A 72,089-nucleotide genomic window follows, 5' to 3' on the forward strand; every position below is an offset into this window, starting at 1 on the left:
GGCCAGGTTATGTGCTGGGTCAGGCTGGTTCCAAGGGATCTATATCAGGGCTAGCCTTTCCAAGGGTTCTTGGAGGGTTTGGAGGCTCTGGTTTGGGCTCCAACAAGGGGGATAGACAATCGATATATAGACTCAGATCCACAGATACATCAGCTCTAGGCCTTAGAGGGTACTCATCATCGTTACGAGATACCTCCAGGGGGAAAGACAAAATGAGGTGTCTACAGAATGCCCCTCTTTGACTGAGACTGTGTAACAGTTGTAAGTCAAAGAAGTGATTTAGCAAACACTTTGTCTCGTCGGATTAAGAGAAAACTCGTCAGTGCTCGGGGACACTAAAGTGTGGGGGATAGAGGCATACCTACGTAGGTGTCTCCATCGGTTGAACTTGTAGTAATGCTCAGGGGGCCAATAGTACGGGCTGCGCTGGCTGGCATGATAAGACTGGTCGATAGTGCAGGCGCTTTCATCGAGGTTGTAAACAGTATCTGCCATGGTACAGACGTGCTGGGAAATATTGTCGTTGATAGGGTAAGGGTGTATTTGTAAAGGATTGGCGATAGTATGGGCGCTTTTGGGGAGTAATTTGCCATTGATAGGGTGTGGTGCATTTGTAAAGGATTTCCAATAGTATGGGAACTCCTGTGGAGAACTTAGCCATCGATAGGGCGTGACGCAGGGGTAGTTTCATAATTGCCACAGGTGGTTGTATAGCTCTGGCCATGGTGAGGATAGTCTGGGAATTTCACTGGTGTAAGGGCGTGCAAGATACGTTGATTAAGATCCCAAGTGGGTAATTTTTGATTGTGCAGGCATGATTGGAGATTGGGAATCTTGCTTGATTATAGGAGCGGGTCATGTGTAAGGTGCGTATTGGCATGCTAGGGGTGCCAAGTCACCATGGGGGTGGATTCACTTGCTTAAATTTTGAATTTGGCAGCAAAGTGTGTTGTTCGACAGTGAAAATGTCTTATTCGACAGTGAGAGCCCGTATCGACATCGAAGTGCTCGGCTCGACAGTGTGTCGATGCCGAGGGATACCCTGTTCGATGTCGATTCTACTCAAAAACTGTCATTATGAATACGAAGAGTCTCATTTTAAATTTATTTCCATCTTTGTTTGCTTCAAGTTGTTAGGGTTCCAAAGTGGATTTTTCCCCTTTTGAGGCCGTGTGAAATCTATTGTGGGCCAAATAACATGATCTTGGGCTTAAAACGATTGCGCTCTCTTCATCTTCCTTCCTATCCGAGTAGAATTTTGAAAGAGGTCCTTTTTTGTGAGCTCTCCTATTTTTCTTGTTTCTTCTTTGTTCTTCTTGTGTTCTTTCATGTCCAAGTAGATAGGGGCAAGAGGCCCATGTCGTCTGGGGATACGCTGGTTCCTAAACGGCGGAGGAGCCAGGGCATAGTGTTGAGGGAGGGAGATGATACCGCCCACCGTCCAAAGATCGATTCAGATGAGGATGTGTTGAGTGACTGCGAGGAGACCTCGAGAGCGCCATGGTATGAGGGTCGCCTTCTCAGGGACACACCCTCTCATATTTGCAGCAACGCATGGAGGCCACCCAAGGTAAGAACTCGAACTCCTTTTAGTATTTTTGCGTGCATTGCTTGGATTGGATGTTTGATCACATGTCAATGATTCTGTAATGCCTGTTGTGGTATAATCAATTCTAGTTTAGGTTCGTGTATGGAGTAATCCATATTGGAATGACCTTGATATGTTGGCTTGGATTTTCTTCTTGGTCCTGTTTGATTGCTCTATATCCTTGTGATTACCAATATGAATCTCTATTGTTTGTTATGCCTACTCCATTAAAGTTTTTTTATAGAGTACCAGAGTTCATTGGGGTTGCCCAATTTTTCGTTCATGGAGAGCTTCTATGTGCTTTGTGACCAATCATAGATCGGATTCCACTGGGGATTTGTAGCATGGTTCATTTTATGGGTTTCTGTGTATAGGGTAACCCATCTTGATGTCGAACCAATGAATTCGGCTGCCTAGTTTGCTCATCATACTCATGTGTGTTTATAATGCTTTGTGAGGATCAACCTGACCCTGCTCGGGTTCACATATGGGTTATTTCCATTTTGGAACCATTACTTGGTGCGATGTCTTTTCTTGCTCGAACCTGGCTTGATGAACCCTATCGTGATGCTTATATATAGTATTTGATGCTGATGAATTTCCCAATTGTGTGCATTTTTATGGGTGATCTTGGTGTTTTCACAAAATTTCCCTCTAACAGGATTATTTTTTACCCTCTAGGGATGTGAATTTAAAATCTACTTTCTTTTGATGTAGGATCCAGTGACCTATCATAAGTATGGGTCGCGTACGACCATCTTGAACTGGTATAGCCAACTTTGCAGTGCTGTCCGACAACGGATTGTAACGGCTGGCTTTGAGGATCTAGCTTTGTTCTAGACTAGGTCATCTGACACATCCCCGACTCAAGCCTTAGCGAAGAGGTGGTGGCCTACTACCCATAGATTCCATTTGCCTGTGGGTGAGATGGCCATTACTCCTCTCTACTACTTCTTACATACGGGCCTCTCATTTGGTGGTGAGGCGGTGACTGGGTGCCCTGGCACATGGGAGTACGATAAGGATGAGCTGGTGAGGCAACTCGGGGCTCTTCCCCCTAATTCCAATGTGGCGGTGCAATGGTTCCGTCGTGAGTGAGAAGGGAAGATGGTGACTGACTCTTCTAGTCACTACAAGCTTGATCAACAGGCGAGGTGTTTCATCCTCTATTTTGGGAAACTCCTTGTTTAGCACTAGCAGTATGAGGATCCACATCTCCATGGTGCGGTACCTCAGAGATCTGTCAAAGGTGAAGACCTTCGACTAGGCTAGGACTGGCTATGCCCACATGCTAAAGAAACTGTATTCCTTGGCCTTGCGGCACATCCAGTGCATTGGTGGCACTTGGTTCGTACCAGAGGTAATCCGTTGTTCCTTTTTTGTGTTTGCTTTGTCTTATTATGTATTTGTTTTAATCTGTTACTTGTACTGATGTTCTTTGTCTTGATTGTAGTGCTGGTTCTATGACCATTTGGGGGTACGTGCTCCTACGTTGAGGTCTCGAGATGACACGTACTTTTCTAGGGCTAAGATGTGGTTGGCTGACAACACCCGTCCTAAGGAGAGGACTGTCCCAATGTCGGTGGTCAGGGAGATGCTAGACCGGCTCTCCTCACTAGAGGTAAGAATTTATCTTTCTGTGCCTGCTGTATTTTGATTATCTTGTATTTAACTTGATATTGACTTTAACTTGGATATACTTGTGTTGACAGGTTGTGTGGCAACCATTCAAGTTTGTCCAATTGGGTGTGTCGACTCGACTAGAGGTGGCTAGGAGACTTGTGCCTTGGTGAATGGTCTTTACCGGGCCTTCTGGGTATGCCTGGTATCTAGGGGACCGGGCCTATAGGCAGTGGCCAAGTGTCGAGAGGCCTTATATTCCTATGAGGCCTCCTCGCTTCATGCTTGAGCCAAAGAGACTCTCCAAGAAGGAGATGAACCGGTTTATTAAGGGCGTTGATGCATGGTCCTTCATCAAGCTAAACTCGTGGGGATGTTACCACGGGTATAGGGTGAAGGAGTTGATGTGTGTTCGACTCACTCCTTCGGGTCCACAAGTAAATCTTTAATTCTTTTGCTTCTTGTTCTTCCACTTCCCAATTTGCTTCTTGGTTGCTAACTTGCCCTTTGTGTGCTTAGGCTCTGACTGGGGTCAAGCCTTATGAGGTTGGGGAGGCCACTGATGTTGCTGCTGCCGGTGACTCAACTTGTGTGGCCACCTCGTTCAAGTCCACTCCTAGGTTGGGGCTAGATCGTCTTTGGTGCCTTTGTGTTTGCATAAGGGGCCAGATGCTTTCTTTTCGGTGCCAGGGTGGTCGTTCATCTGTTAGGGCAGGGAGGTGCCCATTCCTCGACCCTCTTCTTCTATTGTCGGCTTTCCATACGGCTTTGACTTTGTCAGTATTCCTAATTTTGCTTTTGGTTCTAATTTCCTTCCTTTTATAATAGCTGACCATCGGTCCTAGTGTAGGTTCCCAGCTATAGGTATGATGACCTAGTGGGGATGGTCGCCGACCTGAAGGAACTCGCTGCCTCATAGAGTGAGCGGATTCTCCAATTGGTAAGTTGCTTGTTTCTTTGTGTTATTGCCTATAAGGTTAGTACATAACAGAAGTATAATGATGCTTATGCTTTTCATGTAATGCAGGAGGGCGACATTTTGGGGTACAAGGCGACTACCAATCGGCTTCAGAAGGAAAGAGATGAGGCCTTGGCTGCTACCCGACCTGCCCCAGCTGTAGAGGTTCCGGTGCCACAGTCCCCCACAATCCAGATTAATGATCCCGTCAATGTCCCTGATGCGGGGTCAACGAAGAGCGGGAGGAGAGTGAAGAGGAGAGCGACGAGAACGAGGATGGTGAGGGTGATGAAGAGGATGGCGATGGAGAGGGGTCCAGAGAGGACGAGGATGGTGAGGGATAGTAGTCGTCCCCATTCATCATCATTTTTTTGTTTTTCAAAGTGTAATGGATGAAAAATAGTTTCGGGCCTTTGAGCCCTGTAAATGTTTTGGATGATTTTGGTTAATTGACTTTTAATCCATTTTATGAGATTTTTTATCAACTATGTGGGTTGAAAGGTCAAAATGAGATGTATGAATGTGTAGGCGACATGGAGGGGTCAATCATGACCCTAGGGTATAGGATATCATGTTGGGACAGTAGGGACCCATTGATGCAGTGCGCACTGCCCAAAAATGTGTAAACTCAACTTAGGCTGTAAAGTAACAACATCGACATCGAGCTACTGTCCATCGATAGTAAATTGACTTATCTCGACATCGAGGTTGGTAATGTGAATGTCAAATTATGATTTCTGACTGTCGAACAAACTTAGACAGTAGAAATGCACTGCCTGACAGTGAGCCATCTGGGATCAACATCAAAGTAGAATCCTCGACAGTGTATCGATGTCGATGGTGCCATGGTTCGCTATCGACTCCGTGTTTCAAATTCAGATTTGATTCCTTTTTGAAATGCCTTGTTGTAAGATTTTTTGATCTTCCTTCCCTTCTTGAGGCCTTGTTCGTCCTTGGGGCTTTATTAAGGGCCTTGGGAGGTGTTGGAACTCCTTATTCCTTTCTTCCTTTGCTATTGGGGATTCCCTCTTCTTCTCCCCTTTTGTTCACTATTTTTTCTTTGCTTCCTTAAACAATGGACAAGGCTTTGAGTTCATGGATGGACTCCATGCTGAGGGAAGACCATGAAGCTTTGGGAAGAGTGCATCTGAAACCCTTGGTGGGTATGAAAAATATGGTGCTTGCTTGGGACTTGCTTCAAGGTGTTTATCACTATTGGATCCTGGAGGTACACGTGTTCTGCTTTGGTACAACTGAGGTATGTCCAATTTATGAGGAATTTCGTGTATGTTTTCTTTCACCCCGTCATGGTGTCATGATTCGTCCCCTCTTGAAGGATGACTATTCTAAGGACATCATGTCCTTTTTCGGATTGGAAGAGGGACGTCTTCCCCACTTTATGCATGGTCACCGTTTTGATGTCTTGACGATTATTTGCCTTTTTGCGGATCAACGTAGAGGCGACCATGGTTTCATGGAGTGTAGAAAGAGAGCTCTTTTGTTTTGTTGCACTGCCCGATTCCTTCTTCATTCTAGTACTCATGGGGCTTCCCCTATGTTGATGGAGGTCGTCAAACAAATCCAACAAGGTGGTTACATCGTTCCTACCATCTTGGCGGAAACGATGAGAGGGCTGGATATCTTGAGTGGGAGTCATACTCCTCGTACTGAAGACTTTTCTGGCAGCCCATTCTTGCTACAGTTATCCTCCTTTCTTCTCCTTGTGATGTTCTTTTCTTTCTTTCTACCATTAGAACTAACCTTGCTCTATTTGTATGGCAGACTTGGCTTTGTGAAAGGCTGCAATTTGTGAAGCCAATGAGAGGAGATTTCAAGATTAAGCACTATCGGCTCTTATCGGTAGGGATGGATTACCATCATTGGGACACTTGGGGATGCGCTCTTTCTTGTATTTCTTCTGATGATACCTATTGATGCCCTAGTGTTGAACTCTTCAGGGTGTAACTATGTGCGCTTTATGGGGTTAGGTCACACCTCTTTCTACATACCCAATCGATTGCATCGACAGTATGGACTGACTCAGGATGTGCCTAGGGATTTGGTAAATTTTTATCCACCAGAACAACTTGACTAGGAGTTGATGGCAAGGATTTCTAGTCTGTGGCGACCCAAGATGATACTAAAAAATGTGGGGGTTGTTAATGATGGTGGGGTGACTGTTGAGTATGAAGATTGGGTGAAAACCCAAGGAAAGAAGAAAGAGAAGACTGTAAGGAGGAGGTTAACATGGGAGCGGAAGGAGAGTTCAAGCTCTTCAAGTTTCAAACGTTCTAGGGAAGTGGAGGAAGATGATGGTGAAGACACGGATGACCCGGTTATTTTGAAGGCGAGGATTGCAAAGTTATAAAAAAAGGTGGAAGATTTGAGTTACTAGGATGTTTTAATTGCCAAGAGTAGTTCATTTTTTTTGCTTCTTTTTTGAACAAATGCATGTTATTTTTCTTTATAAGATAAACTTTGAATTTGTGATTGAACTTTGAACTTGATTGATCGATTTATTTTTTTTTTTATGTGACCGGTCCTGATGTTATTTCACCAAGATGCCTAAGTACCCTAAGGTCTCTAAGGGATCAGGTCGAGCGTAGTTCCTTTGTTTAGTAAACTTTAGACATAGTACTTCTTGAGCTCATCCATGTTTGTCAAATAAGGGAGCTCGATCCAATCTAGATCCACAACTCGAACTACCTGGCCAGGCAGTATTTCCTCGATCATGTAAGGGCCACTCTAATTGGGCCTAAATTTGCCTCGTGGATCTTGTATGGGTGCTCGTTGTTCTTTGAGTACCAAATCACTAATGGATAGTTGGCGTGGTACAACCTTCTTGTTGAATGTTTGTATCATCCTTTGTTGGTACTTCTTTATATTGTCGATGGTGTGCATCCTTTTCTCATCAATGAGGCTTAGCTCTTGGAATCTAGTCTTGATCCAATCTGCTTTCAGAATGTCACTATCCATCATGACGCAAAGGGAGGGTATCTCTAATTTGATTAGAATGACTGCTTCCATTCCATAGACTAGTGAGTAGAGTGTTGCCCCAGTCGAAGTTCGGATGGATGTTCTGTATGCCCAAAGTGCGTAGGGTAGCTTGTCGGCCATCTTTTGTATTATCCTCTTAATGTTCTTGTTGGCAGCTTCCACTGCACCATTAGTTTGAGGTCCATAAGATGATGTATGCCTTTGAATGTCCATCTTGTTGCACAGCTTCTTCACTTGTCCTCTAAAATGGATCCTTGATTTCATATGAGCTCACATGGGACTCCATACCGGCACATGATGTTAGTACTTATGAACTTAGCCACCTTGGTTGCTATTAGCTTGGCATAAGATGGTGCTTCTACCCATTTAGTGAAGTAGTCTATGGCTACTAGATTGTACTCATGACCATTAGAGGATTTAGGGACTACTTGGCCGATGACATCAATGCCCCAAGTGGCAAATGGCCAGGGAGAACTCAGAGTATGCAACTCCGAAGGTGATGTATATATGAGATTGCCAAATATTTGACATTTGTGGCACTTCTTGACGTATTGCGCGTAGTCGACTTCCATGGTGTTCTAATAATACCCTAGTCTAAGGATCTTTTTGGCCATCATCCTTGCATTCATATGAGGCCCACATATTTCTTGGTGGATTCAATCCATGACTAGTTTTGATTGTTCTTCATCAACACATAATAGTTGTACTTCATCATACGATCTCTTGTACAGAATGTCTTCTAATAGGATGAATTGTGTAGCATATCTCCTCAAAAAATGGTTTTCCTTAATCGTAGCATCCTTAAGGTGTCGTCCTTCCCTAATGAAATCCATTATGTTTGCATACCATGGTCTTCCTTCAACTATCAAGGTATGGATGTGATTGATTTAAGCCGGTTGATGTCTTAGCTTAATCGAGAATGGGTGTACCTTTATTTCGGATTACATCTCAACCATGGATGCCTAGTGCATCAGAAGAATCCCCATAGACTTCTAGTCTCTTGAGTCCTATTGATAAGGCAGCCTTAAGTCCTATGGCGTAAGCTTCGTATCCAACCATGTTATTGGTGCATTCAAAGTTTAGCTTAAACGTCCAGGGCATATGGGTTCCAGCGGGAGTAATCAGTAATATGCCAGCTCCGCAACCCTTGTGATTGGCTGCTCCATCGAATAGTAATTGCCAGACCACATTGGCATCTTCTGGTTCCAATTGTACAATGTCTTTGTCGGGAAATACGTCTTCCAACGGTCTGGTTTCAAGGGTCGGATGTGCTAATAAGTGATCAATGATTGCTCGTCCTTTAATAGACTTTTGTGTCACATGTTTGACATCAAACTCTGATAATAAGAGCAACCATCGAGCTAATCTCCCTGTTAAGGTTGGTTTCTTGAATAGGTACTTAATTGGATCCATCCTTGAGATCCAGAATACTGGGTGGGCTATCATGTATTGCCTCAACTGCCTAGTGGCCCAAATCAGAGTCGTGCAGACTTTCTCTAGTGGTGTATATCGAGTCTCATAGTCCACAAATTTCTTGCTTAAATAGTATATGGCCTATTCTGTCTTATCATCTTTCTGATGTTGTGCTAACATTGCTCCCATGGCAGTGTCTGTCACGGGTAGGTAGCAATAAAGGTTTGCTAGGTATCAAGGGTGCCAATACTGGCGGGTTGGCCAAATATTCCTTGATTGTATCGAACACGACCTGGCATTGTTCATTCCATTCCTTTGGTTCATTTTTCTTAAGTAGCTTGAATATTGGTTCGCACACCATGGTTAACCCAGAAATGAACCGACTGATGTATTGGATTCTTCCAAGAAATCCCCTAATTTCTTTTTCAGTTTTGGGTGGTGGCATGTTCATAATTACCTTGATCTTGGACGGGTCGACTTTAGTGCCCCTGTGGCTGACTATGAACCCTAAGAGATTTCCAGTTATGGTTCCAAATACACACTTCTGTGGGTTTAGCCTTAGTTTGTATGTCCTAATTCTTTCAAAAAAATTCTTAAGGCTTCCACGTGTCCCTCACGTTCTTTTGACTGGAGGATCATATCATCGACATAGACCTCGACCTCTTTGTGCATTAAGTCATGTAAAATGGTGGTTACCACCCTTTGATAGGTTGCCCCGGCATTCTTATGCCCAAACAACATTACCTTCTAACAATAAGTTCCCAATTGAATTATAAAGGATGTCTTTTGCATGTCTTCGGACGTCAATTTTATCTGGTTGTACCCTGAGAACCCGTCCATAAAAGTTAGAAGGGCGTGCTTGGCCATATTGTCTACAAGTATATCGATGTGAGGTAGGGGAAAGTCATCTTTTGGGCTTTCTTTGTTTAGGTCCCTAAAGTCTACACACATTCGTACTCGTCCATCTTTCTTGGGTACCGGCACAATGTTGGAAACCATTCAGGGTATTTCGTCACTTCCAGAAATCCTACTTCAAGTTGTTTAGTGACTTCTTCTTTGATCTTCAAGATCCATTCCTGTTTCATTCGTTTGAGTTTTTGCTTTACTAGTTTCATTCCAGGGTATAAAGGTAGATGGTGTGTGACAATGTTGGTGTCAATTCCGGGCATGTCATCGTATGACCATGCAAACACTTCTACAAATTCTTTCAAAATTTCAATCAGAGGTTAGACCTCTTGTTCATTCAAAGTTGAGCCAATTTTTATTTCTCTTGGCAATTCTGATGATCCTAAAATGATGACATTAAAGCTCTAAGGGATTGGTTGAGCTCTCTTTTCTTCATTCTATTGTATTATTTTTAGGAGATTAGGTGGAGGATCATTGAACATTTCGTCCTCATTTATGTGAGAAAGGAGAGGCACAATGTAACCAGAAGAAAGCAATTCATTGAAATTAACTCATCGTCTACATCAGACTCAGACATGGACTCAGAAGAACTAGAAGAAAAACTAGACTCGGACTCGGACTCAGAATTGGAACTAGAAGAGCTAAAATTTAAACTAGGACTAGGACTAGAACTGTCGACGCTTTCGTAGAAGAGGTACTCTGAAAAATGGGTCCAATTGGGTATGGCTCCTTCAGCTGGATAGATCATTGCTTAAGGTTTTGAGTTCCAATATTCAAGGCCATCTAGTGCAACAATTACTCCTTTAAACAGGTCTTCAAGGTGGAAAGAAGCTGCTTCATCTTGCCAGTCTTTGTTTGAGCCCACACGATCTTCTTGAAGGATCTCCAACCAGTTCATTTGATCTGTAAAGAATATTTCAAGACCTGGCATTAGTATTTGAGAGATTTCATCGTACCATGGTTCGTTAAATCCACAATAAGGGAGGGTATCTCCTTCTTTGATGAAATATCCATTAAGAGTTTTGGGGTAAGGTGTAACAACATTTACCTCAATTTTTGGGCTCTTTGACTTCTTTACCCTCTTGTACTTCTCAGGGTCCTCTTTCTATAACTTCTTCATGTAAGCTTCATTTCTCTTTTGTTTTTCTTTCTGGACTAGTTTGAAGAGATCTTCGTTGCTTGGATTATAGCCCAGACCATAATATTCTTTGTTGTGAGAGGGTAGTATGAGTTCCGATATTCCTTGGTGGAACTTTCCAAGGCCCATACCCAAAAAATACCCTATGTTCTTGAACATGTTTGGGACTGTTGCATTGTGACTATTCAGGTGAGTAAGGGGAAGCTTCTCCCTCAGGGGTCGTGTCTGGTATGTAGCGTGCACTGTATCAAACTGAAAACCAGCTAGTTGAGAATTTGATTCTTTGTTGGTCTCTAGATTGGCTAGCATGCTTATCACCTCTGGATCGGCCAGGATATGAACTTGAGCTTTTGATGGAGGAAGGATGGCACAGCTCTGGCCGCATGAAGCCATGGCCTTCCAAGGAGCATATTGAAAGATGAAGGGATGTCGATGACTTGGAATTCAACCTGGAACTTGGTTGGGCCCATGGTGATTTCAGTATTCAAAATTCCAATGATGTTCCTTCTAGTATTGCCATAGGCTCTCGCTCCTTGTGTGGAGGGTTGTAGCTTGGCTGGGTCGATCCCTATATGCTGGATGGTTTGTAGTGGGCACACATTTAAGGCTGAACCATTGCCCACCAAGACTTGAGGGATTCAACTTCCATTGCAGTCGATTGTGACATAGAGTGCCTTTGTATGGTTTCGTCCTTCATGTGGAAGATCCTTGTCTGAGAATATGACTACCTTGACCGCATAGAGGGCCCCTACTATGTTGGCTAACTGGGCTGGTTCTGTTTCGATTGGCATATCCACATTAGCCAACACTTTTAGGACTGCCTCTCTATGGGTTCGAGAACCAGTTAAAAAGCCCTATATTGAGATGTTGGCTTGAGTTTTCTTGAGTTGCTTCAGAACCTCATTTTCTGGCTCAATTGTGGCATGGTCCTAGTTTTGGTTCTGGTTTCTTGCTAATTCAGCTAGGTTGTCAACATTGAGCTAGGATGGTTTGAAAATTTTCCCACTTCTGGTGTTTGTATTGTTACACTCTTCGTCGGACGGGAAGTAGAGTTTGGAATCGAACTAGGCTAGAAGGTGGTCAACATCTTGATTTGACTCATCCGATTCCCCATCACTTATGATGATCACATTGATTTAGGGTGCATCGGTGGTCATAGTGAGTTCTTGAAGCTTGTCGCACATTGTCCACACTAGAGCCTCAATGGTTCGGGTCTCCTCATCCAATTCTTTGAGGTGGTCAAAGATCTCGTCCTCATGGCAAGGGAAAGGCAAGCTAGTTTGTCGCCTTGAGCTCAAGTTGAGTCCTCCAGGCACATTTCTGTAAATGTATACATTGGACCCTTGGATTAGTTCATTAATGGCATTGACTTGATCTCGGACACTATACCAAAGGTCTGTGTGCCTAGCCCATATTCGCCAATATCGCTCATTTTCCCTTTGAAGCTTGTTTCACAGGGTCTCAACTTGCTCTTTCTGGGCTGCTATTATGTTCTGGCTCATGAGGTTCAAATCTCTGTTTTAGTTTTGACGCTCTCTAATTACTGCTTGCATTTGTTGTTGTTGGTTGGTCATGTCCCTAGTATGCCCTTTAATGAACTGGGCCAGGTTTTTTAGTTCTTGTGCTATCCCTGGTAAGGACTTTATGTCTTTGACACGTTCATATTGCCAGTAAGCTCTTCGATTATGGGGTCCAAATGGGTTGGGCCCTCTTACAACATAAGTTCGGAGAGAAGTATCAGCTTCCTTTATGATATGGTATGTTTCTTCTAGGGTGTTGTATAGGCTTTCATCCTGTTCTTGATGATCATGCCCAAGTGCTGTGATGGCATATCTCAATTGCTAGACAGTTTTGGCATGTTCGTCCCTTTCTTGGGTATGATCAAGTGGTTGGCCATCTTCAAACATGTTGTCAACTAGGCTGTCAGGCCGAGCACTGCTTTGTTCATCAACGGTCACGTCAATAAAATGACTGTCATGGTCTTCTTCCTCTTATTGTCCTTCGGATACTGACTCGGTGGGACTCTCTTCTTCTTGATTGGGATGCCCTTCACCACAGTCTTGGGAATCTTCATCACTATCAACCCCTACGTTTATCATGAGGACATCATCAGGTAAGGCTTTCGCTAGAACAAGGGCAGTTACGGCTTGGACCAACTTCTCAGTCCATTTTGTAACAGGGGGATCTTGTTGACCCTCGACCGGTGTGATCAAGGCTTGTAGATTAACAGGCCGATCCTCCTCTTCTAGGTTGTTAATGGACTTAGAGTTCTCATCGTGTGGCAGGAGGGGGTTAGCTTGAACATTGGGCTGACTTGACTGGACCGCAAACTTCCCCTCATCAAGTAAATCTTGGACTACATGCTTCAGTTGGTAGCACTCATCGGTCGAATGCCCATTTTGTTGATGGTACTCACAAAAGAGGTTGGGCTTGTACCATTTTGATAATGGATTTGGTAAGTTAGCTAGATGGATCTTGGTCAGGAGTCCTTTTTGGGTCGACTTCTTAAGGACTAGCTCAGAGGCATACCTACATCTATGAATTGCCTTCTCTGTCGATTCGCCCCTGCCCTCGGGGCATTGTTCTCAATCAAAAGTGGGGCCTCTATGGTTGGTGCCACAACATTTACCTCAGTGTTCTTGTTTGGACAAGTCTTTTTACCAGCCCCAGTTTGTTGACTGTTCAATGTTATACCTTGCTTGGAATTCTCTTGGATTAAGTCAGGAGGGTTCAAGGCATCTTCAACTTGTTGGCCCGCTTCAAATAGGGCCTCGAAAGTGGTCAAGGGTTGAGCGAACAAGTGGGTCTTGTAAGACATTTGGAGATTTTTAATGATCATCTTAACCAGTTCTTTGTCCGTGGGTTGATCCCACATCAATGCAACTTTAGACCTAAACCTCATCAGGTATTGAGTGAACCCCTCGTTAGCCTCTTGCTTAGTAGTTTCTAGATCTCGATGGGTCAACTCTATCTCAATATTGTATGAGTATTGGTTCTTAAAGACCTTCACTATGTCATCCCAAGTGCAGGTTTGAGAAGAGTCTAGGGACATGAGCTATCTCAAGGCGGGCCCAGTCAAGGACATTTGGAATGCCTGGCCCATTTTCTATTCAGAAAAGTTCATGACTCTCATCTGGCCTACATATACCCTAAGGTGGGCTCGTGGGTCACCGGTTCCATCAAATTTTTTGGATTTCCACTTGAAACACTCAGGTAAACGTGCTTCAGGGAAGAAACAAAGTCCCTCAGAGTCAATCATCTGGTCTTCCACTCCTTTCACATTTTTCATAGCAGCTCTAACTTCTCCACCTTTTGTTTTAGGATTCGGGTTTTAATAGAATCAACTGTAGGTTGGAACCCAGATGTGATGACTTCTTCTTCTAGGGTCAAATCATGGTTTTGTGAAGAACCTCCATGGAGTCATGTACGACTCTGATCCAAACTGGCTTGTGGCAGGGCCAGAGTAGGGACACCTGTCGCCATCTTTGGTCACTAGGCTTACTAAAAGTTGCATCTGAGTCTTTAGTTCCTCAATATCGGACAAACGGCTTCATCACCCATTTCTAGTTCAGGGGGGGCTTAAAACACAAACTAGTCTTCTTCCGATCCTAGTCCAACTATTTGTAGAACCGGTACCCAGCCGTCCCGACATAATGGTTCCTAGTGAGATAGGGTCACGATTAGACCAAAAAGGGAAATTGGGAAGATCCTAGGCCTATGGTAAACCTCGTACCCCTAGTATATCACCCTAGGAAAAGGTATGGTATGCAACATGATGCGCAAACAAGTTCACAACAAGCACGCCAATCCTAAACAAGGGATAGTAAGTGTAAGCGTTAAGTTGATAAAGTTCTAATTTAGCCCATACATCAAGGACCACAAATTGTCGAAGCAGGCCCAAAACGAGATCAAGATTGATCATGACGATTAAGAACAAGGTCAACAAAGTGTCGGTTCGGTTCTCAAATAATATTACAGTTAGTGTGTCACACACCTATCCCAACCAGGGATAAAATAATACAATATCTAGGGTATGACTAGGACGACACGTGTCATCCTATAAAACCACCGCCATGATCTCGATGTAGTGGCTCGAATCACAGTCGTGTTAATACAAAATCATATGTACATCAGAGTGCGAAAAGAAATATATTTCTATTAAAAGAAAATGTAGAAATCACAAGTGTGGAAGCGTTTACAATAATAGAAAGGTGCTCATTAGTCTAAAAGATAGTTAATTTAACCTATTACACTTTATCTCAAAAGATCAACTAAGCTAAAACAACAATAATATTATAGAATTTATACCATGCAATGAGGAAACTTAAAAAAAACAAAAGAAATAAGTGTCCCGATCCAATTGCGCTATTGGCACAATCATCAACATCTACTCAGCATCATAGTCCGAAGTCACTGACTGCAAGTCAGCAACACCGAGCAAAACATATCCAACAAAAAAAGCCATAGAGATTTCCACCAAAAACATCACCTACAACACATCTAAAAAGGTTGCGCAAAGAGGGGTAAGCTCCACTAAGGCCAGTAAGGGGATGGGGAACACACAAACAATAACACATAGTCCATTATGCACAAATTAATTAACAATATTAGCCACCTAGCAAACAACTCGAGAAACATCATAGTTCACTTATCTTATCACCGTGATGAAACCTCAATTGTTACCTTGGAGCCCGCGCTGGTCGAAGCCACTCGCTACCCAGAGGCAAACCCCGATAACCAATGATCATCCCTGACCTGGCCTCGTATCCTCCTCAGGCACACAAGGAGCCTTGGTTACCCAGCACCTAAACTCCTGTTGGTAAGGATCGTAGCAAGGGGAACATAACCCTAATCGCAATACTATATGAACTATCGTGTTGAGTGGTATTCCAGGTGCATCAACGTCCCATACCATCTATTACCTGGGTACCAACACAACATGGCGCATGACTGGCCACACGATAGTACTAACCACATGATGCTATATGATACTATTGTATCGAGAGGTATTCTAGGTGCATCAACGTCCCATACCATTTATCACCCGGATACCAGCACGACACGGCGCATGACAGACCAATTATAAACATGATGAAGGCATTAACAAGTCACATTCACAATTTCCAGAAACATGGTTATAATAATGCAAGAATGAATATGCATGAGAAATGGCATACAAGCATAATATAACGCAAAATACTCTCAAAATAAATCAAATCCACACCCACTCACTTATTAGTTCGTGATTTGATTATGAGGTTCGTCGCTGAATGCCGTTTAATACATCCCATCATAGTTGATTATAAGCCTAGGTATGCGAGGACAAAGTGTCAAAATCAAGAAGGGAAGGTCCCCCACATGTTGCCCCCTAAGGTTAGGCCTTGAGGGCAGGGGTGGATTCTCCTGGGAGAGAATCCGGGTGAAAATCCACCCAAAGGAGAGGTTTAAGTGTAATACTACCCATATCAGATTCTCGGGTGGATTCTCCGGGGAAAGAATCTGGGTGAGAATTTGACCTAGGCAATAACTTCTTAAGGCTGGTGGATTCTTGGGTTGATTTACCAGAGAGTAAATCCGGGTGAGTATCCATCCACCTGCAGATCCAAGATTTTGAGGTCTTCACCTCCAAAATTTCACTTTTCTTGGATTCTGAGGCTCCAAGGATTGGAGGGGAAGGACCCTAGAGTCCTTTAAGGTCCCAAAAACTTATTTAGCCCAAGTATTCAAGGGATTTGATGGGGGCTCACCAATGGATCCAGATCTAGGGTTCTTAGGAAATAAAACCCTAACTTCCTAAATGGGTTTAAATGAAGGGCATTAGGACTTCATGGATGAACCCTAACACCACTGTGAGGTGACCTAGCATTCCCTCATCCTAAACCTTGGGTTCTATGGAGATCTCAAGCCAAACCTAACCTAGGTCAAACCCAAAACCCAAAAATAAAAGAGGGGAAAAGAGAGGGTAGTGGTTCCAAGACTTACCTGAGTTGAGTGTGAGGAGCAGCTCCATCTGCTAAGCCTTCCAAGCTCAAGCTCTACCAGCTCCCTTCTTCCTCTTCCCCTTCTCTCTTCTTCTTTCCTTTTCTTCTCTTCTTTCTCCTTCTTTCTTTCTTTTCTTTCACGATTTGGCTAGGGGAGAAAAGAAAAAGAGCTGAAGAGCTCAGCCCTTTTATAAACATAAAGTGGCCTTAGGGCTTGTTTGGCTTATCTCTTAAAACCCAAAACCAATTATTCTTTAAGTCAAGACCCAAAAACCCATTTTAACTTAAGTTAGGCCTTGTGGTCCCACCTACATGACTCAACATAGGAGGGTAGGCTGTAGATGGGGTCCACCGTGCATGGGACATCACACACTTGCATGGATCACGAGGCAAGTGGGTCCCACCACCCAAAACTCTATTAAAAGCAAAATAACATGGGTGGATTCTTGGCCGGATTCTCACAGGTAAGGATCCATATGTGAATTTGCCTTTGCTGAAAGGCCCTTTTTAACCTCAACAAACCCCGGGTTTTGGCCCGTACTTCAAGGGCTTCAAAGGGAGGGTGAGTACACCTAATATCTAGGCTTAAAAGCTTACCCTTGGGTGGTCTCATTGCTCATCAAAGCGTGATTCCCTTCATTTTGCTAAAACCTTCCCCTTGACTGCCACGGCCCAAGGTTATAGGTGTCGATAGTTGGTAGCATCGCAACACCTACCAAAGAGAATTCAAATTATTTCAAAAAATTAAGGTGTATTTTGGGCGCGTGTATAATAAGCGTTGGGCTCTAGATCCCTACATGATGCATGGTTAGAGGATAATAGGACCGAAAAAGGGTTCCTTTAGCAAGATGCTCCTATATACCTCTCACCACTCCTACGAGTAAGATGATCAAGCGGTATGGCTGTGCATGCCTCTTTAATATACCAGACGGTACGGTGCTAAGAGTTATAGTTTCACAAAGGGTAAGCCGCGTGTCTACACATCGGGCCCAGGGTTACGCTACGAGGTGTAGATAACGGGGTTAAGCCATACGTTGTTGGATGACCAACAGTGTGTGATAGTGTATGCAAAGCATAGAATAAAAGAAAAACCAAGTTAGAACAGTACAATATATATGCCAAGCACATCAAAAGTCTGACCTATTTTACACAAGTAAAATTAGTCCCCAGTGAAGTTGCTAGTGTGAGGATAATGGTCATGGTGAGGGATCGCCACATGTCTTCCACCTCATCCCTCTTTGGGGGAAAAAGAAATAGGTAAATTGAATGTAGGGAGTCTCCACCTAGAGGAGGGTTTAGGACCCAAAAATTGTACTGTAATAACTCTCATGCTACTCCCTTCTAGGGACAAATGGTCTGTTGGTCTGGGTAGGGTGAAGTTACGGTCCGGGGAAGGTATTAGGCACCCCATTCCACCCGGACTTGTCGATCTTTCTATTGCTAGGCACAAGTGGGTAAGGTCATAACATGCTTTAGGGATGATGTAAAGTACAAGAAAACGTGAGAAAGTAAAATACAAGGAAAAATAAAGAAACACATACCCGGAGTTTCAGCTTCAAGGCAAGGGTCAGTATACATGAAAGTAAAGAGAGGACTCAAAGACCTATGGGACCTAAGCATGATTGACTCTAATCTAAACAAGGATAAGAGACGAATATGTGAGAACAAGGGTAATGGTACAAAGCATGAAAGCGTGTGTGCATGGCATGCGAAAAGATTAATACAAATGTATGCATGAGGGAGTCTTAGACTACAGGGGATGGGGATCCAGAGAAGATGCATGTATGGAGATAAAATACAACATAAGAGCAATAAGAACAACAAGGAGTAAATGTGATCACCATCTAGAGAGATGGGGTCACTTTCCTCCGAGGATACAAGGCTAGATAAAATAAAAGATACGTAAATTGAACAAGTTAAATATGAGAAAAACCTACCTAGTAGAAGTATATAGAAACAAAATGTGGAGGTTTCCATTTTGTAACACAGGAGATTTGTACGTTGAGCAAGTATCGTTGTTTGTAAGGCTTCTCTTGTCTCTTTTTATACAAACGCTTTGTCGGCCAAGCGTCAAAGTCTTCGGATTGATGTCTCCAAGCCTTAATCTTGAAGTTTCAAGTGGGATTGTAGCACTCAAGAGGTAGGAGAGGCAAGAGCTAAGACCCAGTGAGGGGCCAAAGGCTAAAGACTCAAAGCTCTTGAATAGGGGCTAAGTATGCATGTATGGTCTATCTCAATGCAATATGGGCCAAGGAATCACCAAGTAACCCTCCTCAACATGAGAGGGGGTGTATTTATAGATGTAGAGGGGGTCTTTGCATCGACGGTGGATGTAAAGTCAAGGTAAGGACCAATGGATGGGTGGCAAGTGTTTCTTGGGGCCTAAGGGAGCCAAGATTGAAATCCAAGGTGCCAAAAATAGGCTTAGTCGCGAAAGAATCCAAAATCGGAGTAAAAAATGGCAAGTTTGGGCTTCTCGGATTTACAGAAATTTGACATTGAAATTGCCCGAGTCGACATCAAAGTGGGGTGAAGTCGATATCGAGTGGCTGTCGATAAAAAGTACTCAACATCGAGGGTTGGTGTTTGACTATCGAAATAAGAATTCTGAATGTCGAGGTAGGTTAGACAGTAAGGATGTTCTATCCGATAGTGAAAGGACATGGCTCGATGTCGATGGCAGGTGGGCTCGATGTTGACTTGGGGCCTTTAGAGTGTCGGTCTAGGTTCCAATGTCGACAGGCATGGAATGGGCTGTTTGGACCAGGTTTTGTGCTGGGCCAGGCTGGTTCCAAGGGATCTGGGTTAGGGCTAGCCTTTCTAGGGGTTCTTGGAGGGCTTGGAGGCTCTGGTTTGGGCTCTGGCAAAGGGGATCAACAATCGATATACGGACTCAGGTAGTGCACATTGATGCTACATCCACAGATACACCGGCTCTAGGCCTTGGAGGGTACTCATCATCGTTACGAAAAACCTCCGGGGGGAAAAGACAAAATGAGGTGTCTACATATGTAAACATACAACAGCAGCTATCACATTCATGAGGGGAAAACTTGAAAGATATTATGATTCATTCTGCAGTGTGAAGACATTGATGTATGCGTATGGGGGGATGATCCATCTACTTCTTAATCTGGCTGAATTGAAATCAATTAATTCTACCAAGCTGGTACAACTTCCAATTCTTAAAAGGAGACCAGGAAGACCCCACAAAAGCAAGAACAAGGAAGGTGATGAGGAGTACAAGGGGAGATCAACACATGTGAGATGTACTAAATACAAGCAAGCAGGCCACAACAAGAGGAAATGCAAGTTGGCTCCAGTGAAGGGCACTAGAGCTTCTACTACTAGTAAGGGAGCTGGTGTGAAGGTATATAACCATAGATATTTAATTAAGTTATATTTAATTTCTTGAATGTTTCATTGAAATGCATAATTAACTCTATTTTTGTATGTCATGCATTTGTAGAGAAAAAAGGTGAATGAGAGCGAAGATGATACCGCAACTCTCAAAGAATTACTAGATCACGAGGCATATGCATCTATGACGCAAGAGAGTATACGGGATAAAACCATATCCAAATTGGTTGTCAAGCAAGCACGTAGGAATGCAAAAAGGCAGCAGCTCGAAAGATGGATGCATAGAAAGAGATGGTTGTAGACATGGCAAGGGTTTAGTTGGTTAGGAGTTGAGAGGTTGTTTGGAATTTATTTGATGGGCGTGAAATAATGAATTTATTTGATGGACTTGGCATGTAACAGTTTTATTAATCCATTTCTTAATGGATTTTAATGATAGTAATTGTTGTGGGTCTTGAATATGAATACGTAATATCTGTGTGGAGGTTGATAACTTTTATTTAGATTGTAGTATGATGATGATAATTATTGCATGGATGATAATATATTACCATGTATTGTTGTTTATAAGTTTGTAATATTGTCCTATATATGTGTAATTATTGTCCACTTGCACATTGAGGTTAGCATCATTTTTTTTGGAATGATGCTTATGGAATTAGGTTCTCCTATCCTTTAAGATTAATTTTGTCTAAAATATAGGTTTGTACTACTGTCATCTATATGTTGAAATGTTATCCGTTTGAAAATAAAGGTTCATATACGCAAAGCTAATGAAATTTAAACCATTTCAATAGTACAAGAGTTTGGTCCATTCAAATTCAAAAGAGAAATCTTACAACTTACTTTTGTCAGTTTTAAACAAATAACATTACACAAACACCACAAACTTGCTTTCCTCATTTATTGACAAACAGTACAAAGACCAACACAACCAAAGCTATTACTACAATCTTCAGTATTCCAAAAGAGTTCTCCAAATCCTTCAATTTTTTCTTTACACCATGCATCTCTTCCCAATTATGTCGATGTTCTTGACTTCTTTCACCTACAATCTCATGGGGACGGTCTCCGGTTGTGGGCAATATTGTTGGTGCAGTTATTGGGTCACACCATTTGAAGAATCCACATCCAATAGGTGTATCTTGGCAGCAGTAATACAACTTATTCTTGTTTTGTGTAGATTCTGATATTCTCACTAATAATTCTCTTCTATGACATCTACATTGTATGTTCAAATACAAGCATTAACCTTAGTTGCTCTCATTCACACTCGATGTTGACATATTTTTCCTGCAAAAACAAACATGGAAAATATCATATGTAGAACTAGAAAATAATGCAAAAGAGATTAAAAAAAATGTTGAGTTCCAAGGGTGTGTGAGTCCATACAATGGCAGTGGTTCCAGGACTGTGTGAGTTTGAGATTAGAATACCTCACTAGGGTGTACAAGGAACTTGACATTTCAAAGCAAATCAGTCCCCTATTTTCTAGTTATTTTTGCTAGTTTTTTGTTAATAGATGAAAAGCGCTACCCAATGAATTTGGCCTTAAATTATGAAATGTGAATGCTCCAATTTATTCAAGTTGTGGTACTTGGGAAGAAACCTATAGATGTCCAATTAAGTCCTCATATTTCTAGAGAGTAATGATTATAGAGTTGAGCAATAAGGATTATATCAATAGCTGTAGAGGACTATGTCAACCAAAGCAATTGCAGCAGATGCCTTTTTGTAACTTCTACATAATTATACTTCTCTCAGGTTTCTATAAAATATACCTTAAAACCATTTGAGTGATACCTATGGTATGGGTTGCTAAAATCTACTCTCAAATTTAGTTAGTGATCTTCATTCCCAAGAGCTTGTGCAAAATAAATGCACATCTGCTACAAACAGGGGATACTTGTGATTTTGTCTTCTAGAAATATTTTGCAAGTTCTGAAAGAAACTTTTTTGTAATTTTGATAAAAAAAATAACTCATAAAAGGACAGAAAATGCACCTAAATCAACATGCAAACAACCAAATAATGGATTTCAATTGCATTTAAGTCCAATTAGAATGCCCAAAAATTCATTTCCTTAACTAGGATGATTGATCCCAGGTTACATAAGCCAAATGACTAAGTGATCTGGTATTGATGAGTCCTTTTTATGCCTTTCAAAGCTGTGTGAAGATCCAAGCATGTTTAAACCTTCATATCAAATGAGGAGAAAGGGAAAGTTCAACTCTTAGACTAGGAAAAGAAGAAGACATAGGAAAATTAAGTTCATGCCTCATAGTAAGTGTGTAAGCTGAGTTGTCTTGCAAATTATTAATATAATACAAGTAGCAAGCAAGCACATTAGATTAATAAATGCTCAATCCAGATCTGGTTCCATCAATGAACTTGAATCAACAATAGGAAGAGAGAGAGAGAGAGAGAGAGGGACTGATAAAAGCATTTACAGAAAATGCAAATAATGAGTTAAACTGACCTTCGCTGGAGGGTAGTTGGACCAAGGGAACTCCGCCGGAGAAGATTTGGTCTTCTTTCACCTTCGTCGAAACTGGTGTAGCAAAACCCTAAATTGATTTAGGGTTTTCACATTTGGAGGAGAAGAAAATGAATAAAGGTAAAATGGTACTTAAAAAAAGTCACTAAAGTAAAAGGGTAAAACTGTTGTACACACTGAATTTTGTCATCCCCCCCCCCCCCCCCGGCGATGATGACAATAGGACACGGACAGACATCAGTATCTCTCTCAAGAAGGACTCTTGCCCCTGTACCCAAGTCATATCTCCCTCACATCCCTAACAATGATTTATAATACCCTTTTACCAAATGCTGAAGGAGGTACGGCTCACCTTCCCCAACCACGGTGGTTGCGCTAGCTAATTAGTGGGCCGTGGGGGTTGTAGGGGGCAGAGCCCCTCGACAGAAAATTTGATGAAGAGTTAGAAGGGAGGGAAAAACCCAAAAAAAGAGCCCAAAACCCAAGGGCTGGTGGAATGCTAGATCCGTGGCGCTGCAGAAGTACAACCGCGATGCATCACAATACTCAGCGACGCCACAGAAAGCACGATGTTGCAGGCCTTCGTTAGCCAAGTGACATCAACTGCGACGCTGCAATGTTTTTGGCCTTCGTCAGCCAAATTAAACGTGGAAAGACATCTATCGGTCGATCCCAGAAAATGGAACCTTGGAGCGATAGCCTTTGGTTGATCCAAGAAAATGGTATATGGAAAGACACCCTTGGTCGATCCAAGAAAATGAAATATTGAAAGACAACCTTGGTCAATCCAAGTAAATGGTATGGTTTTGCCCAATTTGGCAGACTGTGGCTACCTTGGCCTTTTCAAACTTTGGAAGAATACAAAGGAAGATGAAATCCTATGCACAAAAACATTCATGATGTAAATGGAAAAGAAATCCAACATGTATACCATTGAAAATCAAGTTGTATGCTAGTACTATGGTGATACAGATCAGACAACGTACGAGTACTACCATAATCAAAGTATTGAAAAGTACAAAGGAGATGCAACCCAATGCACATAAATCCATGATCAAAAGTAAAAGCAATCCAACATGTATTGGAACGTAGTACACGAGTAATATGGTGATCAATATCAGACAACATATGAGTGCTATCATAATCAGGGTATGGGAAAGTACAAAGGAAGATGAAATCCTATGTACATATATCCATAATGGGAAACGAAAAAATGATCCGTAACATGTATTGGAGTCACGTGGTACACGAGTACTTTGGTGATAGATATTAGACAGCATAGGCCTGCTATGCTCCACTCCCCAGTCGGCTAGGTCTGCCTCACGCTGGTCGGACCTGGCACTGACAGAAAAGGTACTAGCGTCCACCACCACCATGTCTGCATCCACATCGCTTGGCTGGTTGGCCGTTTGCTCGACCAGACGGGCAACAAAAGAAGTTGCAAGAGGAGCAACAATCTTCCTCTTCTTCTTGGGGCGCTTATTTTCGGGCCTGCGCTTGGAGTCCGACCCAAAATCCTCAGCATGCTCCCTTACGGATCTATGCTGCACTTGGCGAGCAACGAAGGCAGCTTGGAGCATGCTCCTGTCGAGCGGCACTAAAAAGAAACACCGAGGAAATTAGTTAGAATTGATCATAATCAAAGGTAAGTTAAAGAAAAATGCTCACTAGGGCTAAGCCCGTGCCAAGAGAAAAATCCCTCGTCACCCAGGTCGATGGTATCCAGGGGAAGGGCTTCCATCTACCTCTCCAATGTCACTCTGTCTTGGCCATTCAACCCGGGCCTAGCATTGAACTATCTGGTATCCAGTTCATACCAGGCGCTGCTCATAGGGAGCCCCTCTACACCCTTGGCGAAGAAAACCCTGTTCTTCTAGCCTTTAATGGAGGAGGGGTGCCCGGTGATGAACTTGATCAACAAGCACTAGTTCAAACAGTATAAACCTCGGAGACTATAAAGGGAACTAAGATGAAGTAGTGGAGGAACAGGTCAAAGGAGACCCGTCAACCAAGCCCAGTCACCAAGGCGATAAACCCTAGCATGTTACAACAAGAGTTGGGAACGAGCTGCGCGGGTGAGATGTGAAAGTAATCGAGGACTTCGGTAATTAGGCGCTGAATGGGGAACCTAAGACCTGCCGTAAAAAATTCCTCATATAGGTAGACCTCCTCCCCGAGTGGATCGCACAAGGATTCGTTCAGCCCTAAAGCCCAGAGGATCATAGAATCGAGGATATGGTACTTAGCTCAAATCAGTTCTAATTCCTCTTCCTCCACCGTTGTAGCACTTAAGGGCTTCAAAGCCTAACTCTACACGTCAATCGGCAAAGGCAAGTCCAATGCCCCCAACGGCCCCAAGTACGGTCAGATCTAGTGTGCCAACCGGTTCTAGGGGTTCCAGCGGTGAGACTAGGAAAAACTCTACCTGCACAGAGGGACCCTCAGATCCAGGAGCCCGGGGAGGTATTAACTAATTAATCCCCTGAAAGAGAATACTAGACTGTTGACACCGGCGATAGCCTCCGTTTCTGCCATCGTACGTTGGCCAAAAAATGCCATGGACGATAATAGACAAGAAGAAATAAAAGGAGAAAAGAGAAAGAAATAAGAGAACGACAGAGTGGGAGGAGCCTTACTGGTTATAGAGGGCTCACAAAAGGAAGCGATGAAACGGCGGAGCACCGGAGTGCTTGAAGAAAGAACACGAGAGCCTTGGGAGCACTAAACCTCATGCTTGCAGAAGAAGGCGCTTGAAGAGAACACACTTGTAGAAGTTCAAGGCCCAAAGGTTGAAGATGAAGGTGAAGTAGAAGGAGGCGAAGAAAAAAAGGGGATATTAAAAGAAACCCCCAACTCATCATGACTGGAGGTAATAAATGCACCCCAAATGGTGCGCCTGCAACTGAAGAGGCACCAATTTGAAAGGGTAGGACATCTTTTCTTCTCCCCTAAGAACCGAACGACACTCGCAATGACGTGGCATAGAACTATTCATGCATCTATCCGAGTGACAATTTGTCAGGCGATGTTGAAGTGACAAGACCCATTCATGCTTAGCCACCTGGATTGACCAAACTGCAATGCCTTGACGATACGAATCTTTCCTACCAAAAGGAAAAAAATGTTAAATATGGTCCCACAGTCAATGCTCGAAAAGGATCTCAAATGTAATTATCGCTCGGTCGATGTAGGGGCTACCAAGTGAAAGACCATAATACATCTGCTGCTCGGTTGAGAGCATGAAGTCCAACACCGCTCGGTTGAGAGCTTGAAGCTCACTATCGCTCGGTCAAGAGCATGGAGTCCACCATTGCTCGCTCCATTGCTCGATCGAGAGCGCGAAGCCCGCTATCACTCGAGTGAAGATATTTTACCGCTCATTTTGATTTACTCCACCAAACCTTCACGGCTCCGCAAGATTGGGGGGCTTATGATATACCTAAATGCGGCTCGCCAATACTAAACCAACATGTGGCACTACCACAATCGCACAGAGCGACCTTCGAGCCTTCGGGTTATACCCGCATGGGCACCCGGCCGACCTAGATTGAGAAACCTAGCTAGTCATGTGAGGATGCAATCTCCACATAAGAGCCAACACACGTCTTCAAATCTCAATATAACGCATATAAAATTACCAGCTAGTGAGTACCATCCAACAAAGAAACAAAATCCTATCAATAAGGAAATTCTCATATTTGGTGGATTCTCCAACCACCACTCTCCTAACAGGACTCTTACCCTAATAAGTTCAGTGTGGAGTGCAAGACTCACCGTCTCCTAGTGAGGCACTACCTCTGCCTGGCCTAGCATATAAATAGGGGGCCTACAGGTCAGGTAAATTAATTAACTCATCACTCCCGAATTCTCTTGAATTATCTACTGCTAAAGAGACTTGACTTAGGCATCGGAGGGTCCCCGCTGGAGAAGACCAACTACCCCTTGCTCATCTGTTCCTCTTTGCAGGTCCTATCCCAGAAGGATCAGCCAAAGGTTTCTGGACCTCTATTGGAAAAAAGCATTTATCCGTTTTAAATGTGTTTTCGCTTTTTACTGTTTTAAACACATTTTGTCGTATGTTTCCCAAACATACGTGAAAAAACAACAAACGGCAAGCATTCCCATTTTAAACGTGTTTAAAACACATTTAAAACACGTTCCCGTTTTTTTGCCATTTTTCAAGACCTTGGAATTGTTGAATAATGCCTTACTTAACTGATCATATCTCTCTCTCTCTCTCTCTCCCGAACTCTGATCGGCCTGATTCTTTCACCGACGTAAAGATGACTCCAAGGGCTACATGTTTCATGATATCACCTTCAACTCAAGGTCAATGCACGAACACTGAAATTAAAAACATGTATTACAAATATAAATTCCTCAATTTTTATGAGATTAGTGTCATCTTTTTGGTTTTTTTTTAAATATAAATGTTTAAAACCCGTACCGTCTGTTTTCCGCTTTTTGCCGTTCTTTTTTTTTTGACCATTTTATTTGATTGTCCGTTTGCAATTTTTTTACCGTTTTAAAACTCATACCGTAAGACTTTTTTTGTCATTCCTGTTTTGGCTAACTATGTTTTGGACACAACATTAATTATTATAGGCTTTTGATTTTAATAATTTTCATGCTCACAAAACCCGTTATTGTTTGGATTTTTTTGCAAATTTTTGAGATTTTTTCATAATAATTTCGTTTGTTGCTGTTTTATGTAAAAGTGTTTCCTCTGCTGTATAGAAACTCTCTATTGATACGCATGCAACTCATTAACGTATTGGCATCGACAAAAGCTTCGATTCCTCCTTGCTGCTCACAGAATTAGGGTACTGTTTTTCGCGAGCGAAAAATACGTATTTGTCTGGTATTTTTTGTTTCTGAACTTAATTCACTTGGGTTCAAAGTTCCCAATTTCATTGAACATTTAGTCCCTCTGCCTGCTTATTTAGTTACTTTAATGGGTTCCCCTGCACAGGGAACTATCCTCCTCTAACTCATGTTATGTTGTTTAACGATAAAAAAAGGAAAGCAAAAGTATTTAATGCCTTTGTTGTTGTTCTATATTTTTGTCCTTTCTATCTAATCTATATTTTTCAGAAGTATTAGTTTAGATGGATGTTTACATTTTCATATAGTCTAAGTTGCTTCTTCTGATTCCTGAGAATGTTCTCTGTGCGTTTTGATGTATTCATAATTATTCCATTTTTAGTTTAGAATCATTATCTGATAATGAAGTGTTAAGAAAACAACACCCAGAATTGGCAATTTGCAGAAGAGATACGAAAAATAGAGAAGAACAAGCACACACAAACACACGGGATTTTACATTGTTCACCCCCAAGCTGGAAGCTACATCCACGATTGAGCAACAGAACAAATTTCACTATTCTCTAGAAATGTTACAAACCCTCTCTTACAGCCCTCTCAGAGATAATAACATTATATAGAGAAGCCCTAACCCGAGAAAATACAGAAATGTCCATGGATCCAGAAATTGCCAAACCGGATAGGGTCGGACCAAACATAACATATATCCCAAAATATACCGTTTTGAAGGCCTCGACGAGCCCAACACAACTCGCGGCCTTCGGCAGTGAAGTATGCCATTTTTCGACAATCCGAGATTGTTTCCAGGCTGAAATGGTCCTTCGAAGATCTCAACCGCACATTCTGGACCGAAATCAGGCTTCACCAATAACATGAAGTCTGTTGCACTATTAGTATTTCTCATATTTACCCCTTCTTTTTTCCTAATTTATTATCATTTTGTAAGATTCATTTGTTTTTCAAATTCTTTAAGATCTTAAGTTGTTGGTGCCCAATGGATTTTGAATTTCTGCCAAGTATTTATTCAATATGTTGTAATAGTGACTTTACTGAACATACTACTGTCTAAGAATTGGTAATTTTGTTAGTTTCCAGGAGTGTAGAAGTTGGGTTCTTGTGCTTTCACAATGTCTTCGTCTCCTGGTTGTCCTTGTACACTGCACAAGGGTGCAGTTGGTTTTAGGGTAGTTGCTATTTCTGAAACAAAATGCCACCAACAGTTTTGGCGCTCTTTTTCTAGTCTCCCATGTAAACCATCACCTATTTCTATATACAGAATGCACTCACGGTTCTTCCCTGAGAAGCAATTGCTGTGGGGACATACGGGAAGAAGCTTACCAATTAATGTAATCCGGGGTGAGACAGTAAGCTTTGAAAAACCATATATGTTCATTTCAAGTAGGGGTAAAGTATCAACTCGATGATGTGATTGAAGCACAACAGTTTGACAGAGGTATCTTGAGTGCCATATTTGAAGTGGCGCGTGAGATGGAGAACATTGAGAAGAACTCTCCTAGAAGGCAATACTCTACTTTGAAGGGCTATCTAATGGCTACTCTCTTTTATGAACCTTCAACAAGAACTAGGCTTTCCTTTGAGTGAGTCTGCCAATGAAGCGCATTTGGGTGGAGAAGTCTGGACAACAGAAAATTTAAGTGAGTTTTCATCAGCAGCAAAAGGAGAAAACCTCCTGGAAGGTACTTTTCTAGGTGGTTTTTAACTTCGTTCATATTTATTGCACCTGGCTGGTTCTTATCTTCAAAGCCTGATAAGCAGATACTAACTATAAGAACAATTGAAGGGTACTCTGGATATTATTAGTAATGAGGCATTTTTGAAAGTGGTGCTGTGCTGCCAGAAGGGCAGCAGCAGCAGCTACAGCAAGCATTCCTGTTATTAATGCTGGGGATGGTCCAGGGCAGCAGCATCCAACACAGGTTTTTCTGCAATAAACCGTTTTCAACTAATTTAGTGGGTTGACAATTGTTGTTATATACACAGGTATTTATTTGCTCCTTTGGATAAGTCTTTCGACTCGTATAATAATTTTCGCATAGAAGCTGAAAAATAACTCTTTCTGGTTGGCAGGGAAGTCACATTGTTAACTGAGGTCTAAGACACGCCCCTTCAGTATCTCTCCCTTCTAGTCTCACCTATTTGCCCATATCACCACCAACTCCCTACACTTTCCTCGTCGGTACAGCAGTGATTAAGAGGGATTAACACACCTGTACCCCTCTTCTTGGCACTGACCTAACCTCAGCCATCAGACCTGTAACAACAAAAGGTGTTGGGTCTATCACTTCCATCCCATCTTTATGTCTATAGTAGCTCCAACCCTTCCCTACTATTTGCTCTCTCCCAATTCAGTTCCCGAATTTCTCTAGTATTCACCATAGAAATCTTGCATCTTCTAAAGATAAGTTCAATCCTGGTGTCAAGAAGAATTCTCCCAGAAGCTCCAATTCTTCCACCACTGACCACCCTTGCCTAGCATTTGTCCACTACTCTGATTCCCTTGCTGCTGCTCAAGACATCTCACAGACTAACCGCCGCCTCTGTTAAGGAGTTGTGCTATTCTGAATCATCATCATCCAAACTTTATAATCTTTGGTTGATGATTCATCCTACATAAAAGGACATTGGAGACAAGATAAAGGAGAAAACTCCTAGCAGCTTGGTCCAATATGTCATGCCCCTATCCCGAGGCTATGCCACAAACACAGTCAAGAGGGTGATTAGGATGACATACGTCACCCCAATACCTACCAGGATCAACAACACAGTGTCCCAGCGCATAGTCACCACCCAAGGCCCACCTAAATAAATACATTTGAGCAAAAGGAATAAATATTCCAATCATTATCAGAGTGTATAAAGAGCGGAAGTAGTATTTACATAAGCAATTACAGTATGTTCAGCTATCCAAGTGATAATATAATAATAGTACTAACGTCAGCTGATCATGACATAACAACTCAAAACTATAATAAGTTATTACAAAAAGTGTTCATAACGGGCACAATGCCCCAAAAGAATTAAAAGGAGGGGTCAACACCCCAACAACATCAGTGCCCATAAGCATAATCATCACAGGGGCAGTCGTCGCCATGTTCCTCTGACACGTACTCTGGTTCCTCTATGCCAACACAATCATATTCCACCGACTGTACATCTAGGCCGGCCAAATATCCATAACCTGCATCAGAATCTAAAAGTTGTGTACACAGGGGGTTAGCTCCACTGAGCCAGTGAGGGGAATGGGGAGTGCACATACACACAATCACACATAGTCCATGATGCATGAAATGTTAAATACATATTTTCCACCTAAAAATCAGTCTAAGTCATGGTATATGCTACTGTGATAACTCGGGAGACACTGAGGGTCACTTATCCTATCACCCTAGTGAAACCTCAATTATCACAAGGGACCTGCGTCGACAGAAGCCATCATGACCACCCAGTGGTAGACCCCGATAGTCGTTACTACCCCTGACCTGGCCTCTCCCACCTCCACAGACATCAGGTGCTTCGACTATCCAATACGTAAACCCCTGTTGGCAAGGGTCGTAATATAAGGGAGTATAAACCCTAACCACAGATATACTACATGCATTTCTATCATCTCGAGAGGTATTCCGGGTGCATCAACGTCCCATTCCATCTAGTACCCGGGTACCAGCACGGCACGGCGCATACAGACTAGGATGGCAATCAATAATAATAAAAAATTTTGGGGCCCTGGCATCGGCAATACCCGACACCGTAACCCAATATAATAATGTAAAGCATCACATCAACATTTCATCAATCATATCCGACATGGTTTTATATGCAAATGCAACATGGAAAAAATGAATGCTAGCACATAAACCATTATATATTCCCTACGATTACATCTATATATGTATATGTCAAACCCAATCATCACCTAAAACCCACTCACCGTTTGTTGGTTTTCCATTCGGTGAGGTTTGCTCAAGTGCACGCACTCCCGCGTAGATTTTAAAGTTTGAGAACGCGTGAAAGTAGTGTTAGAAGTATATAGGTGGGTCCCACAAAGGGTCCCAACAAATTAAATGAAGTTTGGGTCAAGACAGCAGGAGAGGATGAAGGAACGGAGTCAGACAGGTGAGTCCGGTCATTGATCCGTCCAGGTTATGCCCAGAAAATATATGGAACGGACTCACGGGCGGATGTGGAACGTGGATATGCTCGTGCATCCGTCCCAACCCTGAGACACACCCAAGAGCAACCTAAGCATTCTGGGTTTCGGGTGGATTCATCTAGGTGGGTCCGCTTGTAACTCCGCCCAGAGGAACAACCAGGTTAGGCTGAACGGACTAACGGACGGATACACGACAGTGAGTCCGGTCGTTTGTCCGCTGCCCTTCCTTTGAAAAGCTACGAAGAGCATCACCTCCAGCCCTTCATTCATGGATTCTTAGGGGTCCTGGGGTTGGGGAGGTGAGCTCAGACCTTCGTTGGAGGTCCAATACATATGACTCTCCAAGGAGATAAAGGGATTTGAAGGATTTAGGTCCATCACTAAGGTCCTTCCCAAGCCAAAGCTAGGTTTAGATGCTTGGACAGCATAAGAATCATTCAAAGCCATGAATGCATCTAGAACAGGGAATGTGAGTCTCAAAGGGGCATTAACTAGGGTTTATTGGGTTTTCATGAGAAATCCCCAAGCTAGGTTTCGATCCCAAGAGGATCTCTGAATCCAGAAATGGAAGAGAGAGAGAGGTAGGTGAGGTTATTTACCTTAAGGTTGGATCAATCAATGTTTTCCACCTCCACAAACTCTCAAACCCTTCTTCTCCAAGTCTTCAATGCTCTTACAGCTCCAATGTTTCAGGTAGGTAGAGAAGTAAATGAGACTTGAGGGATAAGTCTTGGTTTTAAGACTAATCTCCCTCTTAAGGTCTGTTTGGATTGGGCCTTAGTGAGTCAAAACTCATTAAGAGATTTATTTAGCCAATGGGTCCACCCAAATGGCAAACCCACAGACCAAGGGAACCAAGGATGAGACCAACTTCATCTAAAAGGCTAAAATAGGGTGTCCGAGACACGGGGTGTGGGTCCCACGCAAGGAAAACACACAGAGTCCAAAAATAGCATGGGCGGACTAACGGGTGGATTCAGTCTTAGTGAGTCCGCTCGTGTGTCCGTTGCTACTGTAAGGGTAGGAACATACGGAATTCGATCGGGCATTGGCCCATACTTCAAGGTCGGCTAAAGTAGGGTACAATATCATTCACAAGGTCAGTGTCTTATCCCTCGGCTGTCACGACATATCGTTCATGATCTCGAACAGTTTTTCGATCGCGATACTAAGCTCATCGCCAAAGGAGGTATCTAACTGTGGGGACACAGTGACGCCTTCCAATACTCCTCACTTTGTGGACTCGTGCTAGGAGGATGATTGATGAAATCACCATCGATAAATCTTCCCCACTGCTAATTAAGGAACCTCTCCTCCACAGGCTGGCCCGTGGAATGGTCAATGATCTTGTGGCTAGGCTTGACCATAAGTGAAAACAACTCGCCAGCATACATGGCAGCAGAATCTACACATCACACGAGAGAGAAAATATTATTAAATGGTAAATCCGGGCGCGGGTGTAACACAATAACTCCTTAGGGGAGTTGTCATCAATAACACAGTTGTCCTACTCCTTCTTTAGGGTGGATAAGAGAATGACGCAAGAGGTCACTGTGAAACCCAAGAGATTCCCAATATCCTAAAGGGATCTTGTCTCAAGGGAAGGAGTCACAGAAATGGGTCTCCTAGAGAAGGGGATCCCTGTAATCATGAAGAAGTCTAGTGGGGTGATGGTTGCCTCCCCAGCAGGCAGATGGAATGTGTGAGTTGACGGCCACCAACGGTCCGCTAAAGTGTGAACTACAAGAGTATCCAGCTTGGGTGAAACTACCTGACCAGTACGACCCAAGCCTGTCAAGTCCACCCTCTCCCTCACGGCAGGATGAAGGCGCAAGTACCATGACAAGACGTCAGTGGTACGACAATACTTCTTATAACCAGGGGAATAAAGCTCCTACAAGATAATGGGCGAGAATCAAATATTGAACAAGAACATGCGTTGCATAAAAAGAGAAGAAAAGGCAAGCACCACTTACCCTCTTGAGAGCTTGACCCCAGATGGTGTAGCATTTGTGGACTGCCCGGGTACCACTCTGCCTTCAAGTCGCCGGACACCTCAGAAGAAGAAGATGATGGCCTGCCTCGTTTGGATGAAGACATGGCAAATGGCTCACAAGAGCAAAATGAGAAAAAGCCAAGAAGAAAGAGAAAAATGAGAAAAAGCAAGGAAGAGAGAGAAAGAAGAGAGGGGGGGGGGGGAGCTCCAAGGGGAAAGAACCAAGCCAAGGGGAGAGGAGATGAGAAATGAGGGTCATCACCCCCTTTTATGGAAAATCAGCCTTGGCGGTGCCGCGCGGCAGCGTTGTAGCTTCGACTGTGGGCCTGCGTGGCAGCGCCAAGCAGGCCCACGGCCCCGTGTAGAAGCACCACGCAGGCCCACGGCCACGTGTAGAAGCACCACGTAGGTTCGCGGCCCAACGTGGCAGTGTTGCGCAGAACCGACAGTGCCGTGGCTAAGAGAATAAAATAAAATAAATTTTTTTGGGGGGTTGCGATGCCACCTCACCATACACTTTGCAAAACTGGTCGCGATGCCATCTCATCATACGCTTTCAAAAAAATTAGTTGTGATGCCATCTCATCGTACATTTTTTCCAAGTGGGTCGCGATGCCATCTCATCATTTTTCCCCAAAAATTGGTCGTGATGCCATCTCATCGCATATTTTCCAAAAATCTGATTGCGATGCCAACGCACCGCGTGTTTTTTTCAAAATTCGATCGCGATGTCGTCTCATTGTTGCACATTTCAAATTCAGTCATGATATTGTCTCATTGTTGTACATTTCAAATTTGGTCACGATGCCGTCTCATCGTCACACATTTCCAAAAATTCGGTCGCAATGCCATCTCATCATTACACATTTAAAAATTTGGTCGCGATATCGTCTCATCGTTGCACATTTTAAATTCGGTCGTGATGCCGTCTCATCGTCACACATTTCCAAAAATTCGATTGCGATACCATCTCATCGTTACACATTTCAAAATTCGATTGCAATGCCGTCTCATCATCACGCATTTTAAAATTTAGTAGCGATGCTGTCTCATCATTACACGTTTCAAAATTCGGCCGCGATGCCGTCTCATCGTTGCACATTTCAAATTTGGTTGCGATACCGTCTCATCGTCACACATTTCAAAGTTCGATCGCGATGCCATCTAATCGTTGCACATTTCAAAATTCGATTGCAATGCCATCTCATTGTTGCACATTTCAAATTAGATCGCGATGCCATATCATCGTTACACATTTCAAAATTTGGTCGCGATGTCGTCTCATCATCATGCTTTTCAAAATTCAGTCACGATGTCGTCTCATCGTTACACGCTGCAAAATTCAATCACGATGCCGTCTCATTGCATAGTTCCAAAACTTTTTTCAGTCACAATGCCTTCCCAGTCGAGTGTTGCTAAAAAATCAAAAAGTTGCTGAGCGTCGCTCAAAAATCTAAAACTTTACAGAGCGTTGTTCAAAACCATAAACCCCTACCGAGCGTTACTCAAAGTCAGATTTCATACCGAGCGTGGCTCATAAATCAGAATTCAACAGAGCGTCGCTTAAAACCATTACCCCAGTTGATATGTTGATCACCCATTGGCATCCGATCCCTGGATCGCCCGTTGTCATTTGACTTTTTGATCACCTGTTACCATTTGCTCTGTTGATCACCCGTTGTCATTTGATCCCTGGATTGCCCGTTGCCATTTGACTTTTTGAGCACCTGTTACCATTTGATCTGTTGATCACCTATTGTCATCCAATCCTCAGATTGCCCGTTGTCGTTTGATTTGTTGATCATTTGTTACCAGTTGATCTTTGAATCGCCCGTTGCCATTTGATTTATTGATCATCTGTTATCATTTGATCTTTGAATCGCCTGTTGCCACTTGATCTGTTGATCACCCATTGTCAATCGATCCTTGGATCGCCCATTATCATTTGATCTGTCGATCGCCTATTGTCATCCGATCCTCGGATTGCCCGTTGCCATTTGATCTGTTGATTACCTGTTCCCATTCGATCCCTGGATCACCCGTTACCATTTGACTTTGTGATTATCTGTTGTCATCCGATCTGTTGATCGCCCGTTGCCATCAGATCTTCGATCTCCCGTTGACACTCGATCCTCTAGATTTACTGATTGGGCACCAGTTGCTACCGAATGGTTTACCGAGATAGGTTTTATCGTTAAAAACAAAAGATTTCATTGGATGGTTTGCCAAGATAGGTTTTATCGTTCAAAACAAAAGATTTCATTGGGCGGTTTGCCGAGAGGTTTTATCGTTCAAAATAAAAGACTTCACCAAGCGATTTGCCAAATTAGGTTTTATCGTTCAAAATGTTGTCACCTATGAGCCAAGTGGCGATAGTAGTTGCTCAACCTGAAAAAGTTTACCAAAAGGTTTACTAAGGGACCTCTATTACCTTTGAGCAAAGTAATGGAGTAGTTGCTCAGCCCAAGGAGGCTCACTGAAAAGTTTGCCGAGGGAACACCGTTGCCTATGAGCAAAGCGACGGTAGTAGTTGCTCAAAAGATTTGTCGAATGGCTTAATGAGATGTGATTTTAATCGTTCATTTCCACCACCTGTGGGCAAAGTGGCGGTGATGCATGCCCTTGGTGACAAAATCAAGCAGTCTTTTGTCTTTGACCTTCGACTATTGGCACAGGTCTTGGCCAAAGAGGGGCAAATTGTAGACGCTGGATTTTGCCACCCCACCCAGCGATGATGACAACCGGATGTGAAAGACTGGCAATGCCCTTTAAATACTCTTTCTCTTCAGAGTGACTTAGACACCCCCTGTTCCACCTCGTTTCCACCCATGGTCCCCCAGCATCCCCGGAATGACCCCACACGACGCCCTCTCCTGAAGCCCTGACCCGGCGGCATCTTGCGCAGTTGCAACACTACGTGGTAGCATTGCGTGTGGCTGCGACACTATGCGGTAGCACCACGCCCGCTAGCAGCACCGCCACTAGCAGCGGCACCGCTCAGCAGCGCCATCCAATAACGCCTCACCCGGTCGCGGCACCGCGCGGCAGGGCCATAGCCAACTACGGCATTGCACGACAGTGCCGTGTGGCAGCGCTGGGGCTAGGAGGCCTTAACCCCGCGGCGCCGTCAGGTACCCTAAAGAAATTTTTTTATTTTTGGTGGTGCCGCCAGATGGATTTTTTTGGCTATAAATACTCCCACCCCTCATTTCAACAGGTCTCAAGTTGAGGAGAGGGGGGACCCCGGAGCTCCAGTTTTCAGTTTTTTTTCCTTTTTTCCTAGTTTCGGGGCCCTGCCCCTGTTCGATTTTGAGCTTTCGAGCCTCATCCCTTTGTCTGGAGTCCAGGTCCTTTGGACCTGCCTTTCCTAACCCATTTCCGCCCAAAAACTCCAAAGCCTCCCATGGCCTAGTCAGCCTACCCGACGTCCTAACTCCTAGTTTCTGAAGTGCTTTTCGACGCCGTTATTCTGTCCAAGGTCCTAGTACCCGAAGCCCGTGCACCGTTACTCTTCCTGATATTCAAAGAAGCCTAGTTTCTGAAACTTTTCGATGCCATTATTCTTTCCGAGGTCCTAGTACCCGATACCCAGACACCGTTATGCTGCCCGACATCCGGGTATGTACTCTCCAAATATTTTTCAACGCTGTTATTCTACCTAATATCCAGGTAATTACTTTTCGACACCGTTACTCTATCCGACGAAGGATAAAGCCAGTCTTTTGCCTCCACCTGAGCTGGGGGACGCGATTCGTCCCGTATAACTGCATTGGTTTAAACGCATACAGGTATTTAATCCTTTCATCGCATTTTAATTCCGTAACAATGTATACTTTTAAATTATGACTGTGTAGTGTATAGTAGATAATTTACTTAAGCAGTGTGTGCATCATTTTAGCTATACATGTTATGATGGAAGATTATTCGAAAACCAACATCAAGTAGAAAGACCGGTTTACCCGGGCGAGGTGGGTGCCTAACACCTTCCCACTCTCATAACCTGGCCACTTACTCTGAATCTCTGACTAGACCAAACGAAGTCCCCTAGCCCTTCACAGGGCTACACCAATGGGTCCTAGGCCCTAATCCTAGGTGGCGACTCCATTTCATTTAATTGTATGACCCCCATCCCCTGATAAACCATAACCATTTGAGAAGACGCATTCCTTCTCTCTCTCCAACCGAGGAGCATAACCCAAACCCCCTCTGAGCTGCGGGGAACCCCCCTGCGGTTCCGGGAACGGATCCTCACATAGGGATCGATGACAAGGTGCTCAGTTTCTCCCAATGCAAAATACCTGCCAATAAGCTGACGGAGCTCCTGGTTAGATGCGAGAAGTATATGATGCCTTCCTCCGACATCGACCCATCCCCCTTGTATGTCAAACATAACTCATTGAATGTCTATTTCCCATCAACATTTAGACCTTTTCTCACCAACACTAAACACCATTCCACTGATTTCAACAGTTGTTCATCGACAGTAGCTCGGTGTCGACTGGATCTCACTTCAATGTTGATTTTATGCAATTTTGAGACACCCAAACATGCCATGTTTAACTTTGATTTCACTTCCTTTCACGATCAAGCTCGTGTTTGGCAACTTGGATATGTATTTTGGCTCCGTTAAGCCCCAAGAAACCTTAGCTTTGACAACAAACCACTTTTTCACACCCCATTGGCCATAATTTTGACCAAACACCCACTGTTAATGCAAAAACATTCATTCCGATGTTTCGCCAATGACTCGGATCAAAGCTATGATTTTTGCACGAAAAGTGCACACACCCCTCTACAACTATAAATACAACCTCTCTCATGGTAAGGAGGATTTATGGTTAATTCTCTTGGTCATTGAGTCCCCTACTAGTCCTTGGAGTTAAAGTTCTTAGTCTAAAGCTTAGAAACACCAACACTTGGTGGTTTTGTTTGTTACAATGAGGTGTTGTCCAAGGGAGATCAAGAACAACCTCTATCAAAGGTAAAATTGTCTCCAAACACTACACTCTTAAATCACAAAAGAGAAGCCTCTACCTTTTTTTCATAAAATTATCTTCTAACTAGGTAAGGCCCCTCTCTTATCACTTCCACCGGATTTATCGTTTTCTCTCACCTATTTGTTTTGCATCTCCATTTGTGGTGTGTGATCCCATCTCTTTAGATGGACATCACACGCAACACTTTCCTTTTGTTTTTCATTACATTCCAATGTATGATCCCCATCCCCTGTAGACTAAGCTCTCCCTACTTTCTCTTATCATATTGTACTTGCTGATTTATTTATGTGATTCTACACTTATATATACTCTCTCTCTCTCTAATACCTTCTTATTTTCAAATACTTTGTGTCATTGTGTCTTGTCATCATGAATGATCCCAAACCCCCTTTTTTCCCTCATGCACGACATATCCATGCTCGCCATTTTCCTTTTTGTCTTGTATTTCTTATGCATCCATGCATCTTAGAATAGTCTTTTTTATATATATTTTCTTCTTCATTCCCTTGTCATATAGATCATATGTTTCATTCTACATCACCTTGCCATGTATGTCTACATGTATTGTATGCATTAGATTTCTTTTACATGCATTTATTTTCTTTTATACTAACCCTTACCATGTAGCCAAGGTTCTAGGTATGCTCCCCACTTATCTTTGTATTTTTATTTTTATTTCGTTGTACATTACTTCCTATGGATCCGTTAGTTTCAGCGTAAATCTTTCCATGTAAAGTTTTCATATAAAATTTTACCTAGAAAATTTACATGTAAAATTTTTCATGTTGAACGTTTGTTTCAAAGAGGGGGGAAATACGATGTAAAATGTTACTGTAAAATTTTCCAATGTTTGCTTTTCATTTATTTTACATGGTAAGATTATTTAAAATAATTACATAATATGCCATTATTAAAAAATTGAATTAGGTAAACCATATTATATGGTTGTAAAAACAATGTATTGGCATAGGGCACACAAATACATAAGCCTTATGTGACCCATCTAAGGTAACAAAATTTTTTTGGTATCACGACCAACACAAATAGAAGCACCTGCAACATCCTGGTATTTTGACAAATAAATATTTAAATGAATTAGCAGAAAATTTTGAAACAGATAATGTCCAAGATACTTGTGACTACAGTACAGGATTAGCAAAAAATAGATGATCCAACATCAACACACATGATCAAGATCAAAGAGAGAACTCATAGCAAGAAGAGCATCAGAGAATCTATATTGCTTTTACTTGTTAAGGTTCCTATGAACCTATTAGGTTGATCATACACTCTTGGGTATTTATATCGGCATCAGTATCGGTATTGATGCAATACCAAGAATTAACCCCTTGTAACTATAAAAGGAAAGCCACATATTTATCCTCTTCCAACATACGTAGAACTCCAAAAATGTCATGTAAGTTAATGAAAATTTAGTAAATAACTATCTATAATACTCCAAAGGGAGAATCTCAAATAGCACTATTACACTGTTTTGATTGCCTACCATAATCTAACAGAAGAGAATTGGCCTACCACATTTGTTTTGTGATTTGAGAATTGGACTACAATAGGCCATGCATGTGCCAATTCTAATTTTGTCCCAGTAATGAGAACTGGAACTGTACCCAAACATGGCTGGCTGGTTCTCAAGTAGAGACCCATTTCCGTATTGACTAGAGCCAACAAGAAGGCACATCTATGGTTTGAACCTTACCTGATGGTTGATATAGGTTTGTATGCCAATACAAGTAATAAATGGGTGATTGGGTTCAAATTGAGAATTTAGCTCTGAACCCCCAAATAAGTTTCATTTGACCAAATTGCATTTTGAAACCTCCAGCTTCCTCAAGGATCCAACTAACAATTGTTGAAAGACTAATCAATAGATAGGAGGGGTGATGTTCACAGATCATCACAACACCAACACAAGCAGGCAAGATATTTCTAATGATCATGTTGGATGTTCTTGCCTCTATTACCCTTCCCCTACCTTCCTTGCCCTTCCCTTTCATCCTCAATTATTAAATACATTCTCAGTACTCCAAGTTGCCATGGGCCATTACACCACATGATGACTCATCATCTTTATCCTCCCATGTCCCTAGAGAGAGAGAGAGAGAGAGAGAGAGAGAGAGAGAGAGAGAGATGAATCCCAAGTTAAAAAATAAACAATAATAACGTTTGATTGAGTGAGAAACTAAACAAATGGCAAGTAAGTAGTTCAGTTGCAAGAGACATATATAGAGTCTGGTTTAAACATTCAGAGTTTTTCTCTTTATCTTTTTTAATAAAAAAAAAATGGGTCCATCTCGGCTTAAGATTGCCTACAATAGTTCAAATCCCTTACAGATTCACAACCCAATTGGTGAAATTTTAAGGACTCTAATTTGTTACATACACCATAAATGACTGAATTCATGTCCACCATTGCCATTTAGCACAACCATGGCTATTTCAGGACAAGTAGTTGCTAATTCTTATAAAAATTTCAATAGCACAACATAAATATTTTACTTGACATAGCATAACAAGGCATTCTTAAAGACTTCAATTAAGAAATGTAAGATTGGTGCTTTCTTCACACCTTCATGAATTATGATTCTCTGTAATTTTTCCATTCCCACCTGACAATGAATTCAAAAAGCCATTTCCCACAGTTTTGACCTAATCATTATGGAATGTGATCTCCAGTTATGATTCAAATGTAAGTTACCTCTAGTTTTCTTCCAACCCCCACCTCAAAAAAAAAAAAAAAAAAAAGAAGACGAAGAAATGACAGACTTAGAACATCCATTAAATGGCATTAACCATGTTCTTTTTTTGGTAACAACATTAACCATGTTCATTACAAAGGAAAACATGAATATCCCATTGAAAGGCAGTAATAGAGAGAACTAAAGATGGATTAACTCACTGCTATGGGTTAGTCAAAGCTTTATGATGTTGCCGAGAATTGCTGACACCATGAAGACCTTCCAGATATGCCATTTAGGGGTGTCAATTGGTCCGGTTCTGGGCTATTAGTCCAGATTCTTAGCGCTTCTGGCTCTAAGATGTCAAGACCGTAACCGGACCAATAAACTTACCGGATCCAAATCTGAGACCCATGACCGCTAACTAATGGATGGTCAGGTTCCGGTTCCTAATCGGTTTCAAACATTATTGAGCCCAAAACAAGGACAATGAGAGTTTCTCTAGGAAAACGGGAGCTTCATCATACATAGATATAATCTTGTAGAGCCTAAAATAAAGACATTGATTCATATACTAGCTTTAAGAGTTCATAATTTCCATTTCAAACTCAACTCATATACTTATGACTTAAAGAGCAACAAAAGAGCGCCAGTTAAAAATCCCAAACAATGTAACGTTATTAATAGATTAGGGTTTAAAGCCTTTTAGGGTTTTAGAGATCTAATTTCCCATTCAATTTGTTTACATATCATCCGGTTCGAACGGTTCCGGTGCTACCAGGTCCTTAATGGGCTATCGGTTCTAGACCCGTTGGGAGACCTGGACTAGAACCAGCCTAGACCAATAGTATATCACTAGGATCAGATTCGTCCCAATAAGCTATTGGGTGGTCCGGTTCCGGTTTTTGTCGGTCCGGATCTGTTTCGGTTACCGGTTCTGGTCTTAAATTGACACCCCTAACGCCATTAAATAAGAATATTAGTTATAAAGAGACCTCATAGACATAAAAAATATAGAAAAATGAAAATGAGAAGGAGAGGTACCTTCTAAGGAACAAAAAGTAAATGGATGGGGGAACAAATAGAGAAGGAGAGGTACCTTTGCTCCACCGTTGGTGCTCAGATGATTAGAGGAACGAGTTGGGAGAACAAGGGTAAGAAGGAGATGGAAGACTTGAATCGCAAGTTAGTGGCTTTGCTCTCAGGTGACCAGAGGAAGGAGTTGGAAGAACAACATGGAGGAAGGAGATGGAAGTTTGCAGTGTTGCTCTCAGATGATCAGAGGAAGGAAGAGATGGAAAACAATGGGAAAGAAGATGGAGAACTCAAATCGAGTTCACAGCTCTGCTCTCCTTATTTTCGAAGGGGCAAGCTTGATACTTTGCTTTAAAATTTTTATAGACAAAATTTAGGGTAAAATTTTCCACTCCATTTTCCAGAAAAGGGTAGGCTTTTATAAAATTTTACACCAATAAAAATTTTCCAACTTACGAAACAAACAACAAAAAGTGTGCTTTTACCGTAAAATTCGTTTTACCGAATATTTTACATCAAAACAAACAGAGCCTACCCAAAAACATGTTATACTCCTACCCAGCCAAGTAATAAGAAGACCAACTTTACCAGGTGGACTGGGGCGCTTAATACCTTCCCTAGACTGTAATATGACCTATATCAAATGGACTGATCAATCCCCAAAGGGCCTTACAAGAGAGTCATTTTACAATATGGGTTCTAAACCCTCCTCTAGGTGTCAACTCCTACATCAAGCTCACATTTCTCTTTATCCCCCAAAGAGGGATGAGGTGGAGGAAAGGTGGTGATTCCCTGCCATCATGTCATTTATCCTCATAAGTATCATGACATCAAAGTCGAGCATAACCTATTGAGGTAGCACAACACCAGAGCCGAGCCTAACGGACTGAGGTGGTTGAGTTTTACGGTTGACCAAAACGGATTGAGGTGGTTGCAACCAAAACCTTAGCCGACCAAAACGGACCGAGGAACCTAAGGTCCATGACTAACCAAAATGGACCGAGGTACCTAAGGTCCACGACTAACCAAAATGGACCGACCAAAACACCAGTGCAACCAAGGACTGACCAAAACTCCAGTGCAACTGGGGACCGATCAAAACCCTAGTAACCGGGAACTGACCAAAAACTTGGTTTAAAATTTTTTTTCTTGCTTGCACTCATTCTATATCCAAGGGAGTGAGGGCATCTGATGTACATAAAAATAACCACTCAATGGGTGGATGACACATGGATGAAGACTAGTCAATGCAAGAGTCAAGGCATATCTAGAGGGAATCGATAGGTAACAAACTCTTACACATCATGGCCCAGGAAAAATCGAACTTTGTGCAAGAACCAACTGCCCACTGTAGGGCACATTTCCCGAATCAAGGGAAGGACTACCCCTTTCTACCACATACTAGGGATATCTAAATCTCCCCATGCATGAAAGGACCCCAACTGCCATAGGGACCCGACAACCATCCTTGCAACTGCCCTTCCTTTATATAACAAAGGGGGGCCCAAGGTACGATTCATTCACTTTTACTCGGACTTACTGCTCTTTTCATACTCCCTCTTTACATTTTATTGTTACGTGGGTCTGACTTAAGCATCAAAGAATCCCTCCTCGGAGTCTTCTTTGGGTCTCTCTTATGCTCTTCACCTATTGTAGGTTTCCACGTCACCAATCCTTCTGATGGCAACAATAAGCATTCAATAACCTAAGTTCTTTTGCTGTGAAGCCTAGAGCGCTGCCCCATTTGAGAATCCATTTCTAGAAGGCCAAACTCAGTGGAGGCAGATCTAAGAGTTACATAAGACACAAACCAAGTTTGTTGAGCATGAGGGCAAAGAAGGGCGCATGTTCCACCATATCTATAACCTCCTTGCAACAGACATAAATTAGATTGCACAATCTTTCTCTATTTGAGATAAACTTGTTAGAAATATAATAAGATGGGCAGAAGTATAAGACTTGTATGTTTTGTATGGCAGTTTGTAAGTCACCGAAATATCTTTGTATAGAAGTTGAAGTAGGAATTGACAGCATCAATATACCACCTCTTGTATCACTTGAATCAATAAACATGTACTTGAGTTGAATCGTACTAACGTACAGTCCTTAAGGTATTTTAATGCCCCGAATATGTGCAGACCGGGTTGACCTTACGTTCTCAACTTCAAGATAAAACAACTCCAAGCACAGAAGGCAACACTCCAAATGTGATTACAATCAAGCAGTATACGAAGGTTATATTCACTAACTCATTGACACAGACACACTATGATAGAGGGGAAAACAAAAATCTAAATTTTTTTCAAAAACAAATGCGGAATGGTTTGACACAAATGGGTTAGGAATGTCATGCTTAGACGTCAAAATCTAGTGTCATGTTCTTAAAAAATCTTCTTCCAAATGCAAAATCAAGACTATTAATCATTCTCAACCCCCATAGAATGTTCGACATGATCATTAACCATATGCCATGTTCAAAGAAATAAAATCAAAATAGACAAAAACATAATCCAAAACCAAAGTCTAATTGAAAAATGGTTATAGAATTAATCCAATAGTCATGGTAAGGAGTCACCATACAATAATATAACTGGTTCAAGTCTTTGGTCAGCCCCAATTGTGGCAAAATTTAGCCTTGTTACGAAAGTCCAAAACAACTCATTTGGATATTTTCATCCATGTTAATATATATTACCTTACAAAACAATTCTTGAAATCAAAAGTCAAAAGTCAAAACCAACGGTCATGATTATACATCAAGAGAGTTGAACCAAGTAATGGGCAGAAATCATCATTTTGAAAACCAATTGTAAATCACAATACATGGCCATCAAATAGTGCCAATGCCCGTTAGTCATTAATTTATCTTTTTAAACTCATAAAAGGACAAAAGTATTATCTTCAATCAAGTTCTAAAAGATGTTTATATCCCCATCTTTACAAAACATCCATATTGAACCCAAGGTTCTGCAAATTCATCAAGCACTCCCTGCCAACGGCCGTATAAGACATTGATTATCTTTTCCAACCACGACGAGTGTACAACTGCTTCTGGTGATCCTGATGTAGGGTATCTCAAGCCTAAAATTTCCTGAGACAATGGACTAAAATAAACTTCTTGTTGGCAACACAGGAGGGCAATGAATAATCCACAACCAACGACAATCACCTAAATATCAATATCGAAGCATGAAAATCAAGGAAATCTCCATGATTATAAAAGGCCCTCACGGGTTTCAGAGTTCAGAAATGCCTTTAAAGGCGTCCACTTAGGCTGCTTCCAACCTATTCCGCCCCACTGACGAAAGTTCTTTAATCTCCGACGACCCAAAAGAGGGGTTCCAAAAAGCCAGAGAAGTATTGAAATCACCGATCACTGAATCCATTATCCAATAGTAAAGCCCCAAAATTCAGTTCTCATGTTTAGCAGAAATATAAACTCAAAATTCAAGATACTCGTTGAATCGTTCTTTGATTCTCAGATTCAGTTTAAATAAAAAATAAAAATAAACATGGTTCCTCTCAGTAGTTCACAATATACATAAACATAATAGCAGAACCCATTAACTACCATAGCAGAATACAATGAACTCAGATGGTGAAGTAGTGAACATAAAGCCCGTTATTAAAGTTTCCATATTACTTCTGTTTCCGTTAATCAACATGAAGTCTCACATGCATCTAACGGCTTATGTATTGATAATCAAAATTGTATGTACTTAAGATTGTAGAAATATAATAAGATGGGCAATAGAATAAGACATATCTGTTTTGTATGGCAGTTTATAAGTCATCGAAATATCCTTGTCTAGAAGTTGAAGTAGGAATTGATAGCATCAATATACCTCCTCTTGTATCACTTGAATCAGTAAACACGTACTTGAGTTGAGTCGTACTAACGTACTGTCTTTAAGGTATTTGAACGTCCTGAATATGTACAGACCGCGTTGACCTTACGTTCTCAATTCCAAGATAAAACAACTCCAATCACAAAAGGCAATACTCCAAATGTGATTACAATCAGGCAGTATCCGAAGGTTATACTCACTAACTCATGGAGTGTACACACTATAATAAAAGAGAAAAAAAATTTATTATTGTTTAAAACACAATGTTAGAGAAATAAGCAAGATCTCCTCTCTTTATATAAGCGAGGAAGAGATACTACTAAGGGATTTCTCCAAAAGATATACCCCAAACATGTCTTTTCCCATAAGGTTTGTTTGTTAGCCATTCAAACAAGTATTCCAATAGGCATACCCATTGGCTATTTAGATGTCTATTAGGAAAGGACTCAAACCTCCAACACATCATTTATAAAACAAAATAATATTTTGAGTCTTAATATAAAAAAATTAAAAAATCCAAAAATCTCTCATAAGATTCAAAATACCGATAAAACAAAACACTGAATAATGAATATATTAAACATAGTAGGACACATCATTGCACGTGTCTTTAGGACTTGAATATACACTAGGTTTGATGAACCTACAAAGTACGGGTGAAGCTAGATTTCTTGAATCTTTCCTCATTGATGTAGCCGACTATGTCACCATCCATTTTCTACCAGTCAATGTTTGAGACTTCCCCTTCTTTATATAAAATCGGACATTTTTACCAGCCTTGTCTCATATCTTGGTCTCGTGAATGTTTACCTTTTAAAAACTCTTATCGGTAGGCGGCCTCACCTCTTACATTCACGTAGGTCAGCTAGTGTGCACCACAATTAATATACCCCCACATTTCGCAGTATTTGGCTTGATTAAGATTCTAAAACTCATTCTCATTTTATTGTGGTGGTACTACTTTCCCATCTAACCAGAATAAGCAAACATTTAGTAGTACTATATAGGTCTCCTAATGACTTCATTTATACCCTTTGAACCTAATTCAGGAATGTTCCTCTTCACATAAGTTAGGTGTCTATCACATGACCTATAGCACAGGCCTTTAGAGCTCATTCCTTTAGATGACATCACCTTAGTGATCTGAGACTTTATACAAATCTTAGTCAAATTATTTTCACATAGAGTTATAGCGCTATCTCATTAGCCTTACCAGATATATATCCAAGACATGTATGTATGTCTTTATTACATTAACAACATTTACTCTTTGCCTTTATATAGAGGCACCAACTTCGGTCCTATTAAGTAACAATTATCTGTCATTTATTTTCTTAACCTTGTTGCTTCTGTTCCGACCTTCTTATAAAGCCATAAAGTAGTAAATTCATGGTGGAACCTATAAACCAGGTTTATATTTTTAGTTCTATAAATCACCCCACCAACACATGTTTGTACATGCCACCTTTAAATCAATGTGTTGTTCCAAATGCATTCTAAGCATAACCATTTTACTCGAATTATCTTTTCGAGAAGAGACTCAACAACTTACAAATATAAACATTCTCATAATAGCCCCCACATTTTGGGTTTACCACATTTCTACATAAATTTCAATATAAAGTATGCCCTTTGTGGAAAAACTATAACCCCCACACGTCCATACTAATTTACCCATACAACTTTACTCGCATGCTAAATATAGCATAATACTCAATAAATATTTATGCTTACATACAAATTTATATGTACGTACTTACATGCACAAATACTCATTTCCATTAACGAATATGATGCAAAACATTGATATAATGAATCACTTTTTGACTTAGCAATAAAGTCCTTGCATCATGAGTTGTTCCAGTTTCAGTCTAGGTTTCCGTTGAATCACCAAATGAGGAATGGTTTAAAACAAATGGGTTAGACATGTCATGCTTAGACGTCAAAATCTAGTGTTATGTTCTCATAAAATCTTCTTCCAAACCCAAAATTATGACTATTAATGATTCTCAACCCATCCATAGAACTTTCTACATGATCATTAACTATATGTCATGTACAAAGAAATAAAATCAAAATAGACTAAAACAAAAACCAAAGTCTAATTGAGAAAATGGTAATAGAATTAATCCAATAGTCATGGTAAGGAGTCACCATACAATAATACAACCGGTTCAAGTTTTTAGTCAGCTCCAATTGTGGCAAAATTTAGCCTTGTTACAAAATTCCAAAGCAACTCATTTGGATATTCTTCATCCATTTCAATATATATTACCTTAGAAAACAATTCTTGAAATCAAAATTCAAAACCAGAGGTCATGATTATTGTCACACCTACTCCCTATACCCAGAGTAGTGTGACTAGGATGTACGTCGACACCCTACTCAATCACTAGGATCGCAGATGCAGTGTATTGCCCGCACAGTTATCAATCATAAAATCAACTAGAGTTGCGAAAGAGAGAGAATATATATGTACAAGCTCAGAGTGCTGCGGAAGCTATGTGTTATATCATATAAGTGATGTGTAATGTTATCCAAATTTACATCAATGTTTAAGTACAAATATCCTTATTAATTACATAAAAAATAACTGTACCAAAATGAATACAAATCATTGTATCAGAATAAAGGGCATCAAGCCCAAGAGTCACTGTGCTCCATAAGCACATTTGTCACATACACACGCTGGTCCATGCTCCTCAACCTTAGGAGTCCACCAGTCATCACTACCATCGTCAGGGGGAAGGGAAAGCTCTGAGCCCACCGGCTTTGATGCACCTACATCAAAATCTAAAAGAAGAGTACCCTCGAGGGATGGGCTTCACTAAGCCCAATGAGTAGTTAGATCATGCAAGCATACACAATTCAATACATGAATGCACAATGCACATGAATACATGAGAGTTCATTTATCATTCCACCTAACAATAAAACTATGTTTGAGGGTATAGTACTACTACAACACCTTAGGTAACACCCCCGGTCTCGGAATCACCATCGGTTACTCGGCGATGTCAAACCCGAGTTACGAATTGGAGCCTATCGGTCCCCAAATGCGCCATAGGTCTCCTAACAAACCCCTACAACCTCATCCTGGCGTTCGGTCCTGGAATTCCCATCGGTAACCTGATCTCTGCCCCGCCTTCGGCAACAATCACATCGTACCACAGAAAAGAAATTCCAGAAATAGTCATTAGGCCTACCCATGAGGGTTGTCTGACACCTATACCCCTATTGGTAAGGGGTCGTAGTACAAGTTACATCATACCTAACCAGCATACATCTACATGAACAATGTTTGCATGCATATGTATATACTAGAAGTCGAGGTCATGGGTACCGGAATTCCCATCAGCCACACCATCCACTCGTCTCCTCTAACATAGATACACACATGCCATAAGTACAACAAATGTAGTATCGAAATCCCTATCGGCCACACCACAAACCCGTTTCCAATCCTATGCAATAGTTATCTCTAATGTAACAGTGAGTACGGTGATACGGTACTAGAATTCCCATCGGCCACACCGTACCCCGTTTCCAAAGCCTAGTTCTAAATGACATTAGCTACTTTAACCGTATGGCGATTATGGGCCCGACATTCCCCTCGACTCCCGGATTCCATTTCTCACATCCATCACATATCCATTCTTAACACATACATCTCATTTCAATCACAACAATCTAAACATGTATAAAGGGTTCTATGCATCTACATCAAGCATACACAGTGAGTGTTAATAGTACTAACAACATACAATCCTAGACTAGCCTTCATATAAGCATTTATATCCCTAGACTAGCATACATAGTGAAGCATAAGCATGAATAACATGTCGAGCATATCAAACTAGAAACATGCACGAATATAGCATGCACAATGTCCAAGGTTATAAACACTCCATAAAAGAATCCAAGTATCTAAACCACTCACCAAGTCATCGCAACTTCAGTGTTCCAAGTGATTCCTCAATTCCCGTATATCCGTACATCCTCCCTGTAGGTTGTAGGTACTCTAAAAAGTCACATTTAGTGTACATTCAGTTAGGTTATAACCCACATTTCATAATCCTAGATCTGCCCCTAAGCAGTTGTTGAACTGCTTTGTGCGGCAGATCTAGTGGCTAGTGAGCCATATGCCGCACAACATGCGATAGGTGCAGGAAGTGGCTAAACCCTAAGAAGATTCCATTCTTGACTAGGTTCGTGCGGTGGATGGCCATCTGCCGCACCCCATCAACTGCACGAGCCCAGAATTGCTGTATTTTAACTAGGGTTCGAGCTATGGCTTGGCCAAGTTCAAGGGAGCTAATAAGGATTGTTTGGGGAGTCTTCTTACACTCCAAGGGGTGCCTAGAACCCTTGGATTCAATCCCAATCATGGCGGTTCACCAACAATGGGTTCCGAACCCAAAAATCCCCATTTTTGGGCGATTCCTTCACCTATGTTTATTGGGCTTTGAAGGGGTGCAAGAGGTACTTCAAGGGCCCCATTTGAAGTCTCATACATTAGACTCACATGGCCCTTAGGCTATTACCCCAAATCCTAACCAAAACCCTAATCCTAGGTCAAAATAGAATGGAAAAGAGGAAAGAATAGGTGTGCTCACCAAGTGGAAGGTAAATGCAAAGTTGGGTAAGCTCCTTCTATCCTTCCTTCTTCTCTTTCTCCTCCTCTTCCTCCCCACGGTTTCCTTTGCTTTATCTTGGTCTTCAAGAGAAGAGGTGACTGGAGATGGTCTCAAGGAGTGGAGGACAGCAAGGGTAAGTCTATCCCCCTTTCTTCCTTCTTCTCTCCCACGATTCTATTCCTCTCTTGCTGAGTTTGTAAAATGAGAGGGAGAGAAGCATGTGTCTTTATATAGACACATGCTACTTAAGGCTTGTTTGGCTGGAAAATTAAGGTTTTCACTTAAGACCTCATTAAGTCAAGGTTTGACCTATGTGGACCCATGACATAGGTAACCCAAGGGTGGTAGTAGCCTAGGTAGGTCTTACTCACCTTAGGTCCATAGGATGGTGGGTGACTGTAAGGACAAATGGCCATGGCGAGAGATCGTCATGTGTCCTCCACTTCATCCCTCTTTTGGGGGGAAAGAAGAGGGGTGAATTGTATGTAGAGGAGTCGCCACCTAGAGGAGGGTCTAGGACCCAAAATGTAAATGTAATGACTCTCATGCGATGCCCATTGGGGAACAATTAGTCCATTGGTCTGAGGAAGGGATTAGGCACCCCAGTTCACCCGGACTTGCCGGTCTTCTATTGCTAGGCATAAATGGTGGCATAACAAACTTTGGGGGAATGTAAAATGTAAGCAAAACTGTAAAAAAAAAAAATACAGGGGAAGTAGAGAAACACATACCCGAAGGTTTGGTTGCAAGACAAGGGTTAGTATACAGAAATAAAATAAAGGATTCAAAGACCTGTGGGACCTAAGCATTATTGACCCTAATCTAAACATAGATAATAGAAGAGTACGAAAACGGGGGCGATAAGTCAATGTACCTGCATAGAGCGGCATAGAAATGGAAAATAAAGCAAGGAAACATATGTTCATGATTAGAGATTGATACAGATGCATGCATGAGGGAGTCTTAGACTACGGGGGATGGGGTCATGTGAAGATGCATGTAATAGAGGTAAGAATCCTCATCATATGACAAAGGAATGTAAATAAACATATGGAGGAGAGAGAGAGAAGAGGCGTGATCACCCTCTAGAGAGATGGGATCACGCTCCTTTAGGAGATGCAAAACAAAGACTAAACAATTAACAATAAAACTTAGTAAAATATAAAGAGGAAGGGTCTCCTACCTAGTATAAGAAGATCGAAACAAAAGTGTGGAGGTTTCCCTTTTGTAACTTAGGAGATTTGTATGTTGAGCAAGTTTTGTCGTAAGGGGCTTCTCTTGTCTCTTTGCAAGCGAACATTTCATTTTCAAGCTAAAATTATCGGATTGGTGTCTCCAAGTCTTGATCTTGAAGTCTCAAGTAGGATTGGAGTACTCAAGAGGTGAAGGGAGTGGTAGGCTAGTGGTAGGAATGTAGGCTAAGTATGGGTGTAAGGGAGCACTGTTATTGAACTGAGGACTAGGCAAAGCTCATAGGGAGTGCATGTAAGGTTCATGTAACCCTCCTCAACATGAGAGGGGGTATATTTATAGATGTAGAGGGGTGTGTGCATTCCCAAATTCATATAGGGATGGTTGGGTTGATCCGAATCGTCCAAGATGGCTATCTTTGCATCGACGGTGGGTGTAAAGTCAAGGTAAGGACCAATGGTGGGTAGGCAAGTCTTGCGGTGCCAGAAATTAGGGCTCCTATGCATGGGGGTATACATATGTGTGTATATTTTATTTGTTTTATATATATTTTATTTTATTTTATTTTGTGTTTTTTTCTTTGGTCCACGGCGCCGTGTGGGGGTCACCACGACACCGTGGGGTGAGCGGTAGTGCTTTGCCATGGTGCCGTATCCATGGCACTATGGCCAAGACCACGGCTCCGTGGGGAGTCCTCCATGGCGCCATGGAGGAATTTCCTCCATGGCACCGTGGTCACGGCCCTGTCAGTTTATAAATAGAGGGGTCTCCCCTTTTATCTCTTACCCTGTTTTTGCTACCAGACTCTGTCCATTTTTTTGTTTTTCTCCTATTTTTGAGTGAGATGGCTTTCCGTAGACGTCCTCGTCAGTCTTCGCACGGTCCTTTGCTGGGCACGACCGATACAGACGATCGGGCGGGTTGGTACCCATCCGGGGTGACCCTTAGGGATATAGCTCGACTTATTTGCTGCGCTGTCTGGGGGCAGTCACATGAGGTAAGCACACTTATCCTATCTTTTATTATTTGTATTTACTTAGTCAAAATGTAGTACTGATAGATACCAAAGTATGATCATTAATTATCATCATGAATCCCTATGGCCCGTAAATTGAGGCAAGGCCCTAAGACACCAACTTAGGCCTTTCTAGGTACACGGATTGAGGCAAAACCCTAAAATACTGACATTCATTTTTAGGTACGCAAATCAAGACAAGGCCATCGGATACCACCCTGGGTATCTTTTGCCGCGTAAATTGAGGCAAAACCCTAAAATACCGACTCAGGCATTTTTAGGCACACAAATTGAGGCAAAACCCTAAAATATTGATTCAGGCATTTCTAGAAATGTAAATCGAGGCAAAACCCTAAAATACCGATTCAAGCATTTCTAGGCATGCAAATTGAGACAAAGCCATCGGATACACCCTGGGTATCTTTTGGCACGTAAATCAAGGTAAAACCCTAAAATACTGACTAAAGCATTTCTAGGCATGTAAAGCGAGACAAGGCCATCGGATACCACCCTGGGTATCTTTTGGCACAAATTGAGATAAAGCCATCGAATACCACCCCAGGTATCTTTTGGCACATAAATCGAGGCGAGAGCCTAAAATACCGACTCAGACATTTCTAGGCTCACAACTTAAGACAAAGCCATTGGATTCTACCTTGGGTATCTTTTGGTGCATAAATCGAGGCAAAACCCTAAAATATTAACTTAGGCATTTTTAGGTACGCAAATCAAAGCAAAACCCCAAAATACCAACTTAGGCATTTTTAGGCACACAAATCGAGGATAAACTCCAAAACACCAACTTAGGCATTTCAAGGCACGCAAATTGAGGTGAAACTCCAAAACACCAACTTAGGCATTTCTAGGCACACAAATCGAGGCAAGGCCCTAAAATACCAACTCAAGCATTTCTAGGCTTATCTTCCGCTTTTCTTTTGATTATTCATATTTTTGTTTTCACTTTATTTATCTAATCATTTCTTCCCTTTCTTATATTTTTGCAGGGTAAGACCCTCTTGATGCTGAAGAAGTATTGTGGCGTGGAGAAGGCGCTTGCATGGTACAGACAGCTTTACCCTAAGGTACAGTCCAGGGTGAGGCGGACTGGGTTAGGGCTGCCCTGTCTGAGAGCTGGATAGTCTGACAGTTTGGGCATTGGTGGAGAGGTGGTGGCCGAGCTCCCACACCTTCCACTTGCCTTTAGGAGAGGTGACCATCACACGTCTCGATTTCTATATGATGATGGGGCTTCCCTTTGGAGGGATCCTCGTGGCGCTGACTATTGCGGACCAGGAGGAGTCCTCGGACCGCTACGGATATTTTGAGAGTATGACGGGGATTCCCGTCACAAGCAGGGGCCTCTCTTCCACCACCATGAGGAATTTCTGGCTGGAGAACTTGGTGACAGATTAGTCACCCTCTGTGGAGCGCGACCAGATGGCCTGGTGCTTCCTCCTCTACTTGTTGGCCAAGGTTGTGTTCAGGGACATGATCGGGTCAGTAGTTGCCAATCTCACCTTTTGTAGATTCTTCGAGGACTTTGACCTCGCGGTGGGGTATGATTGGGGAGGTTTGGCTTATGCTCACCTCCTCTACATGATGGACTTCCTAGTCCTGGGTTCCCCGAAACTCATCGTGTGCTCCTATGCCATTTGGGTGAGTTTACTATCACTATACTTTCTTTTTTTTTGTTTATTTTTGAATTACTTAGTCCTTTCCCTTATTACTGTATGACTTTATTTATTGGTTTCTTTTGTTCCCTATAGACATGGAGTTATGAGATTTTACGCTTCCAGATTCCCTCCTTCAAGGCTGGAGAGGACCGGGGCGTTACTTTCCCTAGGGCCGAGCGATTGTCCAAGGGGGTTCTTTTGAAGAGCGGTCGTCATAAGGACCTTCCCTCTGTTCGGGGTCACCTGAACGAGCTGCGGCTCGAGGAGGTAAGTTCAAATTTCTCTCTTTTCCTCTTAGTCCTAATTTTGCAATTATTTTACTCATTTTTTTTTGTTTGGCAAGTCTCCCTTCGCCCCTATCTTCTGGAGTACCTCCCCGAGCCAGACCTGTTTGCTCGGGCTTCCGCTCTCTGTTCCCAATGGATCCTCTTTGAGGGTCCGTGGGAATTTTCCTTCTACTTGGGAGTGCGGGTGTCCTTACAGTGGTCTGAGGAGAGACTGATTCCTTGTCTCCCTCCAGCTCGCATGCATGCTCCATCTCTCTTGGAGCCAGAGGAGATCCAGCCGGAGGGTCGGCGAGCCGACGACGCAGTTGGTCTTAGCTGCCGTGGACTATCACGTCCCTCTCACCCTTGAGGGCCCTCGGGTATGATTTCATCATTCATTGTCATTAGTTAAAAAAATTTGTTAAATCATCTTAATTTGATTTTGGTTCTTTTGCAGGACTCTGATCGCCCTCTTTTCCTTGGGAGCTTAGTCCGAGGGCAGTCCTCTCACGCCTCTCGGACAGTAGGGGCAAACTCCGAGGCAAGGACTTCTGGTGGAGTTCCTCCTTTGAGACTGGCTGACATGGACGATCACATCCCTTCCTATCATTCGTGGTTTGTCAGGCATATTGAGCCAGGTCGGCCCGAGATTGAGTTGGGACTTCCCAACTCTCCAGACTGTGACCTAGGCCTCCCTCTTCCATATGACGGGGTAAGCAGACCTCATGATCTATTTTTCTTTTATTTAAGTTTGAAAAGTTAAAATCTTCACCCTCTCTCTTCCTCTCTTTATTTTTTTAGGTGACTGCTGCTCAGTATGCTGACATGCGGCGTATGATGGCCAGTATGGATGAGGTCATCATCTCCACGGTGGACATGATGCATTATTGGGTGAGTTTCTCCTTCTCTTTTTTTCATCTTTTTTTTTTCTTTTTATGTTATATATTTTTTTATATTTATGCTCATTGTTTGTTTTCTTTCTTTTTCAGAGGACCCAGGCTGCATTCCACCAGGGGCAATCTGAGAGAAATTGGCTTGATTCTGAGAGATATCAGACCAAGTTAGCACCTGCTCGGGCTGAGATTGAGGCTCTTTGGTTAGATAGGGATGGTGCCGAGGATACTAGGGGGTGTGAGCCTCTCAGTGGACGACTAACTCTCACGATGATTTTTTTTTTAATTTCTTGGAACGAATTATTGTGATTACTTGTACCATTTTGTACAAAAAATTTTTATGTACATACATTTGTATCATAATACCAAAATGATTTCTCTTTTCTTTAGAGGCACAAGATTTCATTGATAATTGATTCAATTACATGGAAAATGAAAGAATAATCCAAACATCAACTTGATATCACTTGTTTACAATATTTTTCCACCACATTTTTGATAGCAGAATCACCACTTCTTGAGTCGCCTTTGGAGCTCTAAAATTCTTCAACTTAAATTGTTCCTGTTTTGGAGACACCAAAGAGGGTACGTAAAAACTGGTGTGAGTCAAACCCATGAGTCTCACGTAGTTGCACCCTAGCGTCTCTAATACTTCCATATTGGTCTTCATCCAATGGCAGTCCCACTGGATTTCTTGAGCATTCCTTTTATTCAAGTATTCTTTCCAATCTTGGATCTTGTCAAATTCCTGTGTATCCCTTCTTGCTAGGTAGTGCATAGGCCGGAGGTGGGGACACGGGATTGGTTCCACCAATCTTAACTTTTCTATCAACCACATCTAGAAAATTGCTGGAGACCCATAAAATAAATTTGTTCCATATTTCTGAGAATGGCACATGATATCAAATCCTTTGAAAGCCTCCGCCAATACTGTAGGAATGATGTCGCATCCTTTTTTCAGTTGCTTAACAACTTCCGCAATCATCAGAGACATGCCCTTTCCTAGAGTTGCCAGGAGGCATTTCCCAATCATACAAAAAAGGATGCTCGCTTTCTACATTGGATCCGACCTTCTTCTTCAGCTTTGTCATTGCTAAAGATTCTTACTACCTTTAACGCATCTACTTTTTCATAATTGAGAATCTGCTTTATCTCTCTTTTGTCCATGATGAAGAAATCTTCCAGAGTTTTAAAAAGTTGCTCCTTCTGCATGACCGGGAGGAACAATTTTCCTTGAGGACAAGTTAACATGCAAGCCCAAAATTCTTCAATAGTTGGGGCTATCCTGACTTTTCCAAAATGGAAGACATGCAATTGAGGATCCCAACATTTAGATGCTTCTCGGAGTAGATCATGATGAAGCTTGAAGCATCTGATTCTCCCAAGTATTGGCAAATTGAGGTCGTCCAGCAACGTAGGACCATCCACTTGCATACGGAGGGTCCATTGATGTAACTGGTCGTCTAGCCCTTCTTTCTTTGGTCCTTGCATAATACCTGCATCAAGGATCCTGTTAGTACCCTGGACATTAGTAAGTCTTCAGCTAATGGCCAGCCCCTAACAACCCTAGATACACTATAAGTCAAAAGAACAGATTTTAAAGGCCAAATGGCGGGATCTACCATATTTACAGGGGATGCCGGTTGGCAGGTTACGAAATGGACTAACACAATGCCCTCTTTTTTTTGGAGACCGCACTCAAACACGCCGAGTTGCCTACCTATCCCTTGAGAGGAATCAGGCCCAATGTAGTTCAAGTTGATTAAAGAGTTGAGATGAAGTATTTCTTTAGTTGATCCATGTTGACCAATCCCCGAAGATCTTCTCCATCAAGGTCGGTAAGATGCACTGCTTTGCCTGACAATATCGCTTTCACCCGGTAAGGACCACTCCAATTGGGTCAGAATTTTCCTCTTGGGTCATGAATCGGGGCCCTTTGCTCCCTCAGAACCAAATCTCCTTCTTAAATATTTTAAGGGTGTGCCCCTTTGTTGAATGCCCTAGCCATCATTTGCTGATATTTCTTAAGGTTATCCATGGCTTTCATTCTCTTTTCATCCAAGAGATTGAGCTCTTCATATCTAGACCTCATCCGTTCTCCTTCTGGTATCTAGCTGTCAAACAGTACTCGAAGGGAAGGAACCTCAATTTTCACATGTAAAACGGCCTCTACCCCATATACTAGGGAATATGGAGTTGCCCCACTTGAGGTCTGGATTGACGTCCGGTAAGCCCATAAAGCTAATAGGAGCTTCTTGGCCAGTCATTGTGTGTATCTGCCATTTTCTGCAATATGACTTTTACATTTTTGTTAGCTGCCTCCACTGCTCCATTGGTTTGAGGCCTGTAGGTAGTGGACCTATGCCTTTTTATGCCAAATTTGGTACAAAGCTCTTCCACCTTTCCTCAGAAATGCAAGCCTTAATCCGAAATCAATTATTGAGGTACACCATATCTCCAAATGATGTTTTCTTTTATGAACTTTGCTACCTTAGCAGCGGTTAGGACCGCATATGATTGAGCTTCTACCCACTTTATAAAATAGTCGATGGGGACTAAAACAAACTCATGACCATTAGAAGCCTTTGGAGTTATTTTTCCAATCAAATTAATTCCCAAGTAGAAAATGGCCATGGGGCATTTAATGAATGTAACTCTATAGGAGGAATGTGTATGATATTGGCAAATATCTGACATCGGTGACATCTCTTGACGAAAGTGGCACAGTCAGCTTCCATTGTTTCCCAATAGTACCCCATTCTGAGAATCTTCTTGGTGAGCATTCTTGCATTCATATGTGGTCCGCAGATCCCTTGGTGAATTTCTTTCGTAATGATCTGAGCTTGTTCCTTATGTACGTATAGCAGTTGAATGCCATCATAAGACCTTTTATATAGCAGGCTTCCTTGGAGAATGAATTGAGTGACATGTTTTCACAGATGCCTTCTCTTCCCTTCTGTGAAGTATTCAGGGTACTTCCTTTCTTTGATATAATCAACCATCGGTGAGTACCAGGGCCTTCCATCCTTGGTGAGTAGATTGACTAGCTCTTCGTATGCTGGGCCAGTTCTTTTTTCAACTAGAGAAGGTCGGATCTTGTCCTGAGGATCACATTCTACCATGGAGGCTAGAGTAGCCAAGGCATCCACAAATCGATTGCTATCTCTGGGTAAGTATTTGAAAGAGATCTCTTTGAAACATTTAGCCATGTGCTCCAAATGTACTTGGTAAGGCTTCAGCTTTTCATCTCTAGTCTTCCATTTCCCTTGAGTCTGACAGATCACGACCGAAGAGTCTCCAAAGACTTTAATCTTTTCTACTCCCACAGATAATGCCATTTCCAGACCAATGGCGCAACCTTCATATTCTGCGATGTTATTGGTGCAACTAAACTCCAGGTGGAATGCCATTGGTAAGTAAAAGTCTTCTGGGGTTACGAGTAATACCCATGCCCCAAATCCTTTTTGATTCGTAGCTCCATCGAAATACAACTGCCATTCTTCATTTTGGTCTTCTTCCACAAGACACAAGTCTTCATCTGGGAAGGAATCCTCTGTTGGTCGTGAATGACCCTACAGGATATGCCGCCAAGTGATCTAAGAGTGCTCGCCCCTTTATAGACTTTTGGTTGACATATGTTATGTCAAATTCTGACAATAATAATAGCCACCTGGCCATCCTTCCGGTCAATGCTGGTTTCTCAAAGAGATATTTGATTGGGTCCATCCTTGAAACAAGTTTGATAGGGTGTGAGATCATGTAAAGCCTTAATCTCTTAGTCACCCATACTAGAGAGGTACATGTCTTCTCTACTGGAGTATAGCGAGTTTCGTACTCCAACAATTTTCTGCTTAAGTAGTAAATCGCATGTTCTTCTCCATCTCTTTGATCAATTTGTGCCATCATTGATCCTATCGGCACTTCCTCCATCGACAGATACAACAGCAAGGGCTCACCCAATACTGGAGGGATGAGTATAGGGGACGGACCAAATACTCCTTGATTTCATGAAAGCATCTTGGCACTTATCATTCCATTCTTTTGGCTCTTTCTTTCTTAGAAGCTTGAAAATGGGTGCACACGTCGCAGTTAAGCGAGATATGAATCTACTGATGTATAGGATATGGCCTAAGAATCCTCGTACTTCTTTCTCCGTCCTTGGTGGTGGCATTTCAGTGATGGCTTTTATTTAGTCAGGATCTACCTCTATTCCTCTTTCACTAACAAGGTATCCTAGCAATTTGCCTGCCCTTGCTCCAAACACACACTTTTGGGGGTTCAACCTCAAATTGTATTCTTTTATTCTTTCAAAGAGTTTCCTTAATGATGTAAAATGACCTTGCTGATCTGTTGATTTGACTATCATGTCATCGACATATACTTCCACTTCTTTGTGTATCATGTCGTGCAATATGGCCATAGTTGCTCTTTGATATGTTACCCCAGCATTCTTTAACCCAAAAGGCATCACCTTATAGTAAAAAGTTCCCCATGGTGTGGTGAAGGATGTCTTTTCTCGATCCTTTGGATACATGCTAATTTGATTATAGCCGGAGAATCCATCCATGAATAATAGCAAGGCATGGCCTGCGGTGTTGTCGACCAGTACGTTGATATGGGGTAATGGAAAATCATCTTTGGGCAGACCTTGTTCAGGTCACGGAAATCGACACACATTCTGACCTTCCCATCCTTCTTAGGGACTGGAATGATATTGGACAATCACTGAGGGTATTGAGTTACTTGGAGGAATCCTGCATTCCATTGCTTGATGACATCTTCCCTGATTTTCTCGCTCCATTCTGACCGCATCCATCTTATCTTCTACTTGACAAGGCGAGCATCTGAATACATAGGTAGCCTATGTTGCACGATTTATGGGTTGATGCCAGGCATGTCCTTGTAAGACTAGGCGAAGACTTCCTCGAATTCCTTGAGGAGAGAGGTCATTTGGGGTATTTCTTCATTATTAAGAGAAAGACCAATTTTGATCATTCGAGGGCATTGGTTAGTTCCCAGATTTACAAGATGGGTGTCCTCTCGGATAGGTTGAGCCTTTCTTTGCTCCAATTGTTCCAACAAGTAGTGGTGTTCAAGGACATAGTCATCCTCAGAAGAATAATAATAATAAGAAGACAAGTCATACAGACTCAGAAACAGACTCAGACAAGACTATATCAGAGCTGGCTACAACTTTAGACTCAATAATGTGGAAATTTTCTGTCATCCTTGCTCAGTTCGCTATGGATCCTTGAAGAGGTTGTATGAGAAGCTGAGGTGCTGGTCCTCCTTCTTCCTCAATGATTGCTGCTATCTCAAACAGTCCACCAATTCCCTAATCCTCTTGGATTTCAGCCTCACTTGCTTGATCTAGTTCCATGGCCACCATGTCTACTTCATCTTTGAAGAATATCTCGAACCCTGGTTGAAGCCTGCCCTTCTCTTGATTGAACCATGGCTCATTGTTTCCACAATAAAGAAAATTCTCTCCTTCCTTCACAAAGTAACCATTCAAGGTCTTGAAATAAGGAATGCTTTTGGTTGTATGGTTTCTCTGTTCTGAAGCACTCTTCTTTGGGCTCTTTCTCAGATTGAAACCTAAACCATGATGGTTAGTGTTGGCTTGTATCTTTGGGAAAGCTGGAATCCCCTATTGGTTCTTTCCCAATCCTAACGCTGGAAAATACTTCATCCTTTTCATGATCTTCACGGAGGCCTTACTCCATGCTATTGGGAATTTCGTTGGAATGGGTCCTTCTCCTTCTGTAGACATGGTACAAATATTTCCAATTTTGAACCCTCCCAATTGTACTTCTGGTAGAGGTGAACTGCCCACCTCTATGTTAGCTAATGTCTGCACCATCTCTGGGTCTCCGAAAATGGTAATCACCTTTTGCTCATGTATAAATTTCAGCTTTTGGTGGAGACTTGACACCAGGACTCCTGTTGAGTGTAGCCATGGTCTTCCAAGCAGCATGTTAGAAGACGCCTGAATATCAATGACTTAGAAATCTATGGCGAACCAAGCAGGCCCTACCTTGATATCAATGGTAAGAATTTCGATTACTTCCCTCCTAGAATTGTCATTTGCTCTGATGGTTTGACTTGACGACTTCATTTTGTCCAGAGCTAAACCCATACATTTCGCAGCTCTTAATGGCATGACATTAAGGGCTGATCCATTGTCAATTAAGACTTGAGGGACTTGGTTTTTATTGCATTCTTTAGTGCTGTAGAGAGCCCTATTATGGTTCTTCCCTCTTGGTGGTAGGTCTTCTTCTGAGAAAAAGCAATGACTGGATGGCATATGTGGCTCCTACTATATGAGATAACTCTTCTGGCCCTATTTCTATGGGTACTTGCACCCTGGTGAGAGCCTTCAAAACTGCTTCTCGATGAGTTGGTGAAGCCATTAACAATCCCCAGATTGAGATGTTGGCTTGTGCTTTCTTCAATTGGTTCAGCACCTGATTCTCTGGATCAATATTTGGCCTTGGTTGACTAGGCTGATATTTTTCCATCATTAACCCTTTGCTCTTGAAATTCTTTCCACTTCTAGTCTCCATGACCTTTTGGCAAATTTTCCTTGATGATTAGCTCGACTGGGCAAAGACTATCTTCCTCTACATCACTATCTGTGATAATGATAGTACCTATTGAGTGATTTCTCTTCTTTGATTCTTGACTTGTCATCTTCCTATCTCCTATGACTATGATGGATTTCTGAGCTTGGTCCAAGATCTAGGATAGAGATTCTTGTCTTTTGGTGATTTACTGCATCAGAAGATGATGCTCGGGGGCCATTGGATCCTCAGGGATCAGTTGATATATTACTTGGAAAATTTTCAAAGCCGCTTGATACATTCCTTTTGCTTTAGCCAACGACTTGTAAAAGTTACAATTCTTCTCTTCTTCTTGAGAATCAGAACTTTCAAGATTGGATTTCGAACTTTCCTCGGAACTCAAAATGACTGGATGGATGTTCCCTGTTGGATCATTGGGTAAACCTTCTTCATTAACATTTCAAAGGATAAAATCATCATGCCCTCTTACCCATGCATTGTATTCCTTACCTCCATGGTTAGGAGAAGACGGGGGAGTTCCACATAGATCTTGCACCAAGGCTAAAGTCAATTTCACAGAATTCTCCAGATGACATATTGCTTGAGGAAGGGACCACTGTTCTCTAACAAGTTCCAATTGTTGAAGTTCTTCTTGGTACTTGTCATCCGAGACTACAATTCTTGTGAGCATTTCTTGGATTTTATCAACACTTTTGTGGATTTTGTTTACTTGAAATTGGTAAATCCCATGGTGCTAGCCCGTAGATGTTCTCATACTTATTAAGGCGAGTTGCCGGCCGACAAGGCTCTTCTTCTTCTTCTTGTTCTGGTTCTTCATCATCTGATTCTCTAGGTTCAAATTCTCGTTCACTCTCATCTTCTTCGGATGAGTCCTCTTCACCTGAGTCTTCTTCATCATCAATTTCCATGGGATGGATGTTATCAGTTGGGTTAATGTGGGGATCTCCCAACTTGATGTCATTGACCCATGCTCCCCATCCTTCGCTTCTCCTTGGAGGTTCAGGGTAAGAGAGAGTATCTGAGAAAAGTGCAAGATTTTCAGGGGGAGCTCTGAATAGATCATGTGCCAGGGCATTGGCTAACCAAGCCATGTTCTTTAATTCATGGAGCGTTTGAGCAAGTATATCATATTCATCTGGCATTACCAACCACCCACATCGTGCTGCAAAATTACTGCATACCAAATTTGGAAATAGGGAAGTGGCCTTGTAAAGAATTTCTTGAGTATTAGTGGTGACATCCAGTATGTCTGCTGCTTGATAGAAAATGCTCATGTTCCACCGATCGAAATCCTCTCCAGACATAGTCCACTCTTCTCTAGGGGCTTCAGGGGATGACATCTCCTCATCATCTCTGCTTTCATCATCACTCAATAGAATTGGTTGGATGAGGTTGGTTACATCATCACCATCATCATCTCTGACATTGTTTACCCACCACGCCGTGGGGAATTCTTCTTCAGCATATTTGGAGTATATTTTCTCCTCAACAAACTCCATCCATTCTTCATGGATCTCCGTGTTACCAGCTTCTTCCTTGCTTTCCATATTGTCTTCTGTGTCTCCTCCTATGTGGATAAGAGAGACTTCTTCTTACAGAGACTATCCTATGGCCAATGCTGACACAACTTTGAGCGGCTTTGGTGTTACATGCTTGATGTCATTTGCATTTTCCTTTTCAAGAGTCCCTTGCTCTTGAATCTGGTAGCAAATTTAAAATGCTGAGAACCCATATTTTTGTAAGGGTGCCCTTGGATTGAGGCCTTCCAGACCGTTCTCTAGAAAATTCAATTTTTGAAGCCGGCTATTGGATGTCATTCCCTTGCCACGGTCACACAACTGTCCGCCTGTTCGAATATTCCCGTCACAGTTTATTGTGGCACAATGGATGCAAACTTGCATCCTCTCAGCTCTTCTTTGTCGGGCCTGTTCATCCTTCCCTAGATACCACAGGGTAGGCCGGATCAATGTTGTTGGATCCATGACTGGCTCTTCCTCTTTCAACATATTTACTGACCCTGATGAAGATTCCGAAGAGTAAGTCTCCTTAGAAGAAGCTGTGGTGCTTTCCATGATGGTGTCGGATATTCTACCCACGTGGCACTTGGTGATCTAGGGTGGTAAAAAGGGGAATTTGGGTGATTCACTTCTTAAGAGACTTCTACCTGAACCAAACATTTCTTCTTCCCTTTGTGCCTCTTTGCTAAAATCGCCCTGTAGACACGTGCATCCATCAACTTCTTCTTTCTCCCGATTGGCTTGATCAACAGGGTAGGATCCCCTTGTTTACAATCTTCTTGCAACGTATTCACTCCATGAACTAGCAAAGGATTTGCAGTCATGTTTGGTTGTTGCTTAGCTTAAAGTTCGATCTTGTCATCGTAGATCATGTCCTGAATCGCGTGCTTGAGGAATATGCACTTATCCGTGTGATGCCCCTTCTGGTCATGATAATGACAATAGAGATTGGGTTTGTACCATGTGGGCAAATTATTCAGATCCCAATGTTTAGGGGGGACTGAGTCAATCATTCCTTCCTTTTTAAGCTTAATGAACAACAGTGTTGGCGCCATTCCTCCGAAATTGAAGACTCTTTTAGGAGGTTCTGGCTCTGCCTGGATCACAAGAGGTGTGGTCCCTGTAGTCACCACCTGTACTTCCACCGTCTGGCGGCTTGTTCCCGCTGTATTCGCTCCTTTTACTTTTGAGTTTTTCCTTCTAGAATAAGTTCCTGTTGCCTCTCAGGTTACACCTTGTGCTTGTTTCTCCTTGAAGATCTTATCTTCAATCTTCTTCCCGATGGTCATGAGTGCATCGAAGGTCTTGATGTATTGTTAGTATATCTTTTCATGATACTCGCCGTACAAGTTTTCTAGCAAGATCTCCACTTGTTCTTCTTCTGTAGGACGGTTCCACATCTTCGCAGCCTTCTTCCTGAATCTCGATGAAATTCAAAAATTCTTCATTTGACTCTTGTCCCAAAGTCTCCAGCTCCCTTCTGGTGATGTCCATCTCAATATTATACGAATACTGCTTTATGAAGTCCTTTACCACAGCTGCCCATGATTGGGTCTGGGTATGATCCAGTTGAGTCAACCATCTCAATGCGGATCCAGCCAGGGAATACAGAAAGGCTTGTCCCATCTGGTTTTCCAAAATTCCCCAAGATCTAGTAAAGGTGGCGAATATCTTGAGATGAGCTCTAGGGTCGCCTGATCCGTCGAACTTGTCCAACTTCCATTTGAAATCTTCAGGGATTTTTCCTTCGGGGAAGAACACTAATTCCTCTTCATCTTTTTCTTTACTCTTGTCTTTGATTGCCACCTCAAGCTCTTCAACCTTTTCTCTCATTTTCTTTTCCCTTTCAGTTTCAGGGGGATCTAAAGATCGACTGTCATCTCCTTCTTCCACCAGAATGGTGACCAGAGTTTTGGGGGTTGCAGAGGCAGTTCTTCTTACTTCTTGTTTAGTGGATCCAGGTGCTGGAAATCTCATGGACTAACTGCACCAATTGTGCCATGAGTTATCGCATTTCTACCATATCTATTTGCAACCTCTCCACTTGGTGCTCCACGTGACTTTCAGATAGGTAATCGTCCATTGGATCCATGTTGCTCTCAAGTGATATCTCAGCCGATGAATTGGAGGAATGGGAAGAAGGTGGGGGGAGCTTGAGAAGAATGATGGACCGACCCGGATCAGCCTTCCATCGCGTCGGATCCAAACGGTTGAGAATGACCTTTTCGAGTATGGAATTGTGCCTCTACGAGAAAGAGAAATCCTAGTTTAGATACTAAGAGTGAACTTTATTTGGATAAAAAAGCTCAAATATCAAATAATCTAAGACAAGTTTTTATTCTTTTCTTTATATATATATATATATATATATATATATATATTCTTAATTTTTAATTTTTTTGTATTTTATTTTGGCTCAAGTAATAGAAGTTGTCATCGGAATTTCCGACATTGTAGAAGTTCTTTCAAACCATACTTTGAATGTCATCGTCGCCCTAACATTTCCTAAAAGGAATCATAAACACACAAAGAAAGAACCCTAGTTTTAGGTTCCTTATGATTGTATCTTGGATTAATATGAGATGCCCCATTTTTGAGGGACATGTAGGATTCCGTCACATGGGAGTGGACTCCCATCTTTCTTCGAGGGACTATCGCGGGACTATGAAATTCCATACTTTGCACGGCATTTCATATTGAGGCTAGATTAATCATCAAGTGACCTTAAACTCGGGCCTTCTCAAAGCTAACAAGGGTTAGTTTATGTCGTATCCTAATCATATATGGTCTACTTTCCTACATGATGCATGCAATGGGTAGGCTAGTACCACAGAAACAGGTCACCCTTGACAGAACCGATATACTTGTTGCTTACACGAGTCATTGGTACGTGGTTCTTTTAATATACCTAGAGAGTAGGTCACACAATCTCAGAGTAACCGTGCTAGTGCCTTTTTTGCGTGGCTAAAGCACCCCACAACACACTAGTGATTACCCTCGCTGGTGATTCTAAACTCGTACAGTAAATATCAAAGGCTGTGGCTTCACCGCGAATTACCCATGACTACTCATGGGGTCCAACGACTAACCATGGGGTAAATGTGTTCCCATGTCGTGTGTGTGTGCATAAAAGTGGTGCAGGAAGTAGCTATCATCCGATCTCAGAGTACTTAGCATGACGTACCTTACCTCCTCGGGGGTAAAGGTACGACAAGGAGTACCCTCGTCATTTGATTTCACTTTGAGTATTATGCATGATGTAGTTAGTACAAAGAAAAGTTAGGCACACAGGTTTTCACACAAAATTGGAGAGAATATTCTTGCATTTATTGGTAGCATCTATTTTAGAAAGCTTGACCTCAAGTGGGTGTTCACCTACTGTACTCCCTAGTGGAGTCGCCACTGTAAGTACTGCAGTCCCTAGTGACGAGGTTTCCTCAGCCTTCTTGGCGACAGGTTATTGGTCGGTTATTATGGGGGTATCATTTTGACACGTCATCATGGGGTTGGAGTCATGCTTTATAAAAATATTAAAAAATGAGGAGTCGCCACCTAGGGTTAGGGCTTAGGACCCAATGGGTGTAGCCCTATCCATTATGAACGAAAACGGGCTATAAGATTCCATATGGTCTGATCAGAGATTCGGGTAAGGTGTTAGGCACCATATGGTCTGATAAGAGATTGTAAGCATGGGAAGGTGTTAGGCACCCATCTTGCCCGGCAAAAACCGGTCTTTTCGTTATAGATGCTGGAATGATGAATATTCTCTCTCTATGACATGGGGCTATGTAATGTACACTATACTCATATTTACACTATGTACATCGCAACGAGAAAACACGAGAGACTATAACGATGAAAATGCGATAATTATACCTCTATATGAGTATTCCTCGGATCTTAGCGGTCCCCTGGCTGAGGGGGAGACGCATGGATGAATCAACATCGGTTCTTTGGACAGCGTAATGGTTCTCTGGATGTGTCTTTCATTATCTATAAGAGATCAGAATAATGGCTATAAAAAGGAACTTTCGTTATCTATATACAGCCGGAATAACTACTTGACTAAGAAGGGATCGCTCTTCGCTCGAGTGGGTAACCGACGGATCTACCCACAACTCAAAACACTGCTCAAAAACTCACTTACAAAGGCCTGAAAGAGGGCAAAAATCAGACTGGGAGGGTCCCCCTAGGCTTGGAATCCATAAAAATGAGAAGTGGGGGACCCTCCTATTTATAGGGGGTGTCTCACCTCCACGGTGTCGGGTAAGTCCTCCACGGCGCCATGGACGATGTCAGCCTACTGACGTCGTAGCCCCCCATGACGGTATGGTTTTTTGCCACCCTACTGGGGACAGTGTGGGCCATTCCTCCTACTTTTTGAGCCTTAAATGGGCTTCCTTAGTGTTTTTGGGTGTGTCTGGGTCTGTGGGCATTATTTTCTTGGGCTTTCCAAGGGGAAATGGTGCGAGGTTTCTCATCCGTGTCCCAATGTCATCATTGCCAGGGGCGGTGGCAAAATTTTAGTGTCTACAATGAGTATAGAGGAAATTAGGAGACCACGGGAGGTCGGTCTATACGCGAGTATAGCAAAAATCAAGGGACCATGGGAGGTTGGTCTATATGCGAGTATAGTGGAAATCAAGAGATCACAGGAGGTCAGTCTGTACGCGAATATAGCAGAAATTAGGAGACCATGGGAGGACGAACTATACGCGAGTATAGCGAAAATCAGGAGACCACGAGAGGTCAGTCTATACGCGAGTATAGTAGAAATCAAGAGACCAAGAGAGGTCGGTCTATACGCAAGTATAGAGGAAATCAGGAGACCACGGGAGGTCGGTCTATACACGAATATAGCGGAAATCAAGAGACCACGAGAGGTCAGTCTATACGCGAGTATAGCGAAAATCAAGGGACTATGGGAGGTCGGACTATACGCGAGTATAGTGGAGATTAGAAGGATTATGTGTGACCATTTGAGCATCGCTCAGTCAGAATTGATCTTTTGAGGATGAGATGGCATCGCTCGACTGGATTTGATCTTTTGATGGATCGATCTGAATGAGAGTACAACTGAGAGCGAAGATTAATGGGACAATCGAACTACACATGAGTATAGCAAGGATTAGAAAAGTCAATGATTTACTTGTACACGAGTACAAGAGGGATCAAATTTGTAGGGCAATCAAATTATAAATGAGTATAGTGGGTTTAATGAATGATCAGGCTATACACGAGTATAGTAGAGATTAATAGGATCAAGTTCCACAAGAGTGCGGAATTTTTAAAGGTCATTGATGAATTCAGTAGTGGTCGAATAATCAAATTGCACGTGAGTGCAGAAGAGATCGAAGGTTTGATCAAGCCAAACATGAATGTGGTGGGAGCCAAACGATATGAGATCAGGTTGTATGTGAGTGCAACAAAAATCAATGTTTAGACAACATGTGACAATGCAATCCTTATGCATGATGAAATTTTTTTATTTTTATATAAAGAGATGAAATAATCAATCTTATGCAAATGTTTATGATGCAAACATGGGCAAATGAAAAGCAATCACATATAATTAGAGATGCTTACCAAATATCCTTCATTTTTGTACTCCACAGTTGTGCATCACAAATGGTTAGTGCATAAATGTGATGGCATCATCAAAAACCTAGACAATCTGGGAGTCACTCAAGCATTTTCCATGATTGTGATTTACACTTTTTTTATTATTATTTTTTCTTTTTTCTTTTCCTTTTTTTTGTTGAAAGAACATTTTATTTTACAAAAGCATTCATTTTGAAACCCTATTGCACAATTTCATGTATGCATATTATTCACATCCCTGTTACACGCATAGGCTCGTCAAACATTGAGGGGCCAAGGTCGAATGGGTAGAATTTTGCCCCAGTGAGTCAAAATGAATATGACCATGATGGGTGGATAAGTCATTCTTCCCTTCCTCCATGGGTAGCATTGTCTTTCTTTTCCTTGTGGTTATCAAGGTTCTTCAACGATTAGGAACTGATCTCCATGGACAGGATGCCCATCTTATTTTAGATGTTCTTTCCCTATAGATTGCCCTAGGGAAATAAACTTTCTTCCTCATGCCCCATCATCTCAGATAGAGATTGCCCAGTGACAACTTGATTCCTCTTCTGGTATTCCCCTCGTCACATTGTTGGTTAAAAGGGTGAGTACACTGCTGCTAATGTTCCAAGCCATAAATTCCCTTGACCTTGGTAGACAGACTCGGTTTTTTTTTATTTTTATCATTGGGTCGCATCAAAGAGAGAGATATTGATGAAGAAGAGAATAGAGCAGAAATATGGAGGGTAAAAAGAGATAGAGAAGTAAATGGATGGACGGAGGACTGTACATGTGGGAGGATCGAACTTGATTGTTCTTTTATCAAGTTGCCTATGTACCCAAACTAGGATAAGGTCAAACGTAGTTCAGGTTAAAGATGTCCCAACGTCAAAACCTTGATAATTAAGTTCCATCGTAGCCGAGTGAGCTCGAAGCTATGGATGAGAGTCTCATAATCATTTAACCCGGGAGGGCTTTACTAGATTGTAATGGGGCTTAGGACTGGGTTCCAAAGGATGGTAGAGGCTCAAATGTGCCCCTAGGGTCCAACCATGACTTGACACTTCTGCTCCCAAAATTTTGCTAAGAGTCTAGTAATTGAACTCGTTGGAGAACTTTTTCTTTTTAGTAGTGTAATCGAGAAGTTTGGCAATCCCTCTAGTGTTTCAACTGAAGACTTTGGTAATTTCAACCTTGATAATTTTGACAATTCCATCCCCGAAGGAAAATTGGCATATTTTGCCCCATTGTCTAATTTCTCCCAATTGTTTGCAATATCTTGAGCCAATGCATGCTTTCTTTTTTTTTTTTAACTCTTTCATCACTTTTTTTTTTGCTCTCTTTTTTGAATTATTTTTTTTTTCTTTTAAGATTGGCCCAATTTTGGTTGTGGAGACAGAGCTATTTTTTTTAAAATCCTTCGGAAATGTATTGTCCTTGTGACATCTTACTTCACCGAGGAGACTTCTTCCGGTTAGACCCTAGAAGCTAATGCGACATTTTGATGAGCAAGAGGATATATGGATAATGAGGTGTAGGTGGGCCAAAGTGAGTTTTTTAAAGGAAAAGGCTAAGGCACAACTGGAGGACTAGCGGATTTTAATGTCTTAGGGTTTATTTGGGATGACTAGCGGTCAAAGGGGGCCTCCCTTAATAGGCTTTATGAGATGAAATCTTCATCTAGGCTTTCGGTTTATTAGAAGGGGATCAGATGTATGGAAAGCTCAAGATCTTTGACCATCAAGACTTTGACATTGGAAAAATGGGTAGTAGATTTTTTTTTTAACTAACAGTCATGAGATCATCATAAACTGCTATTTGAATGAAAGCGAAAAGAAAGAGAACGAGTAGATGGACATGAAAACATATTCATTAACAGCTAATGGAAAACACATGATGGATGAGTTTACAAAAGAAAATTTGAATGAATGAAAAGACCTTAAGGATGTGGACCTAATGATATCTTCGGTGTGATCCTGTCTACACAAGAGTAAAGTACTATTACTGCTTTGTCACGGGACTATGCAGTTTGTACCATCAAAATTGCCCTTCTAACCAGAGCTGGGTACTGAATCCATTTTAAATTGGCTAGCAAGACTGATGCTCATCAAATTAATGATCGTAGTTTAATGCCTTCAGGTGACAGTGATGTCCTCAATCAGTATCTACCCATGTTCCATCGGAGGAACACAGAGAACTTTTTTCGGCGATTCTACCACTTTGCAAGCTGCAAATGTAAAAGAAGTATTCCCTTTTAAAACTGGTGGTAGCATAAAAAGGATTTTCCCATAAACTTAGAGGAATCTGTCCCTTAGGGACTCCGTTAATCTCACACAAATGATTCCTTATCTTCTCTCAATCATCCTTTATGTATCCTCTGTTAAAGAAATCCACTAAACTGAATGTGTTACCCGAGTGGAAAGTGCAGCGAGGTCGACGCATGATCAAATTAGGTTCCCCTTGCGACTCCTGTCCCCAGTGAGGACTATGAAGGGTATAGAGGACATTCCATTTTGCACAACCAAATAATTGCTCGAGCCATTGAGTTTGTGTTTGAAATCAAAGAAGGAACTTCATTGTGTTTGACCGAGGGAGAACAAATTCTGGATGTGATTCATCCTGGCTCATATAGATCAACGATTTAGAACACGGAAGCTGAATGCTACCACGTATCTTTCGTAGAGGTACCAGAGGAAACAAAGAGC

At 42.1% G+C, this 72,089-nt stretch overlaps 1 protein-coding gene and 1 long non-coding RNA gene across 2 annotated transcripts; both read right to left on the reverse strand.

Moving 5' to 3' along the window:
• Window positions 1-10,873: 10,873 nt before the first annotated feature.
• Window positions 10,874-29,052, reverse strand: LOC122643111. The gene is made up of 3 exons (XR_006330166.1): window positions 28,646-29,052; window positions 25,535-25,542; window positions 10,874-10,883 (listed from the first exon to the last, which is right to left on the reverse strand). It is a non-coding gene; the product is annotated as an uncharacterized LOC122643111 (long non-coding RNA).
• A 29,581-nt stretch (window positions 29,053-58,633) lies between these two features.
• On the reverse strand, window positions 58,634-59,110 carry LOC122651200 (uncharacterized protein Mb2253c-like). The gene has a single exon (XM_043844511.1). It carries the CDS (start codon window positions 59,108-59,110, stop codon window positions 58,634-58,636), a length of 477 nt encoding a protein of 158 aa, XP_043700446.1.
• Between the last annotated feature and the right edge of the window lie 12,979 nt (window positions 59,111-72,089).

Source organism: Telopea speciosissima, chromosome 1 (assembly GCF_018873765.1).
Source record: "Telopea speciosissima isolate NSW1024214 ecotype Mountain lineage chromosome 1, Tspe_v1, whole genome shotgun sequence".
In the NCBI taxonomy this organism is placed as follows: domain Eukaryota; kingdom Viridiplantae; phylum Streptophyta; class Magnoliopsida; order Proteales; family Proteaceae; genus Telopea; species Telopea speciosissima.

Bases quoted from the DNA above. Each gene is read 5' to 3' on its own strand.
- LOC122651200 (XM_043844511.1), bottom strand. From the start codon at position 59,110: ATGGCATTCCACCTGGAGTTTAGTTGCACCAATAACATCGCAGAATAT.